Below are 72,089 nucleotides of genomic sequence, written 5' to 3'. Positions count from 1 at the left end.
AAAACACTTTCACTAAGTGTGTCTAGGTGGGTGGGGACTTAAGGTAGGGGGAGTCCCCCCCGGTCACAGTATTTAAAAACTTTAACTTTAAAAATATTAAAAAGAGAGCTAAGGAAAATAACGTGCACTCAGCTCTCGCGCTCTCTTGAGTTTTCAAAAGATTGTTTCCTCTATGTATGCTGTACGCAGTTTAGACGGAAGCAATAAAAATTCAACAATTTGAATTTTCGCGCGTCAGGAAGAAATTATTTCAAAAAGTGTTTCTCACAAATATTTTAGCCGAGGAACCAATAAATAGCATAACGGAAACTGTTTTTCAATATCATGCATCCATAACATTTCAATTACATTTCCAAAACATTTATCATAGTGTCTTCGCGACCCTATCATACATGAAGGTCAATAGTTCATAACGCAAACAAAATTTCGAAAAACTGTGTACGTACCCTATCCCTATAATCGCAAGGGGCACATTCGCCACACAAATACTTGAAATTTATCGATGGCGTGAGTGATTCCTTACTATGTTTCACATATACTTGTATGTAGTATGAAAGTAAATGGGGTAAAAATAGAAAAATACGCAAACCACACCATTTAGATATGTATAAAATTTGTTACTTATTTATTATTGTGATACAGAAAGGACACCCTGCAATCCGTGGTGAGCAAGTCTAACTCGCCACTGGAAGTGGATTATTGGAAACAAGTGAATTGGGATAATGAACTGGATATGCTTAAAACCCCTGGATTAAATGTTTCCATCCCATGGCGACAAAATGCGCCTGGAAAAACATCCGGCCTTTCATTCATTATCCGTCGCAACAAGACACAGAAAAGTTGTGTCCACAGTGACGCAAATGGTTTCATGGTATGGACATAATTTTTATCGTCATCATTATCAACCCGTTCTATGAATCTTCGGAAACTAGCCATTAATAATCAGAGTTGGAATAATTCAGATTATAATTTTTTGGATTGGGATTAATTTTCTCAAATCCCAAATCCAACGATTTTTTCTACCTAAATTAATCTATAACCCAAGCGAATAAATTAATGTCGAATTAATCCCTAATTCTCAATCGGTAATTCTGGAATGTGGATTAATTGATTGGATTAATTTTGATGTCAAGTGCTCGATCAAGAATCGCCTTATGTTTCTTATTCCAGTACAAAAACTGTTTTGTTAAAGTTATTATTTGTCGCGCTCTTTTCGCGTCAGTGCATTGTGGTAAGAATTAAGATTAAGAATTTTTAAATCAACAATCTTCGCTTTAAGCAATCTGAGTTTTTAGCCTGAGTTAATTTCTTGTGTATTTAAGCTCTATAACAAATTGTTTACTCAAACGATTCAATTAAAATTTTAAAGTAACTTCATTAGAATAATTAATTTTTCAGCTAAAAAAAATTTATTTAAAGAATTAATCCGTTTCGCTTAAGAGTGGCATCAGCTATTGTAATAATACCAGAACTCTTGACATGGTTGACTATATAAGCCACATATTTACTGTTCGGGAAAAATCGGCATATTTTATTGAAAAATTAGTCCAGAAAAATACTTAAAAATCCGTAATCCATCAAGTAATCCGTATTAATAATCCATAGTCCTTAATCCAACTCTAATTTTAAAATTAATCCTCAATCCAAACAAAAAATCCAGTAACCCCCCAACTCTGAATACGGGGGAGAATCAAAAAGTAGTGGCAACACATGATAATCTGAATCCAGTTAAATTTTTCGAGGGTGTCTGATTATTTCTCATAAACCTCACCCGGTTTGTGATTTTTTCAGAAAAAATTATCGCGATACGCTTGCGGGTAATTTTTTGGGGCTGATTTTAATGTTGACTCCTTTCATAATTATCCCGAAAAATGTCGTCCCATCACGTTTTACGGGCTCTTATATATGATAATTTTTTTGCGCTGAACCCCAAGTAATTTTAGGTCAATTCGGATGAGCTCCGCCTATGAGTCCATAGACTTCAATAGAGGTTCAAACCCTTATAGACCCATCCATTTTTTGCAGCCCAAATAAGAGCTCTGAGAGGGGGCAGTGGAATCAAGTGAAAGATAATAAAGTGAAATTGAGAAAATTTGCCCTCTCGCTAAAACTGATAAGATTTCCGATCAAATTTGGGCTGCAAAAATTAATGGGTCTACGAGGGTTTGAACCTCCATTGAAGTCTATGGACTCATAGGCGGAGCTCATCCGAATTGAGCTAAAATTACTTGGGGTTCAGCGCAAAAAAATTATCATGTATAAGAGCCCGTAAAACGTGATGGGACGACATTTTTCGGGACAATTATGAAGGAAGCAACATTAGTAAATTCATTTTGCCTCTATTTGCTTACACGAGTTTTTCAATATTATCGTTAGCTCTGTGTTGTGTTAACGTGAACCGTAATGTATGATTGCTTTTTTTAATAACAGGGACAATGAGATAACAAAAATTCAAAGACTCCCATTTCTATTGTGAGGGGAAAAATTTAGAGCCGCATTACATTATATGTCAGATTTTGGCACGCTTAAGCAACCCTACTTGTCAGTATTTTGGCCAATATTTTTATTGTTACCGAACCTACACAAATCAAAATTTTTTGAAATCTGACTATTATATGGTAGTTTAATTTGGCATTATAAAAATTTGAAATTTGTACCACATGGATGTCTCATAAATTTATAATGCCGCTGAACTGACTTCTTTGTGGTTTTTTTCTACGGTACTACGTCAGAAATTTAGAGAAATAATTTGGAACGTCTTATGTGGTTTACCGTACTACCCAATAGTTGAGTGTATGTTGTACAATGACCAATTTTTGCTCATTCCAACTTATAAAGATTTACATACTATCCAAGAAATTGGCATTTGAGTGGCCGCGCACTGGCCACTTTCGAGGACTTTTTATAAATGAACGCATGTAACATCCGCTCAAGTTAAATCCGAAATTTTTTTTGCACAAAATCACAATCAATATGAAGTTCAACCGGCATAATAACTTTATGCCAAATTTGCCAGCAGGACTGAGAAAAATTACTATTGTCATTACTTTTTGATTCGTCCTTGTATAATAACATAGGTAGCCGTCAACCGTCCCTTGGATGAGCCCCAAATCAGAAGATTCGGTAAACTAGTTTCGTTTGGTAAGGAGGTAACAGTCTCTATATTACCAAAAGTGAGACTGGCAGAAGCTGAAATAAGAGATGTATCAGTCGTAAGAAATGAACACTTTAACAACATTTTTTCCTAATTTCAAAAATTGTAAATTAACCTGCACCAATCCGCCTTTTACTTTAGGAGGAACGCAAATGTCCCTTCAGTGATGAAGTTTCCCTGGCCGGAATGGATTTCTACGTCAAATATTCGAGAAAACACTGTTATTCGGAATGTATTTCAAAGCAGATTTACAAGACATGCAACTGCAGCATTTTGGACGCTCCAGGTACTAGGCCACAAATATATAATTTTATAAAATTAATGTTTTGTTTAAATCAGGATTTCCGGGGCGAGAGCTATGCGCCCACAAAAAGACACAATGTGCAATAAAAACAGACAGTAGGTCTAACTGTCTAAGGAGGAGAGGGGGGGATATGGTGACTCTCAGATCCTGATCAAACTTTACCACTTCAAGAGCTAGATAAGTTAGGAAGAAATGTAAAGCATTTCGACTCACTGGCCACCCGTTCTCAAGATTTTGACCTTTGACCTTTGACCTGGTCCATGAACGTAGAATTCGGACGAAAAAATTTTCTTTTGGGGAAAAAAAAGGTCTTAGAATCTTCTGAAACGTGTAAAAATGCCAAAAAAAAGTGGTCCAGGATGGTAGAATTCGGACGAAAAAATTTTCTTTACGAAAAAAAAAGTCTTAGAATCTTCTGAAACGTAAAAATGCCAAAAAAAGAGTGGTCCAGGATGGTAGAATTCGGACGAAAAAATTTTCTTTTGGGGAAAAAAAAGTCTTCGAATCTTCTGAAACGTAAAAATGCAAAAAAAGAGTGGTCCAGGATGGTAGAATTCGGACGAAAAATTTTTTTTAAAAAAAAAGTCTTAGAATCTTCTCAAACGTGTTAAAACGCAAAAAAAGAGTGGTCCACGATGGTAGAATTCGGACGAAAAAATTTTTTTAAAAAAAAAAAGTCTTAGAATCTTCTGAAACGTGTAAAAATGCCAAAAAAAGAGTGGTCCAGGATGGTAGAATTCGGACGAAAAAATTTTTTTTGGAAAAAAAGTCTTAGAATCTTCTGAAACGTGTAAAAATGCAAAAAAAAGTGGTCCATGAAGGTAGAATTCGGACGAAAAAATTTTTTTGGGAAAAAAAAGTCTTAGAATCTTCTGAAACGTGTAAAAATGCAAAAAAAGAGTGGTCCAGGATGGTAGAATTCGGACGAAAAAATTTTTTTTGGGAAAAAAAGTCTTAGAATCTTCTGAAACGTGTAAAAATGCCAAAAAAAGAGTGGTCCATGAAGGTAGAATTCGGACGAAAAAATTTTTTTTGGGAAAAAAAAGTCTTAGAATCTTCTGAAACGTGTAAAAATGCAAAAAAAGAGTGGTCCAGGATGGTAGAATTCGGACGAAAAAATTTTTTTTGGAAAAAAAAGTCTTAGAATCTTCTGAAACGTGTAAAAATGCAAAAAAAGAGTGGTCCGTGAAGGTAGAATTCGGACGAAAAAATTTTTTTTGGGAAAAAAAGTCTTAGAATCTTCTGAAACGTGTAAAAATGCAAAAAAAGAGTGGTCCAGGATGGTAGAATTCGGACGAAAAAATTTTTTTTGGGAAAAAAAAGTCTTAGAATCTTCTGAAACGTGTAAAAATGCAAAAAAAGAGTGGTCCATGAAGGTAGAATTCGGACGAAAAAATTTTTTTTGGGAAAAAAAGTCTTAGAATCTTCTGAAACGTGTAAAAATGCAAAAAAAGAGTGGTCCAGGATGGTAGAATTCGGACGAAAAAATTTTTTTTGGAAAAAAAAGTCTTAGAATCTTCTGAAACGTGTAAAAATGCCAAAAAAGAGTGGTCCAGGATGGTAGAATTCGGACGAAAAAATTTTTTTTGGGAAAAAAAAGTCTTAGAATCTTCTGAAACGTGTAAAAATGCAAAAAAAGTGGTCCAGGATGGTAGAATTCGGACGAAAAAATTTTTTTGGGAAAAAAAGTCTTAGAATCTTCTGAAACGTGTAAAAATGCAAAAAAAGAGTGGTCCAGGATGGTAGAATTCGGACGAAAAAATTTTTTTGGGAAAAAAAAGTCTTAGAATCTTCTGAAACGTGTAAAAATGCAAAAAAAGAGTGGTCCAGGAAGGTAGAATTCGGACGAAAAAATTTTTTTGGAGAAAAAAGTCTTAGAATCTTCTGAAACGTGTAAAAATGCAAAAAAGAGTGGTCCAGGATGGTAGAATTCGGACGAAAAAATTTTTTTGGGAAAAAAAAGTCTTAGAATCTTCTGAAACGTGTAAAATGCAAAAAAGAGTGGTCCCGGATGGTAGAATTCGGACGAAAAAATTTTTTTTGGGAAAAAAAAGTCTTAGAATCTTCTGAAACGTGTAAAAATGCAAAAAAGAGTGGTCCAGGAAGGTAGAATTCGGACGAAAAAATTTTTTTTGGGAAAAAAAGTCTTAGAATCTTCTGAAACGTGTAAAATGCAAAAAAAGAGTGGTCCAGGAAGGTAGAATTCGGACGAAAAATTTTTTTTGGAAAAAAAAGTCTTAGAATCTTCTGAAACGTGTAAAAATGCAAAAAAAGAGTGGTCCAGGAAGGTAGAATTCGGACGAAAAAATTTTTTTTGGGAAAAAAAGTCTTAGAATCTTCTGAAACGTGTAAAATGCAAAAAAAGAGTGGTCCAGGATGGTAGAATTCGGACGAAAAAATTTTTTTGGGAAAAAAAGTCTTAGAATCTTCTGAAACGTGTAAAAATGCAACATAAGAGTGGTCCAGGATGGTAGAATTCGGACGAAAAAATTTTTTTTGGGAAAAAAAAGTCTTAGAATCTTCTGAAACGTGTAAAAATGCAAAAAAGAGTGGTCCAGGATGGTAGAATTCGGACGAAAAAATTTTTTTGGGAAAAAAAAGTCTTAGAATCTTCTGAAACGTGTAAAAATGCAAAAAAGAGTGGTCCATGAAGGTAGAATTCGGACGAAAAAATTTTTTTTGGAAAAAAGTCTTAGAATCTTCTGAAACGTGTAAAATGCAAAAAAGAGTGGTCCGGAAGGTAGAATTCGGACGAAAAATTTTTTTTGGAAAAAAAAGTCTTAGAATCTTCTGAAACGTGTAAAAATGCAAAAAAGAGTGGTCCCGGATGGAAGAATTCGGACGAAAAAATTTTTTTTGGGAAAAAAAGTCTTAGAATCTTCTGAAACGTGTAAAAATGCAAAAAAAGAGTGGTCCAGGAAGGTAGAATTCGGACGAAAAAATTTTTTTGGGAAAAAAAAGTCTTAGAATCTTCTGAAACGTGTAAAATGCAAAAAAAGTGGTCCAGAGGTAGAATTCGGACGAAAAAATTTTTTTTGGGAAAAAAAGTCTTAGAATCTTCTGAAACGTGTAAAAATGCAAAAAAGAGTGGTCCAGGAAGGTAGAATTCGGACGAAAAAATTTTTTTTGGGAAAAAAAAGTCTTAGAATCTTCTGAAACGTGTAAAATGCAAAAAAGAGTGGTCCGGAAGGTAGAATTCGGACGAAAAAATTTTTTTTGGGAAAAAAAGTCTTAGAATCTTCTGAAACGTGTAAAAATGCAAAAAAGAGTGGTCCAGGAAGGTAGAATTCGGACGAAAAAATTTTTTTTGGGAAAAAAAAGTCTTAGAATCTTCTGAAACGTGTAAAATGCAAAAAAAAGTGGTCCGGAAGGTAGAATTCGGACGAAAAAATTTTTTTTGGGAAAAAAAGTCTTAGAATCTTCTGAAACGTGTAAAATGCAAAAAAAGAGTGGTCCAGGAAGGTAGAATTCGGACGAAAAAATTTTTTTTGGGAAAAAAAAGTCTTAGAATCTTCTGAAACGTGTAAAAATGCAAAAAAAGAGTGGTCCGTGAAGGTAGAATTCGGACGAAAAAATTTTTTTGGGAAAAAAAAGTCTTAGAATCTTCTGAAACGTGTAAAAATGCAAAAAAAGAGTGGTCCCGGATGGTAGAATTCGGACGAAAAAATTTTTTTTGGGAAAAAAAGTCTTAGAATCTTCTGAAACGTGTAAAAATGCAAAAAAAGAGTGGTCCCGGATGGTAGAATTCGGACGAAAAAATTTTTTTGGGAAAAAAAGTCTTAGAATCTTCTGAAACGTGTAAAAATGCAAAAAAGAGTGGTCCCGGAAGGTAGAATTCGGACGAAAAAATTTTTTTGGGAAAAAAAGTCTTAGAATCTTCTGAAACGGTAAAAATGCAAAAAAGAGTGGTCCAGGAGGAAGAATTCGGACGAAAAAATTTTTTTTGGGAAAAAAAGTCTTAGAATCTTCTGAAACGTGTAAAAATGCAAAAAAAGAGTGGTCCAGGAAGGTAGAATTCGGACGAAAAAATTTTTTTTGGGAAAAAAAGTCTTAGAATCTTCTGAAACGTGTAAAAATGCAAAAAAAGAGTGGTCCGGAAGGTAGAATTCGGACGAAAAAAATTTTTTTGGGGAAAAAAGTCTTAGAATCTTCTGAAACGTGTAAAAATGCAAAAAAAGAGTGGTCCGGAAGGTAGAATTCGGACGAAAAAATTTTTTTTGGGGAAAAAAAGTCTTAGAATCTTCTGAAACGTGTAAAAATGCAAAAAAGAGTGGTCCAGGAAGGTAGAATTCGGACGAAAAAATTTTTTTGGGAAAAAAAAGTCTTAGAATCTTCTGAAACGTGTAAAATGCAAAAAAAGAGTGGTCCAGGAAGGTAGAATTCGGACGAAAAAATTTTTTTTGGGAAAAAAAGTCTTAGAATCTTCTGAAACGTGTAAAATGCAAAAAAGAGTGGTCCGGATGGAAGAATTCGGACGAAAAAATTTTTTTTGGGAAAAAAAGTCTTAGAATCTTCTGAAACGTGTAAAAATGCAAAAAAAGAGTGGTCCAGGAAGGTAGAATTCGGACGAAAAAATTTTTTTGGAAAAAAAAGTCTTAGAATCTTCTGAAACGTGTAAAATGCAAAAAAAGAGTGGTCCAGGAAGGTAGAATTCGGACGAAAAAATTTTTTTTGGGAAAAAAAGTCTTAGAATCTTCTGAAACGTGTAAAAATGCAAAAAAAGAGTGGTCCCGGATGGTAGAATTCGGACGAAAAAATTTTTTTTGGGAAAAAAAGTCTTAGAATCTTCTGAAACGTGTAAAAATGCAAAAAAAGAGTGGTCCAGGATGGTAGAATTCGGACGAAAAAATTTTTTTCGAAAAAAAAGTTTTAAATCTCTGAAACGTGTAAAAATGCAAAAAAGAGTGGTCCGTGAAGGTAGAATTCGGACGAAAAAATTTTTTTTGGGAAAAAAAAGTCTTAGAATCTTCTGAAACGTGAAAAATGCAAAAAAAGTGGTCCAGGATGGTAGAATTCTACGAAAAAAATTTTTTTTGGGGAAAAAAAAGTCTTAGAATCTTCTGAAACGTGTAAAAATGCAACATAAGAGTGGTCCAGGATGGTAGAATTCGGACGGAAAAATTTTTTTCCGAAAAAAAAGTTTAGAATCTTCTGAAACGTGTAAAAATGCAAAAAAAGAGTGGTCCCTAAGATAGAATTCGGGCGGAAAAAATTTTTTTGGGGGAAAAAGTCTAAGAATCTTCTGAAACGTGTAAAAATGCAAAAAAAGTGGTTCGTGAAGGTAGAATTCGTACGGAAAAAATTTTTTTTGGGGAAAAAAAGTCTTAGAATCTTCTGAAACGTGTAAAGATGCAGCGGATAAAGCGGATAGGCTGGTTTGACGCAAAAGTCGTTTATCCTTATGCTTCTCGATGAGGCTTTTCAGATCAATCTTGACGTTAAAATATTCATCAAGTACTGGCTGTGTAAGTATCGAAGCAAGAAACTGTTCAAACGTAATGTGCCATTCATTTTCTCCAGAATCTGGTGATAGTGGACGTCTCAATGTTAATGATGTGGGATGTTCCCCAACGTCGCCAAGTGAAATCAAAACCTTCGCCCGGCAGATTCAAGTTTTGCAGCAAGGAATGGAATTTACGATATAATGAATGCAAATACACACTTTGCTGAAGCTTATAAATTTTCGGTGAAAACGTGTGACAACCCGACAGACCCAGAAATGGCTACAAGAATTATCCCCTTCATTAAGGAGGTGCGACGCTATAAAAATTATAATAATTTTAGTTCAAATATTAGATTATTAGTTAATACAGGGGATGGTTAATTGTTCGGAAATTCTTGATGGGTGTTTCTTGGATGGAGATGCAGTGGATTGTGGATCAATATTTCGTCAACATTTAACAGAATGGGGCACCTCATGTATTTTCAATGGGGTGCCCAGCCAAGTCACCAGAACGTGAGTCAAATGATTTTAATTAATTAGGCATATGTACATAAAATAGAATTTTTGTCGGTGCATAAAGTGGTGGAGGCTCTAAGAGGGAAAAGTTTGGGGACAGCTATTAGTGGTTTTCCAGGTGAAGCTCTTTTTGCATTTGGGTTTCAGATTGGCTTGAGTGAGGTCATGGATGACCTCATTATTTCCACCGCAAATCTCAAATCGTAAGCCAAAATGACCAGCTTGTGGAGCTGATCCAGAAGATAAAATCTTGGCTTAACTCTTGGCCAATCAGAGGATCACTCTGAAGTGAAACGGGTTTGAATTTTCCTTTTACCAAACAGTGAGAGAAACTAAATTTTGCGTTTAGTCCAAACTCATTTTAGCATGTAGCGGAAACAGCTCTGTAGAATAATATTTCTTCATCTTGGCTTCCCGAATTCTGAAGCCAACCTTAAACCAAAGTGCAAAGTATGAAGCTTCGCCCGGAAAATTAATTAATACTCTATGAATTTCACGACGTCACCGGTCGATAAATTTTTCTAAAAACGTTGTACAACTCAAGTCTGAGATGAGAATAGGCAAGGGAAATTGTTTTTATCGTTCTGTGACCTCTGAAAAGAAAAGGAATCTGAAAAGTCAAACTGTTTGTAACACTCACTCTGAATGGATGCTCACAGATTTTAAGCGTATGAGCGGTTAGGGGGAAGCTGAAACAATACTGAATGTTATTGCAAAATCTTATGCTTGAGTGTCGTTTTAACTACCCCCTAACCGTTCACAGGAAAAGAATCTGTTTTCGATAAGGATAATGTCCTTATGCAAAATGCCCGGTTGTGATATTTTACCCAAATTTTGATATGTTGTACCTGTTGATTAACGTGGACTAAGTTGGCTGGTTGTACAAGTTATGCGGTAAAACCGCGGAAAATAATCAATTTTTTCGATAAGGAGGAGGCACTTTCTCTATGCAAATGCCCGGCCGTGCGGTGATATGTGAGATAAAATCGTCGGAAACATTTATAAATATATTAATTTAAAGCTATCCCAAAATTCTCACATTGACCCCAAAATTGGGGCAATATGAAACTTGACCTTAAAAGGTCACGGATTGGCTTTAGGCCCCAAGTGTGTTATAGTTCCAGACTCGTGGAGCCCAAAAACTTACAATTTTTCCAAATTCGACGAAAAAATATTATGACCTTCGACCCCGCTTTGTGGTCGAACCAGGTCACTTAGAGCTTAGGGACAAATACATGATTTAATTAGCAGGTCAATGTGTACAACATTTCAAAATTTGGGTCAAATATCACTGCCAGGAATTTTGCATCACGACAGTTCCTCCAGGACGATGCCTTATTGGTCTACTGCTAGTAAACCATCATAGTTTTTTCGATATAGCATTTTCGAGAAAATTGTTCTTACGCAGACCTCCACATGACCCTAGGGAATACAGTTCCATCGAAATTTGGTCAAAAAATTATTTTCCCCATGCTGTACACGAGCGAGACTGAAGCAATGAAAAATTCAACATTTTTAATTTTCGCGCCTCGGGAAAGCATGATTTCAAAAAATGTTTCACATGAATGTTGTAGCCCAGGAACCAACACATATCATAAAGGAAACAGTTTTTCAATATCATGCACCCAGAACACTTCAAAAACATTTCGAAAACGTTTAGTGTCTTCGTGACCTCTTCATATGTAAAGGTCAATAGGTCAAAACGTAAACAAAATTTCGAAAAACCCTATCCCCACAATCGCATGGGGCATCTAATGCTTTTTACTGCACCTCCCTAGGTCATATAGATTCGCCACACCAACCCTTAAAATTTAACGTTGGCGTGAGTGATTCCATACTATATGTTTCACATAAACTTCCATGTAGCATGAAAGGAAATGGGGAAAAATAGAATTAAAAAAATACCATTTGTCGTTTGGCATAATAATAAATATTCGAATTTTGTCATTTGGCACTTAACCATAACTGGTGAGAGACGGTGGTGCCATCTCCTGGCAAAATTTAAACCCAATGCTGTAGGATAGGTCAATTTTACTTGTTATATTCAAAAGGGTGTGCAAAATTTATTTTTACATGGAATGGAAAACGGATGCGTAACTTTGTTAAGGATAGTATCTTCCACATAGTTATGCATTCGTTTTCTATTCCAACCAAAAATGAAGGCTACACACCCTTTTTTTTAAAAATTTCGAAATTTTATATAATATTATTTACTTCAAAATTTTATTATGGAGCCCCTCAAGTCATAGCGAATCCACAACATTTTGTAAGACTTTAATTCCGTAATAAAAATTTTAATTAAATATTATAAGTGATTTCGATGAAAATTTTAATATGGGCTACCACCCCTCCTTAATTCATTCAATTTTATTTTATTTGTAACTTTTTTGAAGTTTTAAACCTAGTTTTAAATTTTTGCCTAGTTTAATAAAAAAATAATAATGCAATTAAGTAGATAATTTTATAAATGCATAAATTTATTTAAATTTTTAAAAATTGTATGTAAATTTTAAAAAAATTCATAAAAACTAATATAAAATTGAATAAGTTCCGTGCCAAATGACAAAATTAAAATATTTAATATCCTCCCGTTGGTTACATTACCAGCATACCTTTCTATGTTTTAGCAAGTTACCTTCGAGTTATGATTTCAAAATTATTTTCTGGCGTAAGAAAACCGAATATAAGAAATATCCCGCATATAATATGTAGCCAGTATATTAGTTAATAAGGTAGTGATAAGTCTTTTAAATTAACATAAGCCATTCTCGATATAAGGAGGCGCTTTAATGTTAGGTCTTATGGCATTTTTTCTCCAACACAAAAAATTAAAATTCATTGATGCGGGGCCAAGTAATCCACCAACTCTGGCATCATGCGTCGCACGACAATTTTGGAGAGGAGTCGGCGCCAAGCATTGCCGACGGCGACGGGCCGGATTCCGCCAGTCTTCTTCAACAAGGCGGTGAGGGATCCGTCGTAGAAAATGGGACAAATAGAAGCGGGGACCTCCCCCTTGAGCATGATGTCCAATAAGGCTTTGGTAGCCTTGACGAGCTCTTTCCCATCCTCCCCAAGTGTCAGGCTAAATAAATCCTTAAGGATTTGCGGGCGCAGGCCGTCGAGTCCTCCAGCGGTGCCCGGCGGGAATGAGGCGATCCCCGCCAAAAGTTGGTCGTCTTCAATGGGGGGAAGGGGCTCTGCAGTGGGCGGGTCGGGGAAACTTGCTGGTTCTGGATGTGGGAGGTGTTTAGTGATGAGGGCCGCCCAGGTGTCTTCATTGTTGGGGGCAATGATGTCGTCAGACGTGATGAGGCGGATGGCACCACGGACGTCCCCATCAGACAACTTCGCCTCCACCTTTTTCGTGCGTTGTTGGCGCTGCTCTACGACTGATGGGGGAGGGCGCGGTACCCTTGGTGGGGGGTGGTGGAGTTCCGGTCCGTGTGCCACCTGACAACCAGGTCCTTGACCCATTTGGTTAAATTAACCACTTTGTCGGACTTTCGGGGCACTTGGAGGACATGATAATGGAAGCAGAGAAGTGACCGCCACGCCTCCTCCGAGTTAATCGTGGTGACCTCTTGAATGGTCCGAGTGAACGCGTTCGCCACCGTCATGCGCGTCCCCTTAGGCACCCGGCGTAGTGTTGGGACGGAAATGTGGAGATTGGCCAAGTCCTCCCCAAACCGATCCGCCAATTGTTGTTTATGTTGTCGTTGTTCTTGTTGTTGCCGTGCAGTCTCCACCCACGTGATCCCAATATACGCGTTCTGGAGGTTGGAACGTCTCGTTTTGACGGAGGGGAAACACTCCTTTACGCGTTTCCCCAACACCGCGTCGACTAAAGGGACTGTCCCGCTTTCCTCACAGAATTCGGTGTACCTGTCCCATATTCGGGACTTGTGTATGGCGGTGGAGGGGTCTTCGGAAACTATGAAAGTTTCCAGCAGCCAATTTGTCGCGGCTGAATTGGCGTCCGAAGAACTTGATGGGGACGCAGACTTCCTTCTCGGCCGTGGCGCAGTGACGGCAAGATGAGATGGGCCAAGTGTTGAGGGACCGGGCGATTCATCGCCCCGCAGCAAATTCTTTAAATCAATGGTAGGGGTTGTGGGGATTTTAGGGGGTCTCCCACGACGTTTAACAGTTGTAGCGGAGAGGAGAGACGAATTTGCATCTTCAGCTGGAGGGGGCGCCATGGCACTACCCCCTCCCAGCCATAGTCCCCCGACGCGACGTATTCTTCCCAGAAGAGATGTGTTGAGATCTTCTGGCGGTGAAGGCGAAGAGGCGGAGGGATCTTCACCGCCGTCCATAATTTTACTAAAGTCGGGGAGCCAAAATATGGGAGTCCAATATGGACCCACCCAACCATGTGAAGAACAGAAAGATTAGTGATTTTTAATCATACAAGTCGTGTGCTTGCTCCGCTGCGCAGAAGAATTTGATATTGCAGAAAACTATTTATTTTTTACAATATCAAAATAATTATGATGTCATTTTTGTTGGTATCATTCCAGGTACTAATTACTAATTCTAAATATTCCTGCACAATAAGAAGCATTTTGGGGAAAAACGCAGTTTAGTGGAACCACTCAGATTTTGCAAATTTTTTTGTAGACTAAGTCACTTAGTCTAAATGTGATCACGAATATGCAAACATTTTTTGCGGAAATGATAAACACAAAAGTTGTGATTTTTTCAAAAGAATTTTTTCACGTAAAAGTTCTCGTAGCAAATGGGAAAATCTCCCACCTAAAAAACCCTTTCTCTCATCTAGAAAAGCTTTTCTCCCACCTGGAAAGGTTTTCTCCCCACCTAGAAAAGTCTTTTTCCCACTAAGAAAAGCCTTTCGCCCACCTAGAAAGGTTTCCCCCCCACCTACAAAGGCTAACCTAACCTAATGTAACGCACCGTACCACAATATGACAAATACATATATCAGGGCACTACCAAATACCACCATCGAGATCCTAGACTGCGTCAACCAGTCAACCGTCTGTTTTAGTACAACGGGACAAAAAAATCATAACTTTTTTGGTTTATCATTTCCGCAGAATTTTTTTTTTAAATTAGCAAAATCTGAGTGGTTCCACTAACCTGTATTTATACCGCATTTTGTGTAAATGATTCTTTACAGTAGGGTTTAATAAGGCAGAGGAATGTGCTAAATATCCCAATTATTTTGTGCTAATGTCACTAAACGGCAGGGTCCTTAGTAAGTGTGCAATTTTAACAGTAAAGTTAAAATCTAACCTACCTTTGATGAATATTTCTAATATTCCGACCAAAACCAAAGCCCCACCGGTCTAATTCTTTTTTAGTCAAATCCATGTTCCAACTGGTTTGTCGCACTGTCCAGGTACATGCTTTTACCAAATTTCAGTGAAATTGGTCAGTGCGTTATTAAATGCCATACCAACAAACCTGATAAACAAAAAAAAACCAAGTGATGGTTGATAAACAAAGTCACTGAATCCGGTCGAATCGGACATAAACTGCCATAAAACCGGAACTACTCAAAATTTTAAATATCTGATAGTCTTAGGATCATCTATAATATATAGACTATTATTGTGCAAAATTTTATTTCAATCCGATCGACCGTCTCAGAGGAGTAGTGCACACAAGATTGAAAAATCCAAATATCATAGTAATTTTCGGTCGAGTCGGACAAAAACTGTTATAAAACCGGAACTACTCAAAATTTTTGATGTCTGCAAGTTTTAGGATCATCTACGATATATTGACTATGAATGTGCCAAGTTTCATTTAAATCGGTTCACTCGTCTTGGAGGAGGAGTGCACACAAGATTGGAAAACCCAAATATCATAGTTATTTTAATATATAGAGAGAAAATAAATATAATCCCCACTATTGGAGGTTCTCGCCTGATAGGGCACTTAAAGTGCGTGGGAGTGGCCAACCCTGGCAGAGTCAGTCACTCACACTCCGTGCTGACCCTGTGGGCGCAGGGACCACACCCCTACGCGACCGATGTCGCGGGATGTTCCGTCCTTCAAGGGTTGAAAAAAATGGGGGGGATCCATAAGAAACAAGGAAAATCGGGGCCTTAGCAACCGGCTCCGTTGCTAAGGAAGTCGGGGGCGAACTGCCACTTGTTGAATGGATGGGCCACCAAAATCCCAGAAAAAAACCCCCCTCGGGGCAGGTCCACCCCCACAAAAACACTTTCACTAAGTGTGTCTAGGTGGGTGGGGACTTAAGGTAGGGGGAGTCCCCCCCGGTCACAGTATTTAAAAACTTTAACTTTAAAAATATTAAAAAGAGAGCTAAGGAAAATAACGTGCACTCAGCTCTCGCGCTCTCTTGAGTTTTCAAAAGATTGTTTCCTCTATGTATGCTGTACGCAGTTTAGACGGAAGCAATAAAAATTCAACAATTTGAATTTTCGCGCGTCAGGAAGAAATTATTTCAAAAAGTGTTTCTCACAAATATTTTAGCCGAGGAACCAATAAATAGCATAACGGAAACTGTTTTTCAATATCATGCATCCATAACATTTCAATTACATTTCCAAAACATTTATCATAGTGTCTTCGCGACCCTATCATACATGAAGGTCAATAGTTCATAACGCAAACAAAATTTCGAAAAACTGTGTACGTACCCTATCCCTATAATCGCAAGGGGCACATTCGCCACACAAATACTTGAAATTTATCGATGGCGTGAGTGATTCCTTACTATGTTTCACATATACTTGTATGTAGTATGAAAGTAAATGGGGTAAAAATAGAAAAATACGCAAACCACACCATTTAGATATGTATAAAATTTGTTACTTATTTATTATTGTGATACAGAAAGGACACCCTGCAATCCGTGGTGAGCAAGTCTAACTCGCCACTGGAAGTGGATTATTGGAAACAAGTGAATTGGGATAATGAACTGGATATGCTTAAAACCCCTGGATTAAATGTTTCCATCCCATGGCGACAAAATGCGCCTGGAAAAACATCCGGCCTTTCATTCATTATCCGTCGCAACAAGACACAGAAAAGTTGTGTCCACAGTGACGCAAATGGTTTCATGGTATGGACATAATTTTTATCGTCATCATTATCAACCCGTTCTATGAATCTTCGGAAACTAGCCATTAATAATCAGAGTTGGAATAATTCAGATTATAATTTTTTGGATTGGGATTAATTTTCTCAAATCCCAAATCCAACGATTTTTTCTACCTAAATTAATCTATAACCCAAGCGAATAAATTAATGTCGAATTAATCCCTAATTCTCAATCGGTAATTCTGGAATGTGGATTAATTGATTGGATTAATTTTGATGTCAAGTGCTCGATCAAGAATCGCCTTATGTTTCTTATTCCAGTACAAAAACTGTTTTGTTAAAGTTATTATTTGTCGCGCTCTTTTCGCGTCAGTGCATTGTGGTAAGAATTAAGATTAAGAATTTTTAAATCAACAATCTTCGCTTTAAGCAATCTGAGTTTTTAGCCTGAGTTAATTTCTTGTGTATTTAAGCTCTATAACAAATTGTTTACTCAAACGATTCAATTAAAATTTTAAAGTAACTTCATTAGAATAATTAATTTTTCAGCTAAAAAAAATTTATTTAAAGAATTAATCCGTTTCGCTTAAGAGTGGCATCAGCTATTGTAATAATACCAGAACTCTTGACATGGTTGACTATATAAGCCACATATTTACTGTTCGGGAAAAATCGGCATATTTTATTGAAAAATTAGTCCAGAAAAATACTTAAAAATCCGTAATCCATCAAGTAATCCGTATTAATAATCCATAGTCCTTAATCCAACTCTAATTTTAAAATTAATCCTCAATCCAAACAAAAAATCCAGTAACCCCCCAACTCTGAATACGGGGGAGAATCAAAAAGTAGTGGCAACACATGATAATCTGAATCCAGTTAAATTTTTCGAGGGTGTCTGATTATTTCTCATAAACCTCACCCGGTTTGTGATTTTTTCAGAAAAAATTATCGCGATACGCTTGCGGGTAATTTTTTGGGGCTGATTTTAATGTTGACTCCTTTCATAATTATCCCGAAAAATGTCGTCCCATCACGTTTTACGGGCTCTTATATATGATAATTTTTTTGCGCTGAACCCCAAGTAATTTTAGGTCAATTCGGATGAGCTCCGCCTATGAGTCCATAGACTTCAATAGAGGTTCAAACCCTTATAGACCCATCCATTTTTTGCAGCCCAAATAAGAGCTCTGAGAGGGGGCAGTGGAATCAAGTGAAAGATAATAAAGTGAAATTGAGAAAATTTGCCCTCTCGCTAAAACTGATAAGATTTCCGATCAAATTTGGGCTGCAAAAATTAATGGGTCTACGAGGGTTTGAACCTCCATTGAAGTCTATGGACTCATAGGCGGAGCTCATCCGAATTGAGCTAAAATTACTTGGGGTTCAGCGCAAAAAAATTATCATGTATAAGAGCCCGTAAAACGTGATGGGACGACATTTTTCGGGACAATTATGAAGGAAGCAACATTAGTAAATTCATTTTGCCTCTATTTGCTTACACGAGTTTTTCAATATTATCGTTAGCTCTGTGTTGTGTTAACGTGAACCGTAATGTATGATTGCTTTTTTTAATAACAGGGACAATGAGATAACAAAAATTCAAAGACTCCCATTTCTATTGTGAGGGGAAAAATTTAGAGCCGCATTACATTATATGTCAGATTTTGGCACGCTTAAGCAACCCTACTTGTCAGTATTTTGGCCAATATTTTTATTGTTACCGAACCTACACAAATCAAAATTTTTTGAAATCTGACTATTATATGGTAGTTTAATTTGGCATTATAAAAATTTGAAATTTGTACCACATGGATGTCTCATAAATTTATAATGCCGCTGAACTGACTTCTTTGTGGTTTTTTTCTACGGTACTACGTCAGAAATTTAGAGAAATAATTTGGAACGTCTTATGTGGTTTACCGTACTACCCAATAGTTGAGTGTATGTTGTACAATGACCAATTTTTGCTCATTCCAACTTATAAAGATTTACATACTATCCAAGAAATTGGCATTTGAGTGGCCGCGCACTGGCCACTTTCGAGGACTTTTTATAAATGAACGCATGTAACATCCGCTCAAGTTAAATCCGAAATTTTTTTTGCACAAAATCACAATCAATATGAAGTTCAACCGGCATAATAACTTTATGCCAAATTTGCCAGCAGGACTGAGAAAAATTACTATTGTCATTACTTTTTGATTCGTCCTTGTATAATAACATAGGTAGCCGTCAACCGTCCCTTGGATGAGCCCCAAATCAGAAGATTCGGTAAACTAGTTTCGTTTGGTAAGGAGGTAACAGTCTCTATATTACCAAAAGTGAGACTGGCAGAAGCTGAAATAAGAGATGTATCAGTCGTAAGAAATGAACACTTTAACAACATTTTTTCCTAATTTCAAAAATTGTAAATTAACCTGCACCAATCCGCCTTTTACTTTAGGAGGAACGCAAATGTCCCTTCAGTGATGAAGTTTCCCTGGCCGGAATGGATTTCTACGTCAAATATTCGAGAAAACACTGTTATTCGGAATGTATTTCAAAGCAGATTTACAAGACATGCAACTGCAGCATTTTGGACGCTCCAGGTACTAGGCCACAAATATATAATTTTATAAAATTAATGTTTTGTTTAAATCAGGATTTCCGGGGCGAGAGCTATGCGCCCACAAAAAGACACAATGTGCAATAAAAACAGACAGTAGGTCTAACTGTCTAAGGAGGAGAGGGGGGGATATGGTGACTCTCAGATCCTGATCAAACTTTACCACTTCAAGAGCTAGATAAGTTAGGAAGAAATGTAAAGCATTTCGACTCACTGGCCACCCGTTCTCAAGATTTTGACCTTTGACCTCGAATTCCTTATGCGTACATGTTAAAAGATTTTTAAGTTTTAACGCCGAATAAAATATTTCATTTCATTTCAGTATAGTAAATGAAATCTGATATTTTCCAAAACTATTCTCAAATCAAATTAAATATGTTATTCGGCGTTAAAACTTCAAAATCTCTGAACATGTGTGCATATAGAATTCGAGGTCAAAGGTCAAAATCTTGAGAACGGGTGGCCAGTGAGTCGAAATACTTTACATTTCTTCCTAACTTATCTAGCTCTTGAAGTGGTAAAAGTTTCAACAGGATCTGCGAGTCACCATATCCTCCCCTCTCCTCCTAAGTCACAGGATTAATATATAAAACGACTAAATCACTTTAATTATTTTTAGATAAAATGTACAAGATCGGTTTAAAAAACGAGTGTAAACAATGCTTACCAAACTGTAAAGATACTACGTATACCACATCGTTTAACTGGAGTCCAATGGACGAAAGTCATATGCAACTCTACATGCAGAAGTATGGATGGGATGTAAAGTACGTAGACAATAAATTAAAAATAAAATTAATTAATTTTTGTTGTACAATTTTCTACTTAAAAATATATTATACATATTAAATGTTAATATGTAATATATATATAAATATATTATATATATTAAATATATTAATATATAAATATTATATAATATTAATAATATTTATAATATTTATTAATATTATATATATTTTCTTAACAGATAATTAATTTACAAAAATAGTAATTTTTGTAGTTAAATAACTAATTAAGGAAAATATCTAATTAAATCAATTCTTTTTACAGTACGTCAGAAATTTCTATTGTCCACGTATTTTACGATTCAGCCACTGCCGATGCCGATCGTAGAAGCAAACGATATAACATCTTTGACCAGATTGGTACAGATCTATTAAAAATTGGTACTCTTGATTCATAAATTTAATTATTTTCACATTTATTTCAGGTCTTTCTGGTGGGGCCGTCTCTATGGTTACCGGCCTCACGCTACTTGACGTGATCGACTTCGCCTTTACCACTATTGAGGTTGGCTGCACCGCTTTGATAGCGTTCGTCTCAAAGAAAATTGCTCACCGAGGCGGATGCAGGTGTTGGAGGAGAATTAGTGAGTCAATTTTTTTCCATTATAAACAAACTTTACATCGTTTAACTAACTAATTTTAACCGTTCCATACGTCAGAGGGGTATTTCTTTCCTCTCCAAGTGCGAGTTATTCGACACCCCCCAATATTTCCAAGAGATATCCCCCTGCTAAAAGTACGATCGCATTTTCGCCCAGTTCTTGAAGAGCGCATAGACATGGTTAACATTCTACAACAATGCGAAGATTTTCGGAGGAGAAATGAGTAAAGGAGCGAACTGTCTCTCTGTTATGGAGAAAGTTATTTAAAAGCACCTGCCATTGATAAAATATGTCTGTATCTCAATATGCACGTAGTTATTACTGTGTGATCACATAAGTATGAATGTAGAGGACTGCGACCACATACTCTCTCGCCACGAGAAATTCAACTCAGATTTCGTCCACCCGCACCGGATTCTACTCACGAGGAGTAAAGAATAAGAGAGAAATAAACTCAAACAAGCATTTACTTGCCCAAGCGGAATTCAAATACGTGCGGTGGGGACTCTTCTGGCCTACTGTTTCGGCTAAGAAAAAATATTGTGGTGCACGAACTATGTGACATTTGCTCTTTAACGTGTACTAAATGAAACTATAGGGCCAATTTTGTAGTCCCTTTCTCTCCCTCCTTTGTACTTTCTCTTTGAGTCGAAAAATCTGTGTCGATGCATTAATTTTTCTAAATATTACATAAGTTCTCGCGCGTACTCTTTGTAAAATCAGAAAAATCCCCATTACATAATGAGGCACGTGGAATTATTTATCTGCTACGTCCGGCTTAAATTTTGTGGACAAAGTACATAGACTTCGTTTGATAGTGTAGACAATAGGGACTCGATGTCATAAATAAAAAGCAGGACACAAGTAGAACGGAATAACATGATTAAATTACTTACTATGAAACCTTCCATTCTTTTACTCACTCACTGTACAGAAATAATTTAAGTTAGATATAATAAATATTATTTAATCTGGAAGAATAAAAGTAAATGAGATGCCCCCACACAGTAATAAATAAATAAATTGTAAATTACTAAATATTTCTGGGAGAAAGTAAATAGTTACGGTGGATTCCTCTGATGCCTGTTTGAATTTGCACACGAATGTTGACATGTCATTCAAACTTTTCCAGTAATCTGAAAGAGGTACTCGTCTTCAAATGCCAATTTTTATCAAACGTTTGAGATGAGACTCGAAATTTCAAAAGTTTCTGAGCCCTCACATTTCCAAATTCTCTTTCCAACTGCATACAGACGTGCGCATACTGCATTCGCGAGAAGTTGATGGAAACTGAAGCGGGCATAGAAGCAGTAAGTGTATAAAAGTTGGAACAAGAGATGCCGACTTATTGTTCAGGATAAGGGCTCTTATATAGAAAATATCGCGAAGCTCCACCACAAACCGTTCCGGAGTTTTTAAAGGTCAAATTCGTCACCGTGTAAAATATCACCCTTTGGTAGAACTATTTATTTATCATAAACATAGAACAAGACATGTTTATTAGGCAGTATATAAATCTACACATATATTATGTATTCAGAATAAACTAGAAGAATCTCTCTTATTAGGAGGAATTCACTTAACAATCCGTCGTCCTTCATTAATTCACACATAATGCCCGCAGTTTTTTAAACCTAAAAAATTGTCATAAACACCTACAATTATTATGCAATTATACATTATTTATTCTTAACTATGTATGTATATCTCAAAATTATACTAAAATAAGGGAAGTATTTTAAAGTTTACTCATCAGTCGTCCTGTTAAATATAAGTACACACCATGCATTCATTTACATATTTAACGCATGAACGTATGTATGTGTAATGTATTACATCTAGTTTACAAGCGATCCGTAATGTTCTTCTGCGATTAAGTGAAGTTGAACCAAACAAGCTGGTGTTTTGTGCACCATCCTGTTTAAGGAAAAGTTTTGTTTGCATACTTGAACAGTTGGACTCAAGGGTGTGGCTATATGTGTACATATACATATGTAGGTTTAATCCCCTTTTACGCTTTGGGTTTTGACCCCTGAGAATGGTCTGAACAAGTGTGGACGAATGTAAACTTGCAAGCAAATGTGTCTTGTAAACTATTGACTATATGCCTTCGTGCCAATTTTGTATGACATTGATATGACATTGTATGACATTTTGTATGCATTAGCGTGGAAATTAAAAGAGAAGTGTTCCTGGAAAAACCATCACAGATAATTTACATACCTAGTGTGAAATTCATATTTAGGGGCATTTTGCCTGTGACATAAAAATGCATGAAAATATTTGGTCGGTAACTTTGTAAAGATTTAAAGTACTCAGTCCAAGTTTTGGCAATTTTTGTAGAATTAAATTTGTTTAAAAATGTGTAATAGTAATCACTAATAAATATGTGTCCAGCATCTAAATGTCAACGACTGAAGACTGCATAGAATGCAGTTTAAATTTGCATATAATTTTTTGTCCTATTAACTTTACTGGTATTCTTTACGGTATCTTCAAATTACATAACAATAACTGAACAAGTTTAAAGTCGACACCACTTATCCTGTTAAATATTCGTACATAAAAAATATTCATTTACATAAGTACATATCGCAGCTTATTCACGAGTGACTCTTCTCCCTACATATCATGTTATTAAAGAAAGTTAAACCAAATAAGCTGGTTTTTTTATGCATTTAACGATAAGGTTTTTACTAGCGTTTACATATACATATTTGCACAGTCGAGGGGGTCGCTATACGTGTAAATGAGTACCACATACTGGTGAAGAGAATAATCATCTCACAAATATGTGGGAGGGGATGGCTAAATGAGTTTGTACCAGTTATCAGCAGTCAGTTCCTGCACGCCTCATGAGGGTTTTGCTGTGTTCGAGTGGTGTTAGTGAAACTTTTACTGTAAAAATAAACCTGAAAATAATATTTTAATTTTCGACTATTCCAGAAAAAGAGGCATCAATTAAATCCATGGTAAGGATACATAGTTGTACAAATCATTTTTCTTATAGTCAATCTTAGAGTATGCATTGTGCTACATAATAGCTAATTTTGATGACATTGTAAGATCTACAATACGCATATGTATCTACGAGGTCTTTGAATATATTAGTGTATATACGAATCCGAAATGGTGGCATCAAATCCCATTAATGCCATCCGTTCTATATCACGCGTCTGTAATGGCGTTCGCCATAAGTTAATACATTTACTGTTTGCATAAAGTAAATGCATCGTCTGGACTAATTTTAAGCATGGGTAAATGCAGTATATAGATATATTCTCATCCAGATTGTGAATACATGCATTTGAACTTACGTAGAAATGGCACATCTCCAAAAACACATGCAAATTTGTCGTCTAGATTACATTTTAGCAATAGCATAGGTAAGATTATGTATTTGATTACGTACATATAGTTATGTACATATGTATGTACATGTAACCATAATAATATGTACATATTGAGGACGTGCTCCAAGCTTTTACAAATAATGTAAACATATTTACATATCTATACTTACATATTTTAGTGTAGGTATTAATTGATTTATATGTACATATATGTATGTAGCTGAACAAAGAACTCGATGCGTCAAATTCTACATGTATGTAGCTTGGATTATGAAATGTTTTTTCGATAAATTGTTATGCAGGTTTACAAATTTATTTACATTCACACATATTTAGTGACTAATGCGATTACTTTAAAATTGGCTTATCATTAGATTATTGTTTGGTTAAAAGTTAAGAGACGTATAACTTACTCAAATTTTTTAATTAAAATTTTTTAAGTCTTTTTTCATTGCAGACCCTAAACTGATAGACAAGGGACATGTTCGATTTAGAGAAAATTTATTGGCACCAAATCCTCATTTAACTGCGTATGTACCACTTAGTCATTTATGGAGTTTTGTATTTAGAGATGCCAAGAATAATTTTATCAGAGGTTAGCTGTCCCTCCTCTCTTAAACAATAGTACAAATAATTAATAAACGTATCAAAATTTCAGACACACTTCCACTTTGACAAAAGTCACTCCATCGTCAACTCAACCACATAGTACCCAGTCATCGGGACCGCGAAATAACATGATCCCGACATCACGATGTCATACCATCCGCGGGTCGGGCAGTCTTTACTATTTGCCAACACAAGACGCCATTTTCAACACGTAGGCCCCACGATGGGACCGATTCCCCCGTTTAATGCAGTCATTATCACATCCCAACATGTACCACCTACATACATTTGTACACAGGAGATCTACAGTTTCGACAAAGATCCTCCCCCAACACGAATCATGCCGACTACATAAACGTCGATATTACAAAAGTACAAACGCGATCAGAGTGAATATGGCAACCGTATGAGGGTGCCAACTGGATCACAAGTAATTATGAGTGAGGAATAAGGTCGCGCATATATTAACCGACCATGAGATTATATGGGGGGGGGGAAAGAATTTAGTGAAGATAATCGTAAATCGATATGCTGGTCAACAAAGAAAAATCTTTCTTCCTCCTGTAGCAGGTTAAGCTATTAAGGGCATCGAAGCCATGGAGGACACAAGTGATGATGCGATCAAATTGGAAGACGACAGAAACCAGAAATTATTAATGACGCTAGCATTTGTTTGCTATGCATGAGAAAACATTGTTCTCCAGAGAACCATGATCACAATGAAAACATGCTCACGGTCGAGACAACCATACCGGGAAGGGTAATTGGGCGAAATTTCAGGTTGGAGGACACACAATGAGAGATATTCGTCAACGAAGAATTCTCTAACGTGACGTGGTTGTCGACATCATAACTCGGGCACTTCAGCAACACTGGAGAACATAAATATGCGGCTACTCCAAACATCATTTTCACGATTCATTTTAAGTTTCATTACATACCAACAGTGCTGGTACAGTGAAGGTGTTGGTACTTGGTGCAACATCTTCCTCAATTTTGGGACGCTGATTCATATTCCTACACAACCTACTTGTGTAGGATGGACAAAGAATTTGCACTACGATGTTTAAGATGAAAATTCACAATTTTTATACTGGGGTGAAGATTGTGATAATATTTATACGTTGTTACCACTGTGATCCTACATAATTTGATCTACCGTATCATCACTTCATTTTATAAATACATATATTATCCAAAAAATATCTCCTGACGTGAAATGAAAACCGATCTTTTACCTTTGAATGAAATCCTATGTAGTGAATTTTAAGAAAGTCTGAAATTTACAACTGCAGAAAATAATTATGCATTAATTCCGTAGATGTGTGCATACATTTTTAAGTAACAAAACGAAATAACATACCTACGTAGGTATGTATGTACATACATAAATATTAAAATGGTGGAAATATTACTGTGAAATTATAAATTTGCGAAAATTGTGAATGTGGGTGAAAGTTTCCTTATTAAGTGCACCTTACAACATATGAGCTTACAACGGATCAGTTAAACTTTCACTTTCTCCGTGGAATTTTTTATTCAGATTATTGCACGATTAATTAGCCTACATACATATGTACGTATGCTTGAATCACAAATATTTCAATTTTCCCAAATATAATTTTAGTAACTACTGCGAAATGAAATCAGTGAAACATATGCTCAGATTCACTATATTTTGAAGGTTTAGTTGCGTAGAAACTTTCCATCAGGGAAAGTTTCTTTTGCATGGAAATTTCATGCAAACCGTATTCCAACGAGTGAAAATAATTTGCGTCTCCTTTGACCGAATAATATCACGTTTGGTATCAAAATGATGGCAAAAATGTGAACAGAAATGCCCCATGGTTATCATCTTAGTTAAGAAGAAATTTTCCAAAATTTAATTAGGACCGGATGTACCAGATGTACCTACCTCAACCTGTGCAGAATAAGACAAAAAATCCTCACCAAATCACGAGCACACGGTGGAGAGAAAGACGACTCGACTCTCAATAACCAAGTTACAATGCTAAAATATGTATGTATGTATGTATGTATGTGCTAGGAACGAACGTGTACTTCACTAGTTGCGTTTCATTTCTGCTGGTCCTGGCAAGAGCAGAACCTTCTGCATAATAAAATTTAGTGAAAAAGTTTTATTATAATTTCTTATTTATTTATTTATTTCTAACTAATAAGAGGTGCTTTGTGTGCTGGATTTGAAGTTGGAAGGGCACATTGTTTAAGGAGAAGAAATCAAACCGGTAAGTATACCAAATTTCGCAAATTTAAACGCACAATGTACATAAATATGTAGATACCAAAGTTATAGTACAATACATACGCACGTAATTTGTGTACAAATGTAAAGGAAGCGTAGTCGTCATAATATTTATGGGCATATTGTAGTCATAGAAATGTTATATATATACTATACATATATACCGCAGAATTAGACTATACTATATATACTTCGTTACATGTTTTCAATAAAATTTGGCCTTAAGTGAACTTGCTTACACTACGGTATACATGCAGGGCAGTGAAAACTGAAAAATGACGATTAATTATTTTATCATCTTGCTACTCATGATTCAACTACATACATTACTGAAATCCGTACTTTCTTCCTTTACGTATATGCATGTATTTGTGATGCCAGGCACAGAAGGAGGAGGGAGACGTGGCGAGGCGACTACACCAGAATAAAAGTATATTCATACATATAGTAGAACATACTTCTTCTGCGTATCCCCCTCCATCCATCTCCACCCACAATTTTCCACGACGGGAGGGAAGAATAAAGAGATCATGAGGGGCAGAGTTGGTGCTTAGGATTTTATTCGACGGTGTAAAAAGGATTTTTATTTTGATCGTTATAATTAAAAGACTTCGAGCATTGCTATATGCATTGTCAAGAAAATGTCTTATTGACATGTTTCTTAAAAAGCTGCGGTGGTTGATCAAAAATTCAAGCAATCATAAATATGTTTGCACATATATGTAAGTGCATTCCACAATGCATTTATTATGAGGTTATCTACGTGTTTAGCAATAACTGAATGTAGAAATTCTTGGAGATGTGGTACTTTACTGATGAAAGTGATGAGAATACGGTGAAGTTCTAGCACACATATTTTTTTTGTAAACTGGTCGTGCATATGTAAATGCACCATTCAAATAGTTACGCACATCTGCCAAATCGCCTTGTGTAATTGTACTGATTAGGTAAATGTGCTTATAAAAATGAAGCAACGTTGTGTACATATATTCAAAATAATATTGGGTTACAGTTCCTAAGGAATTATAAAATGTCCTGCTCAATTTTTATGTTAAGAATTTAATTCGAACGTTCAAAATTACTGATAAAATCATGTTTTATCTGGATACTTTCACAGTAAAAGCAATATTTTAAGTTTATATACCAGTTGGTTGTTCCGAACATTGGCTACAGGGCTTGGATGTTATTTTAAATGTGTATTGTAGCATTTTATACATGTATAAATATTTTGTATATATGCATAAATAAAAACGCATCGTGGACAGACAAGATGGCATGTATTTACTAGACGTGAATTTGCTGACTATTGGATTGACTGACACGCCTTCCCCTATGCAAACAATCAGGAGTACTATTTCACAACCTGATCTGTAATACGTTACTTGATGCCTATTGTATAAGATATACATAAGTATTCTGTATCCTCGTTTCAAGTTTCAAAATATGAGGGAGCAAAAGTAAATAAGTGCTTAGCTTGAAATAAAGAACAATTCGGGTAACTTAAAGAAAATTACAAAGTTGTAGGCCAGACTTCTTTTTAATATTTCAAGGTCAAGCCAATGTAATAATTGCACCTATGTATAGGATTAGTCTGAGAGATAAAAGAATGAGAGAAGTGTAAGAAATCATTGTCCCCATCACATTGGTTTGGACTTTGTCGAAGTGTGTAGTACTGTAAAATCATCTTTCTTGATAAAGAACAAATGGGGAAGTTGATATAGGGACGTAAAAACTAGGGTTGAGGAAGGCAGACTTGGACCACCATTTACACACTTGAACTCGAATGAACTATGAATGTCACAGATAAGCCGCGCTTATCAAATAGGTCACTGAAGTAGTGGGTTACAATGTCATGGTGGTAGTGGAGCTGGATATTTATCCATTAGGCGATGACATTCAATAATATTTATGTGCATATCTATGTATATATGCAGTATTTTTCCAACGAGATAAAGCACCATACTCATCAATGCACTAATCCATCCGGAAATATTTCTGTTGATATTTTTCCAGGATTATTTCTCTAATGATGTGCATTATTTAAATACGTGTATTACACATGACAAGCTCTATTTCTCAAGCATTTAATGAAATCTAATGAAAGGTTTTCTTTCTGGAAAGTCATCTCAAAATTTTTCCGTTTTATGAAAATACGAAGTTTTGCTACACCCCTTGAGTTCCCCCTCACACTTTATAATATGTGGACGTTACTAAACGTTACTTTACTTGCGTAAAGCTCACTATCTGTTATAAAATCCATAATATGGATGACAATTTTTACCTTGTATTAAATTCTAAATAAAGTTGCAGGCAACTGGAGTAACTGCATGGTTGTCAGTTAGCAATTTACAGCTTAGAAGAAAAGATGGAATGGATGAGATGGGATGGATAGAATAAATGACTCATGGTCCATGGTCCATGCTCATGCTCATTCATGTTATGCTCACTGTCCATGCTCCATGCTCACTTATCAAATACACACTCTTCTACGTATACACATAGTCAAACTGGCTTAGATTTTATGTTGTCAAACCTTGCAATGTTAATTGACGCATATATACATATTTATGTATTCATTTCGCCAGTAGTAGTTGCTATTTTATAGGGAAAGGAGTTAAACCTGGCTAAAAATCAAACGCGAAGGTATCTGATTTATTGGTGAATGAGTACAATTAATAAGTGCCATAAAGTCAGATATTTGATCTAAAAACCTGCTTTAAAAGAAGAAATCAATCCAGTAAGAAAATCGGTTTTTGTTAATTGAAAAGCACAATGTCTAAGAACCAACATGGAATTGTGAAGCATAATTGTAGGTGCATTCATAATGCAAAACAGTGTTTATCGTTTTTATTGATACTTGGCCTATATGTAGTGAACTTGAATTATACCGTTGTAAATAGATACGAATAGTAAATAGATACCATTGTCGTAATACATGGTGCTTATCAAATTACATGCATTCGTCGGTTTTCATTGTTCTCGCAGAGTAAGGGAAAGTATGTGCTGGACATCCAAATTGTTTTTATTTTTAGAAAGTAGTCATAATATGAGAAAATTAGCTTTTCCAAAAATTTTCGTCTTGCCAATATTCATGAATATTGGCGTACCTAATCAGTGGGATAGCACGATATATATGCACATATTATGAGTTGTAAAAAACACGGGATTAAAGTATACAACAACAACGTCACACACTTTTGCAGATATACGTCACTTATATATATATACATTTACGTGCATTCTCATGCCCTACAGATTCTCATCTCGTCATCCAAATTCACATCTCACTAACACAACCATAATGCAAGTGATATTTTAATTAAACCGATGCATTTCAGAAGCCAAGTTTGGAAGTCATTGTAATTAATGTATACAATCACACATTTGTAAATTACATTACGCATTATGGATATACACATTTATTGGCTGGACCAAACTATGTTGAGAGATTTACTGTAATATGGAAGATAGTAAAATATCTATTATAAATTCTCTCTTCACCCAGCATATTGAACTCGCACATAATAAAGATGCGAATCGTGTTCACCGTTAAGTATGAAGTATTACTATTTAGCCTACTAAACTGTCCAGAAATGAAGCACCGAATTTGAAGAACTTAATTGCTGTTTGTTGTTGTTGATCAGTCAAGGCAACCAGTTAATTTTATGAAGGAATAGTTATCTATAAAGACATACATGGTGGAACTTCACTTTCCAAAATAATTTGAAGAACATTAAGTAACTAACTCTTTTCGTTGTGGACATATCTATTTACTTATCTGTTCGGGATTGCGAAACAATTTGTTAAGGACGTCTGGTGAGAACATTACTTTTTTCACAATTCTGAATTTTATACTGGGTAACACAGCATTTATTATTTAGGGAACTCGAGAAATTATTCGAATGCAAATGATTGTATTTTTGCTAATGTTAAGCATACGAATGTATCACTGTGTAACATCTACATACATACATACATCTTACAAGTGCAGACAGAAGTGACTGCTTGCGAATGGGGGATTTTTTTGCGGTACTTTAATATAGTCCGCACTATATAAAAAGCCTTTCCGAGGTAAATACATCTACATATTCAGTAAATATGAGGTCAGATTAATTATTTTGTTCCTGAAAATACTTGAACTTTTAACCATGCATATTTTCCCTTTCCACTGACTCATGCAGAAGACACTAGTAATAGACACTATACGTACATAATGTAGGTTGAGTTGATTTGAATTTTGACGTCACAATCACCAATATTACGTACGCTAAGAGGACACAGTCTCTGAATGGGAGATCTGTAAATACTTAAACCAGTAAATATTATTTAGAGGATACTTTGTTGGGGAGAAGGCTGGGCAAAATTTTTTTAGAGGTAGTGAAATGTATCCAAAGTGTAGTTCGTTCGATCAAACTCCTATCCACATTGGGCTTGCATATGCATGTACTTGCCTAGACACAAAATCAGTGGCGGTGGAAGTAAGAGGGCATTATCATTTGAAGGTTGTATAATGAAGGGCTTATTAACAAGGACACGATGGACTTTTTTGAATTTCTCGATTTAGCATGTCCCTCGTTTCTGCCTAAAATTAATTACACTCCCGATCTTAAAACCTTGAAAACTTTCGGATGCGAAATGTGTGTGCGGAACTTTGCAAAATATTTGTATTTCAGTGTATAACCTGCACGATTCAAACGGGTTGGTGGGTTAGCATCTCATGATGTTAGTGTATCAGGGCAATAGTGGGCTGGAAGTAATGTATGCACATGACGACATTAGATAATGATTATGTGCATACATATATGTATCTGCAACGGGGGAGATAAATAAAGTTCATTGCTCATCATCACACCAATCTATCCTGAAATATTACTTATTGAGGATGAATCTATATGAATACACATGTTTAGCCAATAGTATGTAAGTCGTTCTAAGGGTATTCGGAATACCGTATTCCTTCCATCCTCACTTCCACTCATTGACAACCCGCAGAGAAATCATACTCACAACTTTCTCCGTTCTTAAAAATAACGAAACGTTGCCAACTAAAGTAACCACTTCATATTATTGCCTAGTATCCTAGTATTCCTAGTATCCTCACTCGCACAATTTCCATATTCCTAAATGTGCATTAAACATACACCTAATACTTTAAAAAATCCCATGGTTCAAGTCCAATATTAAATTACGTCACAGGTAATATCGTCATCATTTGTTTAATATCTGACATTTTCTCTCCATACAAACTGTCAGCATTAAAATAACGATATGTGTATGCATAGGTATGGAATACAAATTTACAGATATCTGTAAACGTTGATACATGGAAAGATGTACAAGGGTATGTTTTATATATGTACATAGAAAAGACGACGAGTGAGGATTGGGGTACGACGCGTAGCTGTACAATAATAATCCAGCGCCGTATGAAAATTTAGAGCGTATAAGCTTTACTTTATATGCTCAAAGTAATCCCATCATCATTATTGTTTTTGATCATTTGACTTTTGGTTTCAGAGAGAGTGGAAGTTCACATACATACACCGGTTTTGTCACTCAGTGCTGTAGTGGGCATAATCAAGGGAGGTGGTGCTGTGGATTCTTCAGGTAATAATTATGATACTGTAATTTATTTTATACATTTCAATCGAGGGATGGATTACATAACAATAGCGACGTATTTCTGCCATTATTACTAAACTAAAATTAAAGTAAAATTGCATGCATTAATTTCGACAGTGACTGAACGCGTGACCTTAACACTGTGTTAGGATCATGACATTGATTTCTTAAAAACTTAATGGCTCGATAAGAGATGCTATTTGCAAAATTAAGTTTATGCGTAAAATTTAATGGTACGCACGGACATACATATTTATACTCGTGGTTGTCCTGTCTACATATCTACATGTTTGCGAACCCATATCTTTAACACCCAGTTGGCAAAAACTTGTCTCGTATTTATTTTTTCACCACCATCCACTATCCTACTCGTGTTAAGAGTGATACATAGTATGTATGTACGCATGAACGATGTGTTTGGGAAATGTACATGATTGTGTCATACGACTCGTATGGCGTGATTATACTTTCACTGCATGCAATTCTGCTTGAAACGTTTTGGATTTTATGTGTAAACTAAATTATAACGATGATGTATGAGTAACTGCATAACTAATTTTGCCAATGATGTCGGTCTTTTTCAGTACAGGAAGGAGAAGAAGCAGTAAGCAGAGTTTGCACAAATGGGTCTATATGTATACGTATATTTACAAGTAGTTAAATTATCTGCTGATGAATGAACGCTTCTGTGTGTTCATATTTCCAATTTAGTAGTAGGGCAAGGAAATAATAATGTTGTAGATGCGACAAGCAAAACCATTTATTTTAACACAATCATAATTTGAATTTATGGACGCTACAGACAAGTTTTCAAACAGCTCTTATCTAACTTAACTACTTGGTTATGATACTAAATAATGGTAAATTTCTGAACAATTTAGTACGTTTCTGAGATTTATTTATTTCCGAAAATATTGCATGGAAAATTGCATGCACATTTATTATATACATACATACGTATGCACGTGGTGTGCCTCAATTGACTACTTGAGTAGTTCTCACGACCGACGTGGACACACTCTGACAAAACACTACTTTTTTGCTCTGAACACCAATTCTTTTTATATATACTTTTTTAAAGTAACAAACGTTTTCCTTTAACCTAAATTACGCACAATTACGACATTTCAGATGCACAGATTTTTTTGCAAACTACTCTCTTTCTCCTGATCGCAACCATGCATTCAGTATCTACATATGTATATACTTTCTGAGTCACTCTTTTTTCTATACATATGTATACTGTTTTCAGTACCTACTTGTACATACATCTTTATCTTTCTACACATTGGTCGGTCGAGTCTTTCCTCCCGCATATTTGCATGCAAACCAATTAAAGGTCTGCTGTCAAATGAATTACATGAATCTGAACACTCATACATATGTACATATTTACGGTAGGTGTTTGGCAGATCAGTGCAATTTTTATAACAATTTTATTTTTGTAAATTGTTGGTGGATAAGTATACATATCCACTTGAGACTGATGCGTGCATTTTTATTGCGATCGTTAGTGGATATATATTTAATTAGGTACTTAAATAAACGGTCTTAGCCAGTACTGGCTAAGACCGTTTGTGAATGGATCCGTAGATGAAACATGAGAAATGTACAACTGAGGTCATTTTTATAATCAGGACATACTTATTTAAAGATTTTGAGCAGTTTCAATTCCTTCAAGTATATTAACATAAAATTATTCGTAAAAATTAAATAAAATTAGAAAAGGTTATTTGGAACTTAGGTTAGATTTTAAAAATTAAGTCATTATAAGGATCAACAGCCCCAGTATATGTATAAGTGAGGGATATGTTTGAAAAGAATTTCGTCGAATTTTATTATGTAATTCGACTTATCCATGGATTATTTATTTATGGACCAGAATGAATACAATACTTACCATTAGAAAAATGTTAACACGTATATTCATACATATGTACATAAATATCTAAATACTTCACAGATTTGCCATGATGACGATATGTACATTTTGTGATTTGTAGAATAAAAGTTCCTGTACTAGCGGACCAACATAAAGTAAGGAAAAGTCAACATGAAGCTATGTAAGTTTTGTATATTCAATTCTAAACAACGTTCATATACAGACACATACTTATGTATCCATGATAAATTATCAATGCTTAACTTCCTACCCAGACATTCCTCGCCCACTCCTTGTGATCACAGCAGTCCAACTTTTTGCAACGAGTGAAGCAGAAAGTTCACCAACGTTCTACTTCTCCCAGAAAAATGGGTTACAATCCATCCCTCTAAGGTTCGGGATTCCGCTGGAAATTACGGCAACAAGTCCATGGACGGGGGTCCAGAAATTTTTGGAGTTGTCACCGAATGGGGCAAACCTTTTACATACTCGGCACCAACCATTGTAAAGGTTAGAATATGCAAGGAAAACAAGTTCTTGCAAATTTTTGAAATTACATATTTTTCTTATTCTAATACATGGTGCAGAATATGGAGAGTAGGAAATAATTTGAAACTCTTTAAACAATTTATAAAATCGATATGAATTCATCTCCTCTAAAAGGCTTTAACACATATGTACATACTTATCTAATACTTTTCAAATAGGGCCACCTAAAACCCCTTAGGATTTTGAAGGACAGTAGAATAACTGGTCAACTTGGAAATAATGGATCTTCATCCAAATTCAGGACAGAAACAAAATTTACTCCCAGCCTGGACTTCACGCAAATTTTGCAGTTCTGCCCTCGTGTTCCAGGGAAAGTTCTTCCCTACGACATGTTTACGAGCACCTGTTACCAAATTACGCTCAGTGGGACTAGATCGTTAGACGAGTCTAATTTGAACGACGACGGAATGGTTACCGTCGCCTTGTCCAAGGGAAAAGGAAGAGACAAATTTTTCAAAGATTATGGAATCGACTTATCCCCAAAGGAAGGGGAAGGGGAAAAGAATGAAATATGTTGGACCATGAGGACTGGAGAAGATGCTGCCATTTTTGCAAACTATACTGATTTATTATTTGAGAAAAACGCTTTGATGTTGGAGAGCTTACAAAATCTCCTCCCAATAAATGTAAGATTTCATAAGTAAAATTTCATAATTGATTAACAATCTGAAATGTACGATGATACTGAGGTTGTATTTTCAGAGGAAATTATATCCATACACCGGTCAACCCTTAATGAAGGGGTACGAAATAGCTTACCACTCACACGATGGGTGTTTTGGGCTCTGGAATGACGATACCGTTGTACCTGTCAAGATACTGAAAAACTCGGATGGCCCGTTCATGGGTGAATGGTCAATGCATAAGTTGTTTTACAAACTCGACAGAGAGTCTAAAACTTATGTGAAATTTATTTGCGTATCTTTCTATCTATGTAGTAACACCTCATACAGGAGAGGACGCGGAAAAATTCTTATATATCATTCCTTCTTCGCAAAATGGGAAACATGTGAGCTTCACGGTTTCGTGGTACCCGTGCGACTTTGTAGCAGATCTGGAATTTAGCATGGATACGATTTCCTGTAATCGTAGTTTGGCAGGTCAGTGTTTTAATTATTTAAAAACAATTATCATCAAATTACATACAAGCGTATAGCTTTTTAAAAACGCTAAAACTGTTATTTTATTTATATGTATTTATGTACACACATATTAACTCCATACATTTAGCAGCTTCATACAATCTTTGACAAATAATATGGCAAAATTGAAGTAAATTTGTATTATGTAAACAGAGGTTTCTCACATCACGGATAACGGTGATCATACCGTCACCGTTCTCGTTGGTCAAGATATTGCACACAGTGGCGAAATGGTTGGCTGCAAAATAAAACTTTTGTCGCTCAATGGTCCCGTCACGAAGGAATTTAGTTTCTTCAGTAAGCATCCACGTAAAACATTCCTTAACATAAGTGGTAATGTATATACTTTTAAATTAATTATTAGTTAAAGGCCCACCGCTCCTCGTAGTTGAAGGAGCAAAGACTCGCCGTGGGAATAACAACACTTTGGAAAGTGTGATATATTTGAAATCCGGAGATAACACAATCACCGGCACTATTTTGAGGGATATGGAAGCCAAACTCACTCTAACCAAATTAGAGGTAAATTTCTTATTTTGTATGACACTCCAAAAGTAAGTTTATTTTATGTACATTTGTACAAATTTAGGACGGTCATGCCACCAATACTCTACACATTCCGTACACACACCAGGGAAAGTTCGTCATTGAAGATTTGCATGTGGAACCAAATGTAACTACTAGTTACGTTCTTTCTACTACCGGAATTGGAGGAAGGTCCTAGGTGTGGCTTCTACATGAAGGGGAGAAAGGTTCAAATGTTGGGATAAAAACCGGTTGTAACCTGTTCAATTAACTTTATTTAGAAAATTGTTTACTTATTTGATTAATTATTAGTAGGACCGAATTGGTGGGCACTTGGCTTCTTGGTGATCTTTGTCCTCGTTGTTGGAACATATTCTTACTTCAGGAAACGATCACAACCGAAAGAGATTGCTCTGATAGTATAAAATTACAGACTGAAAGACATGTTGTGGTACTGTGATTCACCTAACGCCACACGTATCTCTATAATTATTCACAAATGTCCTCGATAAGCTACATTTTGTAATTTCTTAAAATTTCCTTTTAACTGAAGTACTAAATATGTTGAGTTTTTTTAAACATCTGACTACATACTTGAACCTTGTGTTACATTTACATATATTGAGAAAAGAGAACGACCTTACCATTGTGTGATTCATACTACATGTCAGCCGTAACAATGAAATGTCACAAATTGTTGTTGATTTAATTTGGTGGCAGACGTGTATGATAAATTATATACAATTGTAGGGAATTTAAACACAAATATTTATGAACAATAATTAGGCTACGCAAACGCTCAAAATTGGCTACTTAAATAACACTGCCCCAAAGGGATATTTTTTAGCGTGGACAATTTTAACGAAAACTAATGGACTGATGAACAAACTTCACACATTCATTTACATATTCATTAAAAATATAAGTACATAAAATAATATTATACATAATACGTATGTATGTGTTGTCCAATTTTTGTATGAGATTACTTGTGTAAATTATTGTGTCAAAATTGTAAACTGCAAATCTTTTTCATAAAGCTGAAAATGTATTAGAAAAACTGATTTTCAACCGGTGCAGAAAAAATTGTGTCGAAACCAGACTTAAAAATTTGTCTTTGTACCCCAACCCCTAGTCCAAGGGGAACGGTATTTAGATATGTATGCTTATCAAGTGTAACATCCTTCCTATGATATCCGCAAGACAAACTGATAAAAGTAAAAGTAGATTCGTTACATTTTATAAAATCTTAGTTAAAATAGCCGTATAAATTGTGTTTTTGATTAAGAGAGAATTTTAGTGACAATGAACATTGTCGTACTATGTAATTCAGAAACCAGGTATCTACTTACGGGACCGTGGAAATTTTTAACACGGAAAGGACATCCTTTCCGACATGTACATCAATCTGATTAACGCATGCAATTATTAATATGATTCCTTCTGGAAATGTTGTAATAGCTTGCTCTCTTTTTCCTTCCGATTCTGTATTGCAGAAATAAAGGTTTTGTACTTATTCAAATAATTGCAACTATGGTGTGTGTGCTAAATGTTTATAGATTTACAAAATGCATAATTACTTAATTTCAGTATATTATAAGTTATCAAATAAAATTAATATATTTTTTTCTATCCTGATTTTCTTAACAAATATTCTGTATTTCAGTTTCTGCCAACCCTCTGTAAAATTCTGTCTAAGTTCAACTAATAAAATTTAATTAAAAATAAGATTTAAACATGTAACAGTTTTTTACGTATGCAATTTAGTACAATTAACTAATCTTATTTAACACGTATGACGTATGTATGCACATAGTGTCTCGAACGCAATATTTTACGAATGTATATTATACGTTTGTATAAGTTACATAATTTCCAGTAATTTAAAGCTCCGATCAATCCATCTGCTTATCTTGAGGACATTCCGTCTCCGTCACCTCAACATAACTTTCGGTCGCATAAGACGCAAAGGCCGGACCTGTTATGGGGACAATGAACCCTCCCACGGTCGCATTCCACGTTTCTTGGGGAACATTATAGCCCAACATTTCAAAAATTTGTACAACTTCTTCAACCCCAAAACAACCCTCATTTCCAGACACCATTGACTCCCGAGGCTTCAATTTAACTACAAGATCCGCCTTCCACTCCATCTCCAAATCTTTAACCACTCCCAGATAATCCTTCACTTTGGCCACCTTCCACGGCGCCACGGTCACAGTGCTGACATATTTGTAATCGATTGTCCTTGTCACGGAGGAAAATTCTGAGCTCTTGTCTCGAATCACGTTGAAACTTCGATTGCTCCAAACTTTCCCGGTGTGGACCCCAATGCTTGGACTTATGTACGGGAGCGGAACGGAAACTGAGCCTCCTGCCGAGATGGAAAACGAAGAAAGTTTATTCACCTGGGCGGCATGTTCTTGAGAAAAGAGGGCCTGGGTGGTTTCGTTGTTTTGAAAGGAAATCGTAACTTTGCGCTGTTGCGGGAAATTTGAACAGTTTTCTATAGTGTCGAGAAAGCCGATTTTCCAGGCGTCATCGATCAGCGTTTTGTTCGTGATTGCTTCAGAGATTTTTTGCAACTTGAAATTCTCTAGGTGACCGAGAACCTCGTACTTGGTGTGGAGGAGGGCGGTGTATTCGTGGAAGTGGAAATGGTACGGGGTTTGTGGGAGAGTAGTTGCGGTTGTGTATTCGGTGAGGATTTTTTTTAGGTCCGCGTTGTAGTGTGAATTTCGGGCCGTGAAACAGGTAAAGTTGAGAGTTCCGTAGAATGCAATGATGCCATTTTCTAAGGAGGAAAACAATATAATTAAAAAAATAAAGTTTGCGATTTCACGGATTTCTTAAAACCTGATGTACATTATTATGTAAGGCAATAATTAATGGTTGAATTAAAAAACTACAAATTCACAAAACTTATCTATAATTACATAAATATTTTTAATGATTTCAAAAAATGCTTAATATTTGTCCTCACCATGATTGAGTTCCCCATGGTACATTGTCTCATTTCCGCTACATTTGCTCACCCCATTAGCTTCGGCTGAGCTAATTAGAAATATGTCTTCTTCCACTTCCTCCTGAACCCTGATAAGGATAAGATCCTTCCCAATCTCACAATTAGGGTCTTGGCCATAGTTGGTAATATTGTACTTTCCTGAATTCCAGTAGGGATGAGATGGCTGGATGGTCCACCAGTGGTTGGCATTTTGAAAGTGGATTTCGTTATCGGGAGAGCAAACAATTTGTCCCGTGCCTTTGTTCGTGATGGCATAAATGGCACCAGTGTAGAGATATGAGGTCAATTCGGGCCCAATTCGTACAGTCTCCTGGATTGGGGTAAAATGTGCGAGAAGGTGGATTGGTTTAGAAAACAATGTTATTAATGAAATTGTTAGAAACTTGTTCAAAATTGGCTTCATGGTGGGGAAGAGATTTTTGTAACAGTATTAATTGTTAAGTCAAGGTTTGGAGTTTTCATGGAAGATTTATAACATACGACTTGTATGTATGTATGGGAATTAATTTATGTGGGTAGTAACTTGAGCTGTTTTTGTGGAGAAATCTAACCTAGAACTAATTACAAGACGACGATTTTGTTCAATTTTGTCTCTGTATGTAATTAGGTATGAATATGGGGTTTCGTGGGTCTGCATGGCTTCACTTCGGGCATCTCTCCATGACCTTTGTTTGTATAAACGTGCGTCTGAATTTGTAAAGTAGTAACCTTGGGCTCCAAAAACTGTCAAAATATGTAACTTGATTTATCGATATTAATTCATAATTTAAGTCATTATTCTACTTGTAAGATCAGATATTGACATCATGGAATGTTATGAATAGTGAAATGTCATCCTCTAAAATAATATTGTGATTGCAAAAACGGGTCATGGGAAATTGCATGAATTCATGAAAGTGTTACATATTCAGGAATAATGTTGACAAATAAACCTTGAATAATATTTATTAGACAATCAAGGTTATCGCCGATCCTTTTGACTGACCTGTCTCATGGGGTAGCAAAAATTGGGAGGATCTGTAACAATTTCAGATTCCCGATATTTACATATTTGAAAAGATTTATTATGCAGAATGACGTATGCGATTATACACATAATTAAAAATCTTCTACTACTCTACTCTTCTTCTCTTCTAATCACATGAATTGTTCGCGAAAAAAAAATAAAAAACACACATTGACGATGCAAAACAGTGTTAAAGAGCTAACAAAAGTTTCCCTATCTATTTTTTATCCGTATTTATTTTTAAAAAACGAGTGATCGAGCCGATGGGATCTAGGAATGTCCAGGCTAGTACAAAACACTGATGCAAATTATTCACCCATAAGTAGAACCATTATTTTTCTACTGCATCTTTCCGAACTTTCTGATTTTTCATGCCTTGTGAGTTTTGTGCTTTAATACCAAATTCCACAATTTGATCTGCTACATATGTACATATATATTTTTATTATTTTTGTGCATAATAATCATAAATATTTCACCCTTTCCAACAATCACACTTAACTTGCTGAATATACGTATTAGTTGAGACCAAACTGGTCACCTGCAACGTGGCCGGTTTAAGATAACTGATTAATCCATTCGTGGCATTATAGGAGTAATCTAATCCCGAAAATTTCATCAATTCCAAAAAAATCTTCGCCTTTTCTTCACTTCCCAGGACCGACTTATCATTCTCAATCACGGCAATCTTATCCGTTCCGTGACCAATTGTGGCGTCGACATCCTGCCGAATTACTTCCGGCCCGAGGGCAAAGGTCACTGTGAGGTTGACTTTCCACGGCCTGTCTTCATAAATGGAGGACACCGCAGAGACTTGGAGGCAGGAGTGGTTTCCCACAAAGATTTTAGTCTCATGCTGAACTGATATGGTTTCCTCTTTGACGAAGTTTCTCTCAGAGTATGTTTCCGACCCGGAGGCTACATCTTGTTGCCAAGATTTTGACGTGTGCATTTCTATTTTTGCAAGAACGTTTTAGCAAATCAAAAATTGTTCAGAAATTCTAAAATATGCAATCAATACATATCCTAAAATTGCCCCACCTGTTTTAAAAATTCCCACAACTCCCGCCCCCACGGAGACTCCGACATGCATCCTTTCCCCACTCTCCTCCCCCGTGGCGAAAGTGTTTTCCACACCCAGCCTCGATCCTATTGTCGTCTTCGTCGTAATCTCTACGTCCTGCTTGACCACCCCACTCGCACAATTCTTAATGATTGCCTTCCTCGGGGACACGGTGACAGAGCGGCTCAAAGTGTCACCGAAATGGTTCTTGATATCATTTGGGAGATCAACAATTCCCGTCACGGATTCGCCCAGATGTAACTTCCTGACTATCAAGTGATCCCGAACCGAGACGAACCTGTACTTGTGCTTCTCCTCGAAAATGCTTGACTCCGTGTAAGGATTGCAGTTCGTGTAGTGACGATCATTGGTGGAGTTGATAATGTCGGAGTAGATGAAGGAGGTCGAGATCAATCTTTTACGCCGGTTGGTAACACTTCCCTCACAGCTTATCGGGTGGAGGACAAAAGTGTTCGGAGTGCCGGGGAGGGTACGGATTTGCACGAACCAAGTGATCCGTGGGTACATGGGTTGCATTCCAGGGTCAAAATTTTTGAGCTGGTAGACATTTCGAAGGCTGAAGTTTTTTGCGGGGACCAACTCCCACCAATGGGAGAGGGTGAAGAGGTCAAAGGTTGAGGTGGCGTGGAGGAAGATGAGATTGGTGGAGAGACTTCGGATCTCGTAAGGAGTTCTGGTCCGGAGTGAGGTGAATTGGCCGAACGTGTTTCGGACGGAGGTGGAGGGATTGGTGGGTGATGAAAGGGCGCAGGTCGTGGTTGAAATGGTGGCGGTGTTGTAGGGTAGATTTGTCGTAAACATTATGACCAGCCCGGTCAATAAGGGGGAGACAATTTGTGACATTTTTTTTTACCTTGGAGAAGAATTATTTAGTTGATGAAATGATGGATATGTCCTTGTCAAGTGTGGACTTTCTACTATGGACTGAAAGAGTTACTGGATGTTTATTTATATTTGTTTTATGTATCTAAATCTTTGTGGGATTTGATGGATCTGTACAACTAGTTTTCATGGGGTCAAGATGGAATGACTTCATTTCTAAATTTATGTTTTTAATTTGAGAGCATTTGTAAGTGTTGTAAAGTATGAATAAGAAATATTTAAGGATATATACATACGTAGTGAGCACCTTTTCTGGCATGTATTGATCCCAGAAAAGTAATACAAATTATTTTAAGGCCTAATTTCTGAGAGAAAATATGTTTAGATTAATATTTATGTAAAGTAATAAATATCTTTTTTTGGATAGTTTGGCAGTAGAAAATCACATAAATCAATCCGACATGTCATTCCTGTCAAATAGGTCAAGTTATATTGAATACATAGATATTTACATAAATACATAATATCCCGAGATTCTACAAAGAAGTTGATTATATCATGCAAATTTTATCAAAACAGAGCAAAGCCTTTTAGATGAGATTTTTAGGTAAATTTGCAGTTATAATTTTTGGTTAAATAAGCATGTACTGATAAAGATGTATGTATTTATAAATTGCATATTATCTGGATTTTTAGTTCCACCTGTGAAATTCCTTACCTAATTGTTTTCATGACTTATTAATGCTTTCAGACGAACTATGGCTTTATTGTGAAAGTAATGAGGAAAGGTTTAAAATATTTTCAAGTGAACTATATTTTATTTGAACTTGCAGGATTTACTACAATGTTTTATATTTACATAAATATGTACGTATGTAAGTATTTACAAGAATTTTTGAAGAGAACGAAATTGTAATCTTAGTATATTTACTAGATAAATATCTGGTTAATTGTTTAAATTTACCAAAGAACACCACATATTATAGAGATTCAGATTTTGCAGCTTTAATTTAAGCGATACAAGTACATACATATATAGAGAAACCTTTAAAGCTAAATTCTACTAAATTTCTGCCGAATATCAGCATCAATGTTAATAAACGACTACGTTAACAATTAGAGGTACATAACAAAAAGCTCACAGTTCACAGCACAAATTTATAAATGAGTCACCTTTACAAGACAAGGCTAATTACTTATCTGCTTAAACTTTGCTTGCAATTTTTTTGAGATCTCGAATGATAATTGTTACTTGAACGATTACTTGCAAGTATTAGTTTTACATACGACGGTAAAAGTTCACAGCAATCATATCATTTTTGCACCAAAGTTATTAACGAGTCGATTAAAAGTTTCATACGAAATTGGACTAGTAGCATTAAAAACTTTTAAACATATTTTTTAACATTTAATAGGAATGACATTTAATAATTTTGAGATTTTCTAAAGAGGTTATAGCAGTAAGGAACTTCTTAAAGTTCTACGTAAATATCACGAGTATAAATATAAATACATATATACATCCACATACATACATATGTATGTACACATGGATATAGATATTTTTTGTATCACAGGTTAAGTCATAAATTAAAAAATCAGGTTGATGACCAGTGAATATGTAACTACACAGCAACTAAAATTTCATGATTCTTAATCTAACAAATGTATCTATACATAATATGTAATCATGTCCGGTATGCACTCAGACTTCAGGTGTACAAATTCCATGTTTCAATGGATCAAATATTCAGAATAGATTAACATTTCAAAACGTACATATACATAAATATTTGGCACAGTAGAACTGTATCCTTACAATGTGACTATCTAAATATTTCTACGTACAAGATTGTTGAACTAATGAGACATTTTATAGTGGATAAATTTTCAGATTCTTCACATACTTTAAGAAACCCTGTTATGCTTTAGGTAATAAATAAGATAAAGTTGGACAACAGATTACTTCTTAAATCTCTGTACTACGAGTAGTCCAGTACTCATACCACTGACTTTTTCGTAAAAACTCTCACCAGGTAATCACCATCGTCGGGATATTCATCCGTAGTGGGCGTACTCACGACAATGTTCAAATATCTCACAGATTGAGCAGGTGAAGTTTTGTTCGATAGTCAGAATTTTGCAAATATGTATTTTTCTGTAATATCATATTTCTTTCGAATCTACATAAATATATCCACGATATATTAGTAGGACCAATAATAATATTGGCACGTACATACCTCATAATAAAATTTTGTCGTAAGTACGCCCAATGTCAAAAGTCTAACATCTAATTAAATATATCCAGCTTATTTTTTTAGAAACATCTAATATCCTGTACACAGATATTATCTAAAATTGGTTGTAAGACATGATTTGTTTCCCAGCCACGAATTTGAAATTTTTCTCAGATTTCCCATCGGGTTTGGATAACGATGCAATTATTATTCCATCATGGTTTCCAAAATATCCCCAATTCCTTTGTCGCCTTCTCCGAATGAGATAAGTTATCAGGGCGCACCAGATTAAAATTAGCATTACCATCATCATCATGCATTGTTTTTCGATTCTGTGCCCCAAAAATACCACTTCATTTCGGAAACAACCTTCATAAACTCTTTCACATGTAATGAAGTCTCCAGGTGGGCTGGCTCCGTTCCCAAGCCTTATCTCAATCCGAGCAGCATTATCCGTGTAGTGGAATTTTACCCGATTCGTATCATTGGCATAGTAGAAATAATTCCTTGATGAGTTATGACCCTGTGTGTTTCCCAAGGTGGGTAATTCGTCAATGTAAAATGTATCGATTGGAGCATCGTAGCTGTAATAGTCATCTGACGAAATGTCAGACTCCAACGTCCATTCGGAACGGGACAAGTGGACAAGTTTTCCTATCCTGTCGCCCATAAGGGATCCCTCGATCGATAACCTACCACCAGTGGCCTCACTATCATTTCTTTCTCTCAATACCCAATCCAATCTGAATTTTGTGTCTTTCAGGACCACAAATGACCACAGGGTCCTGTCCAATACAATATTTTGTTTCGCAGAGCACACGAATTTTAGAGTGGAGACTTCATCATTCTCCGCCTTGTCATCATCTTTATCCCAACTTTCCCTAATTTCCACCTCTGGTAAGATCAAACTTTCACCGGCAGACTTTTCCTTTTCTATGCTCGCTGAGAACTCTACCCTCCCACCGTTAGAAAACTGCTCAGATTTCACCCTTTCTATGATCCTGTCCCCAATCGGGGTAATCCTATAGAGGAAATTTGCCTTGTTCAAGATCTCCCGTGGTTTCGTGTGGACGCCTTCGTTCGTCAAATTTGTGACAAAACCGTCCCCCTCGACCCTCGTTCGGTTCACGCATTCGCTCTGGTCACGCCCATTGTTGTCGAAATAGTCGACATAAATATGCTCGTTGGGGTCGTGTGGGGGCATCTTGCGGAAAATGTAGCACAAAACGGGGAGCATGTGGTATGTGTCGGGACCGACTTTTATCAGACGGATGTCCTTTCCCCATCGTGGTGCGATTTTTGACAGCGTCACGTCCTGGATTGTGAGGTGGTAAACGTTGTCAGAAATGTGGACGAATTTCCACCAGTGGTTTAGGTGGGTGATGTTTGTCCCTCTGTTGTCCACGTGGAGGAGTGGGTACCTCGTGGCGGTGTTGACGATGGAGTAAACTTGATCGAGACGAAGGGGCAACGGGTTGAAATCTGTGTCTGAATTAAGAGAAAAAAACGTTTATTATAAAATGTTTTTAGAAATAGTTTTTTTATAAACAAAACTTACCAAGGACATATTCGTTTTGTTCAAATCCTGCAAGTACAGACACTGTTATGCTCTGAATTAGATAAAGTGTCAAAAAGTTGAAAAGTAGCGACATGTTGGGTGAATTTTGGTATGGTTGCTTATACTAGACTGGTTCCAATTTAAAAAGCTGTTGATATCTGAAATTTAAAAGAGGAAATAATTAAGTATGTAGATAGTTGGGAAATAAATTCAGACGCCAATATTATTTTCGGTGCCTATTTATGTATGAATGTGGCTGGCTGGTGGAGAAAGTCTGACTAATTTATTTTTACGTTAATGAAGTTTACAGTGAAATTTGAAGAAAGTAGAAATACATAAATTTTTGTGTTTTATAAGAAAATTTTTAATTTTGTTCAATATGTAAATATGTGTTAAAAACTTTGTCTCTGCAGTTTCTACAAGTTTTGGCTTCGTGTCGGTGGAAAGTTTGTGTACATAATACTGTGACTAGAAAATTTATCATGAGTTATTTGGTATGATTCATGTATGCAAATGTTGAAAAGTAAAATTTTTAATAACTCAAAAAGTGCTGTCTTTTAATCAGTTTTTAAGACCTTTATGGTTGTACATTACATGTATGTACGTATATCTCTACTAATGTATTGTAGGTACATTTAGATACATACATATGCATCCGAAATGTTAAAGTGCAGAAACTTTTTTCAACATTTATTTTACCACATTGAGTAGAAAGTGATTAAAACGCTGAGTCTGGATGCGTCAGTGAATAAATATGTATGTACTCATGATTGAATACATACATCAAATATAATACATTACATATAAATATGACCCACGCTCAATACACCTAGTCACATCAAAGTCCGTAAAAGTTGAGTGAGGCTTATGTAATAAACAAAATGATGAGGCAGAATCACAAGACCACTTTTAAGGAGTACTACTACTACTTGTAATTCTGCAAACTGGTTAAGTATGTATAGCTAGATGTATGTATATCCCTCTCTTGTACGAGTACTCGTACAAACAAGTGCCAGATTCTTTTTGCATTAGTTGTACGGACGAGAGGAGAGTGTCCGTTATAAAATGTTAGAGTAATGCAAAACTATATAAAAAGCAACGTTGAAAAACTTTTCATTTTATGGCAAAAACTGATAATTGCTAGTTCGAAAGTATTTAATAGCAAGGAAATTCAAGAAAGAAGTTTTGTAAATACCTTAATTTGGATTTTTCTATTGCCAATTGAAAACAGCCGAGTTGATATACACACTACTCATGAGTTGAGTAAAACTTTCATGACTAATCGCAAACTGTAGAGTGGCTTATTCGCATCGGCTTGTTTCGTGAAGATAATAAACAGAGTCGTAGCAATGCTTCCGAAATGCGGTTTACAATACATGAAGGTGTCATATGTACATCCTGGCATGTTCAAAAAATTGAAATCCCCTCTCTTATGTATTAAACTGACCTTGGTGGGACGCCCCACTTTAAAGAGTATCTTATACAATTACAAAACAGATCGAACTTCTCTAAAATAGATTCATTGCTATTTACAAGTTTGCAGTAAAGCTACTGAAAAGCACTATTTTTCCTTATTTTAGTGGATTAGCACTCAATTGTTTCTCGTTGCTACATGTAAAAGTGCTTTACATAGTCCCTTCAAATATACCGTCGTAACTCTTCTGGGAGACAAATTTTAGAAAAATAGTTCATTAGAGGGCACCCCCCACAACCCTCAGCAATACGATTTTAGTGACATCTATTCCATAAATGTACTCCTGAAGCCTGTACCCTTGTTCAAGTAAAACCATAAAAAATTCGACATTTTGAATTTTCCCGCTTAATTTTAAAAACATTATCAAACATTTATTTTTGTTAAATTACCGTCCGATGTGACCCCGCTGACGGTTTTCTTCTATCATGTAACCCTTGTCATTCTCAATTACATTTGTTTTATATAGCATGTATAAGGTAATCACCTTATACATAATACACAAATTTTGACAATTATACGAAATTAAAAAAAATGTATGCGTGCCCTATGGCCACTTTTTTAAGGTGGTTACTATGTTTTTTACCGAAACTTTCTAACTTCAAAGACCTTCCGACAAGCCCTCTTCAAATTTAACATTGAGGGTTAGCAACAACATACTATGCGTCGTACTAATTCATAAAAGACCTATGTGCAGTCTATCTAGTTAAATATATTTTATAATTACACTTTGTGCGTTGTAACAAATTCTTGTCCTCAGTTTAATATCAATACTAAATATGTATACATACTTATGTAATTATTTGTAGTACATACATTGAGAAATTCTATAGTGACTCATACTTTGTCATGTAAGACACATTTGAATATACCCATCGACGACGTATGCAATGCAATTTATTTACTCGATTATTTTTAAAATTCACTTATAAAATTTACAAAGGTTAAATACAAGGAACACATACATATGAGTTACGCTACGGCCCTGTATTATGTGTATTTTTGCACATCCATGCATACACTGGCAGACTACTCTTCATGAAGTGAGGTTATGTCCGCATATACGATGTCTTTCCAAACATAGATATTTTGGGGTAGGGGAGATAGAGAGTTACGAAAAGCTTGGCTGCATTTTATTGTACAAACGTAACCTCTCCTATTCATTATGGTTGTGCAAAAATGACGCACTTTGAACATACCTAAACGGGTTTTAGGATCGGAAGTGGTTAGAATGCTCTTCTGCGAAATTTATTTGCACTCAGCAAACAATGCTGGTGATATCGTTCTCTATTTTGTCACTTTTGCAGTGAGACGGCTCTTTTCAATAAATTATGATAGGATCTGTCCGCCATGTATAGCAAGCAAAGATTTATGCACATGTACTTAATTGGAAGATTTGTCTCATTTTTGGATGTTAGGAAATAAGTTGGATCGAAGACAACGCAATGGTTGGATGCAGTTGAAACTTGCTTAAAAATTTGGTCTAAATACGACCAATCCATTGCCAGAGAGACGACAGACGACACGTGAAAGTGTTATAAATCTTATGGAGGGATGGAAGGGCATTTTTGAGTTTGTTTTTACTCTCTGATATTTAGTAAGTTTCTTAAAGTTCAAGTTTAAAATTGTTTCCAAATTTTTACAGTCGTGTACATGTATAACTTCGATGCAAATTTGGCGAGAAGAAAGTGTTTGACAAGAATTCTGTTATTAAATTCAGTCCGTCAATACTGTTTATCTGAGTTTTTTTAACTGATCATCAAATGTTTAATTGAATAGCTATGGGCAAAAGTAAAACAATGTAAATATTTCTGAACACCAGTTGATTTATATGAACAGTAAAAAATGCAGATAAATATAGAACTTGGTTAACATTTTATAATGTATCAATCCAACACTTAATGAAATCGTCTCATCTGTTGGCTTTTAATATAGCAATAACTGATAAATGATTATGTATCTAATTTGACGGCGTCTTGCAATCAGGTATCCCTAAAAGTTGATAAGAATTAAAACATCAAGCTTCTGATATTCTTATTAAGTATATTTATTTATGCATTTAGGAGTTTCACCTGGAGACACAACTTAAGGGGTTATTGCCTGATTTGGAAAACTTTAATATGTCTGTATCAACTGCATCGGTCGGGATAAAATAACAGGTAGTAAGTATGTAAATACAACCATGTATTATTTGATAATATTTAAAAATATCACTAAATATTTGAATATGACATTTGTCAGGATTATTACTGCATGAGTACAAAATGACAGTAATCTAAGTGAGTTTAATTTACAAAGATGAAGAACACGCATGGATTTCAACAAACCTATGTAGATCTTGATATGAAAGGGAATTGAGGTGGTAAACAAATAAATAAGTTAAATACAATTATATACTTGTGAAGTAGTCATGTTAGAATATTCATTTTCTTATATTCTAGAAATATACTTTTTGCCCTGTACATATTTTGTAGAGTATTAGGAAAACCGAGGAAACTAAATTATTGAGTTTTACTCCATACTGCCCATTAATCTCGACCGACCAAGGAAAAAGATAAGCACCTGGAATTTGGTAAAGACTAGTAAAGAGACACCTAAAGACTTATTGTTGTTAAGCTAATTTTGAAGAAATTTCACCTAAGTCAAAGAATAAATTCTTTTGACCTCGGACATAAACACTCAAAGGAAATTGTGGCTTTTGTGTTTTTATTTTTAAGTAGGTGAAGCAACTCATTCGAAGCATTTTGATATGTGGATCATCTCCGTGCAATTTGTTGGATGAGAATTTCGCAAACAACGTAAAACTAAAGCTAAAATCCGATTGGATAATAATGAAACTATTTATTTGCTGTGATCTTATGAACGGGTTTTTCTACCATGAAATTTAATTAAATTTGTGCGAAATATATTAATCCGAAAGTTAATAAAATAGCGTAAGCCGTATTAAAATCGTCCAAATCTGCCTGTATAGGCTCCACTATCTATCTAAAACATTGTCAAAATAAAATACATACATATTTTTTTATACATATATGTTCATTTCATATGCAAACGTTTAGCAATATTTTTGCATGTTACGATGATTTGCACGAGACTTTCCCTCCAAAAGGATTAATCATTTGCAAATATGAACAAAGAAGACAGCCATGTATTTTGCATCCATTGTGGGCTTCACGTACATGTACTCAATTTGCTGAGAGAGCATCCTTTTTAAATTAAAACTTAATAAAAATTTATATGTAAATTATTGCTGAACAAACACATCTACATGTATGCACAAAAATACGGTAAATTAAGGAAAAATAAATTAATCCTATAATTTATACCAAGCACAATCTCTTGGATGCCCTTCTGGCAAGAAAAATCATGGAAAGTTCATGTCTCCTCCAATAAAATTGTAGCTTTTTGCCGGCACTGATCCTAAGTGGTTACGCAAAAAATATCTGTTGCGTTTATGAAACCTAAACATTTTCTATCTATGGTAGGCATGCATTTTGCATATGTTTATTTATCTGGGACCAAGATTCTAGAGGGTCTTTCTTCCTGTAAGGAGGAGATACCAAACTCAAACATCAGTCGTGATGACTAATAATGTATTCATTACGTTGTGCATGAAAATCTGATTTTTAGTTTACACGTGATTCTACCTTCCATCCCTTTTTGACAGTTTTTAATTTAATGGTCCTCTGTGTCAATAATTTGTTGCTGGCATAATTCTGTTATGCAGTAATATTTTAAATCTATTGTTAAAATCAAGCAAATAAAAGAGGAGAAAGTTGAACTTTCACTAACGACTTTCTTCATATTATTCATAGAGAACCTGTTGCGTCATTCAGTTCGGACTTTTTATCGCACTTTTTAAAAGTAATCAGGATGCAACGACAGAAAAAGTTTTGAAAATATTATTTCTTTTATGGAATTGTTTTTTAAGGATTCAAATGTGTTTTATGAAACGATACAACAATTTAGTACATGGTGAATAAATTGGAGAGGCTGTAAAGAGTCCTGTTCACTTCTGAATATTAGTTAATATTCCCAGCAACTTTAACAAAATAAAAATAAATTCAGTTTATGCAGGTTTATGCAGCCAAGAACTTAATTTTACTCTGCTAATTAAAGTAAAAATTGTAAAAGTGTGTGTCTGTGATAGATGATCCTCTATCTGATGGTTATCTGAATAGAGCTTAAATAGAGATAACTTATTCTCGTGAAAGCATATTTTGATACATAAGCTGCATCGATATTTTTACAAGTCTTGGAAACAATCTTAGTGAAATTAATTGATAACCCAATTTTGTAAAACAATGTAAGTGTATCACGTTCATTCACAAAATTTAAGTAATGGCTAACAAGCCATTACTTAAATTCAAGCCAAGCTTTTAAAGCACGTAGTGAATTAAATAGTATGCATGTCGTGCAGCAATTTTTGGTGGAGAAGGTGAAGATTTATTTGGTTCACATATTTTTATATGTTGTTTACATAATTTTCGTCGTCAATTTTTGAAACAAGTATTTTGTGGTTTAAAATTAGTGGTTATATGTATACATACATATACTGAATGCTATAAACTTATCTATCTCAGACCTTAATCAAAATTTTGACAAACAAGTTAATGAGATGTATGTATATATATATACTTGTCCAACTATTCAATGTATGTATGTACTGAGGGTCACTACATAATTTGCACAATTAAGTATCTCAATTTTCGCGAATTTTTGTATTATTGAATTATAAAATCCGTTCATCTACATAAAATTTTCTTCTTCTTCAGATAACTGGTCAACATGAACTTGTATCAAAGGGGATATGCCTTTTTCTCCCTTATGATCATTATGTCTGTCCTCCAATATGTACACTGCCATCCCAAAAAGACAACTTCCGAAAAGACTGACCAACGAAACCTGCCCGTCTTGTATCTGTCACAAAGCGATGGGGACAAATGCGTGGAATTAATTCCTGGAAAACCAACACAACCTTTTTCCGTTCGATATTCCATTTTCAAGGATTTCGAATTAACCCTCATAAGCGATAATCCTGTGGTAGTGAAAGCAATTAGCATCAACCCTGAGCAGGTTTGTAAAATCTGTATTTTTATGGTTATTATATGCACTTTCTCTCTCAAGTTTATTTAATTAATGTCACACTTTTATAAATTATTTGTATATAATAACTCTGAAAGCAAAAATGAAATATTTATTATACGTATTTCTATGTATATAAGTAAAATCAGAAATACTGTTGCAGAATAAGTTTCTAAGAAAAATATTGTCCATTTTTTCAGTGCCTGCAAGCCCCACTGGACATTCAAGATTCGTCCTACTTTACAACAAAAAAGACTGCAAACGATACGCATTACTTCTATCAAGAGATACACGTGACATTAGACCTTAACTCTGATCACCTCTTCCTAGTGTGTCCAAGAGGAAATGTTCGGACCACAAGGATGGGCTACTTTGAATATTGTATCCATATTTACTCTAAATCATGCCTGCATAAGGACATTAATCGTTCTTCAATGGTTTATGAATATGAAAGCACATCAGAAGAAGACGAGGTTGATGAGAGATGCAGCGGACAAAGAGATCTAAATGCCGTCGGAGAGGTAGTCGCAGAATTCCTGGATGACAATGTAATTAAAAACTTAACCCAGAAACTGGACGACTGTGTCGGATTAAGAGACGCAATTAATGGTACTGGTATGTATGTAGCTATGCATTGTTGACAAGACGTGTTGTAGAAGCTGCCTATCTAAGGATATTAATTTTGATTTAAATTTTCTCCAGGAAAGGAAAGAAATGCAACGTTGCCAATTCTATACTACAATTATAGACAAGGCATAGAGGATTTTATGTTTTACGCAAATCAAGGATATACCAGAGTCAATAGACTCCAGTATGAAAATACTGTTTCAATCATTTTGGTAATTAAATTAATGAACGAAGGAAATGAAGTATGTAATTGTAAAAATTGGTGCCTCAAACGAATGTAAATATTTAGGATGAATCTGCATTCATCCTTATGAAAAAGTGTGATAACACTTCCACCACCCTTAACCAACCATATTGTTACAAAAATTTTTCGCAACACTGGGGAAAGGAAACTTTCCCCTTGTCCAACAGTGGTGGAGGCTCGTTCGCTTTCACCAATGGAGAATACGGATTTGTGGTGAGGCCGTATTATTTCAGGAATGGATCCTGGAAACCAGGTTAGGCTCATAAATACATATATGCAAATGATGATGCCACTAATTAAGAATGTGAATAATACTTGTACAGAATTTGGTGATGCAAAAAAATCCGACAATTCTGTTAGAGTCATTGAAAACTCAATACGACAGGAGGGAAACACTATGACATTTTGGTTAAAGCATGACCCATGGGTGTATGGATTGTATTTCAACCCCATAGCCAAATGTATAGGGGAACTTAAAGTCCAAGGTTGGTCTGATATGAATCTTACCAAAGAATATAGTTTGAATAATTTCGTAGACTAATTAAGCTTGTAATTTATGTAGATGTTATATCCAGCAAAGTCACCGATCCCATCAGCCACGATGTCACTACAGAGACAATCATCCGATTTGCCGGAGATCGTGGCACTGGTGGGGTTCGCATGGAGTGTGAACTTATCGTCTACTCATATTTTGAGGATGTGGTCACCAAAAGGGTGATTTTTAAGAGTAAGATTACATATGTATATTTTCTCAGCTAGCTTTTGCAAAGATACATATGTACATACATATATGTACACATGATACATATGTAGATAGTCGCCAATTGGGATTTTGAAATGTTGGTGATGGTAATAAGTGATACTTTTTTAATATTTGTTTATCTAAAAATGCAGTATTTATTGAACAAATATACAGAATAAATTATTTATTCTGTGTATTTAATAATTCGATTTTATTCTAATAGAATATATAAATAATTCTATCTATCCTATTCTAATTTAATAATGGTTAATACTTAAGTTTGTGTTTATTTACTTCTTAGTGAAGCCAGTGCCCCAAGTAAAACTTGAGGGTTACGACGCCGATTCTGACGGTGTCGTCTACATTGATTATGTCAAGGGCCAAGAATTCTCTCCCGTTACGGGGTCTGTTATAGGCGATTTGGATGCCGAAGTATTTTTGAGGAGGGAAGACGGGGTAAGAGTGCGACATATTTACCAAATTGGCTCACATACGTAAAAATAATCTTATAAAATTATTTCCAAACTATTTATGCAGAACGACACGACGGTGGAAACGGTGGATGGCAAATTCCAACTGAACCTGACCGCACCCATCACATCATTCAATCTATCCGCAGGTGGGGATGGAGGACTTTCTAATCTTGTCATGGTTCGGTCTAGAGAAAGCACGGTTGAACTTGGTACACAAAATAAAATAAAATGCATTGGAAGCACGGTCTAAATTTGTGCTGAATAACATAAAATTTTAACATTATAAAATGGAATATATTTAATGCATTTGTTGATTTTAATTTCAGAGTCTCAGATAGCTTGGCTAGGCTGGGGTTTAATTGTGATTGTGATCGTAATCATGTTAAGTGGCCTCGTTTTAATTTGGTATTGTTGGAGTGAAGGAATCACTCCGTGCAAATTATACCGAAAAGTGAGATTTTACCTTTCCTAAATCTCCTCAAGCAATAATTAAATGTGAACACTTAAGTGTTCATATTGGGAACAACTATGTCAGAGATGTTAGATCGACAAATCACCAAATACCTCAACTTACGTAATGTTACTTTAAAGTTTTCCAAAAATAAGGTCTCATATTCGTATTTATTTTTATTTAAGGCATTTAAAATCGTGAGTTAATCTATCTTAGAAGTAAATAGGTTGTAAATAAATATATTTGTGAAGCAATTAGCGATTTGAAAAAAAAATTGCGATTGTTAACAGGGAAAAAGATGGGGTCGAAAACAAATCCTAGTTCAGTTTGTGATCAATCATTATTGAATATTCAGTGAGTCATTATTTAGAAGAGTATAAGGATTTAGACAATGTGGTGTAAAGTATTGTTCTTCCCAAGAACTATCATTTCCTGGAGAGGAAAACAATCGAAAATAGAAATAGGACTGACACATTGTTAAAAAGATGTATGGAAGGAAGTATGTATGTAACTCTTGTCGAAGAATTGCTGTTTATTTTTCAGCGGATGTACACTTTTCCAAATGAGGATCTGTAGTCCTTCCAAAGACTAAAAGATAATTATTAAATGTACATAGGACGAATTTGTTATTTATGAAATCTCTCTCGAATCTTATTATATTTACTTATCTAGATATGCAAATCTGTATTTTAGTAGACATCTAGCAAATTCCGAAATCTCGCTTTTTCTTAAATACTCGTTACTTCAATGCAATTGCCAGTATTTCTAAGTATCAGAATTTGTTCTTGAATGTGTCTCCCTTAGCAGTTTAATTTAATTATATTAATTTTATTATGTATATAAGTGAGGAATAGAGTTATATAATAATTTATTATTTGTGTGGAAGTGGTTGTACACTTTTTAAAATTATTAACTACAGTTTCTCACTAAATATAATTTATTAGGAATTTGATCTAACTATGCTACATTATTATTACCTCATAAAACATAAAATATTAATGTTATAGAAGTTCCGGTAAGAGTTAGATAATTGGTGGAGTTGTTAAGACTTGTATCAAAATGTCAAATGATACCACAATATATATGTTCTGACGTCGTTTCGATTCCAGAAAATGTGTACAATGCACTTCGTGTATCTGATATCTAGGACTATCAATAAGGTGTATTTTCTTAAGAATTATATAAACTTATATAAATTTTCCCATCTCTAATTGTATATCTACTATTATTGCTGTAAAATGAGCTTCCTCTTCATAGGCTTTAAATAGTCCGAACATGTCGTAGCTAAACTTAGCGTTGTGAAAAATAGTTTTAAAACTCTTGACACCAAATATTTATGTTTTTTATATAATTATATACAATCAATAAAATGTGATTTTCAACATGCTCCGTCTAAACAATGTTTTATGAATTGCTTTAAATTGTGTCGTACATTTAGCACGATTTAAAGTAAGGAAGTAAAGTAAGTTTTAAAAATTGTGAAAATTCACAAGGTTCAACTTATATGATAATTTGGACAAAATTATTAGTTTACAATCGAAAATATATATGTATATGCACTTTTAGATCTATAGCTTTCCTGCATTTTAAGCAAATATCAAGTATACATATATTTAAATTATATTTACTGAAGAGTGATTATCATCACAAATTCATTTTTTACATCATTTCCTATCACCTTCCCAAGAATAATGAGATGTTTAGTTTTCGCAAAAAATAAGTATTTCATAGAGTAAATGAAAATTTGCAATTTTTTTCATATATGTAGTACGCTTTTATGTGCATGTACATATGTATGACTCATGTGATTCCTTTCCAGCAGAGAGGTGCATGCATGAAGAATGATTTCATGTCGGGGCGTATATGTATTTCTTTATAACAATTTCCCTTAAACCATCTAGGTAAGTAATTGAAAATTGTATTTTTAATAGAATGTGACAAACCATGGGATTTTTTTTGCGAAATTGAAATTATATTTGCAATGTCACGCAAAATCTGGATTCTTCGTTCATAAGAGTGCGATTTCATGCAAGTTGTTCAAACTTTCTGCATCACATTTTGCAGATGTGTACGTCAGTGTTATAGGACGGGAGTCATGTCAAAATTACTTATTTCGGATAATAATCTGAAAATCGTATTAATTTCACTGGTTGTGATGTTCTCAAATTGCACACTAAAAACTGGAATCATTGAATAATTTTTTATCCATTATTGTATCATGGTGGTTTTCTCAAAAGCAAACACGCCGGCAAGAAAATTCTGGAAATCATATTTCAACATTTAATTAAGGTTATGATTCTATTAAAAATCATAGTTTCTTGCAACTTCATCATTTTGAAATTAAATGATGAATTAAGTAACTAAATATTCTGTGTTAATAAATTAATAGATAAGGCTGTAAAGTTGGTGTTATTTAGTGTCTGGAGGGGATATCAAGGGCAAAATAAGGTACAAGATCAATAACTCCAACTCTTACGCAATTGCAAATTAGAATTGGCTCTAAGAGTCATTATAATTAAGATTATGCATAATTTCCGTAACTTTTTTCCAATCAATTTTACTAGCTGTCACTTTATTCCAGTACCTTCGTCTTTAGTTTGTGCTTAATCAGAGTTCAATTTTAATAGGCAAATTATTGTTGTACGTACACAAATTTGCCTGATAGATATTGATCATATATTTTTGTGATTTGCAAGTTCATCTATTATCGATTAGTTGTCTCTTCACCGATCAAGTAAGGAAATATAATTGGGAAGATTACGACAAGGATAAAAGAACCAAAGTAAGTTGGTGAGCATAGAAGCGTTTTTTATTTCTGCAAACTTAACCGTATTCTCTAATTTTATAAATTTGAATATGTATGCAAGGTGCATAAATTTGTTAGAATGAGATACTCCTAATTTTTTCTTCGTCTGTAAACAAATAATGTTCACATTCAGCATATTTCCATTTATTTAACAAATATTTAGTCAAATTTGTCACGAAGTACGTTCACAGAATTGTTACTTTTTGTAGATCCCCTTTAAGAAAATGGGAAATCTTGGACCGACAATTATCCTCATGCTGTGTGGAATTTTCATTACTGTCGCCGCACAAAAATATTTTGCTGACAGTCAGGTCAAGACTTCCATTGGTTTAGTGGGTGACCTCGACTATGACCCGCTAGGACCGGGGCTCTCACATCGATTTCATATTCGGGACCGGAAATTGAAACTACATAATGAGGACGAAATACTGAATTTTATCTTAAAATCGCCAGATCCAAAATTTCCCGTTATCATGGAAATGACGAATGATATGAAACAAGTAACTATTACATTTATTATGTATAATTAGGGACGTGCAATATATGTATTGTATTGTGCAATTGATTTATAATTTTATACACTTATAGTGTGCTCCTATGAGGGACGGATTTACGTGGAGTTCATCGTATGATAAGACCACCGGAATCTATAAACAAGAACTTTGGGTTCCGGCTAATCTGCAGAAACGCCAGGCTATCTTTATCTGCTCACAACGGGATATATTTCATGGACATGGAGATAATGCATTTGAAACTATTGTCGAGCGGTGTGAAGTAGATTTGGTCACTCCGTGTCACTTTGGGACTCAGAATTGCGACCTGGGTGACACAAAAGCGGAAGGTTATGTCGACGTGGTAGAACTAGATAAGAAAAATATTCCGAGCCTCTTGCCTAAAATAGAAGCGACCTGTTTCTGGGTCTGACAAGTATGGTGTGTAGGAAATTATTGTGATTAAGAGGAAAATATTGGAATCATTGAGACAGAAAAGTAGTCTATGTATACATATATGTAGGTATATACATAATTATTAGATACGTAAGGCAGAATAGGATGGATGATATTCCGATTTTTTTAATTGCAATGAAAAATAATTCCGAATTTCAATTGATGATAGATGTTGTTAAGAGGTTCTATCTTTTTTTATGATTCCTTAATAACTTTTACTCTTAGCATATAAAATGATATATATTTGTATGTATACTTATCCGGTGACCAGATAACAAACAGTGGGTAAATGATAGAAAGAAACAAAATTATACTATTTTGAAATTACTAACTGATTTGAAGACGGTGCCTTCTCTAAGTTGGCGAACAATTTCTAGTGATATATCTAATTCAAAAGTCTGGAAACCCTTCACGAGAAAAAATAATAGCATAATATTCGAATAGTGATATACATAATATGTATGTATTTTTTAAAGCAGCTTCTACTCCTATATACAAACATATGTAAGAATTATAGGAAATGTTACCAGGTCGCTTTTATATCTTCATATTTAAATATATATTTAATTAACATACATATTTGGAAAACGGGGGAAACCTATGCAATGCAGTTTTTCACTTGCGGTAAGAAAAGTTTACTTTAACACCTATTTACTGTACTTGTGCTAATGTAAGTATTACCAACGAATTTCATAATTGATTACAGATTGATTATATGTAATCGGTAAACAATCAATTAAATGAATATCATCCACTATAGGTTGGTAATTTTATTTATAATTTTGAAATGACATAATTATGCCTTGTTAAAGAAAGAAACTCATCTTCTCAAACGTTATCTATTTAGTGAAACAGTGTAGCTTGCATTATGAATTATGTATGTATGTGCACATGTATCAATAACTTATTTGAATAAGAGTCTGTTTAGGTATTATCCACTTATTAGTTATATGTTGAGATCTGAAGTGTTTACGAAAGAAATATTGTATGCAAATGTGATTATGTAGCACATAAATAGTATGTCGTCGTTCTAATTCTAAATAGCCCTAAGTGCAGTCGATGCTTAATTTTAAAAATTCCTATCTACTTATGGGATAGTGGAAATTTTTAACATACACAAGATCCATCCTTCCATTTAGAATTACAACGACGATGTACAGTATTACATACATACATTATGTATTAAATGGTTATGATGATATACATACATATCGTCGTACTAATTCATAAAAGACCTATGTGCAGTCGATGTTGAATTAAGAAAAGACCTAAGTGCAGTCGACACTTAATTAAGAAAAGACCTATCTACTTATGGGACAGTGGAAATTTTTAACACGCACAAGATGCATCCTTCCCATGTTAAAAATTTCCACTGTCCCATAAGTAGATAGGTCTTTTCTTAATTAAGTGTCGACTGCACTTAGGTCTTTTCTTAATTCAACATCGACTGCACATAGGTCTTTTATGAATTAGTACGACGATATGTAACTATTTTATTATGTGAAAACATATTGAATACATTCTCTCAGTGTATTAGAAATCTCAGTTCGTATGAGGTTGCTATTTGAACAAAACGTCCTAAAATCTTCAGAATTATTTAATTCCAACCGAAATCATTGTCATTTACACGTGTATGAATTGTTATCCCTTACCGATATAACAGATTAATTCGAAAGTCTAAAATCTAAACTAAATATCATATATTTATTTCGCTTTTTGTATCTCAAGTGCTCACAAATATTGAATATATTCATGCTTTACTTTATTAAGCAGAGTATCTATCAGTTTTTGCAATAATTGTTAACCTCTGTTTATACGTAAGAAGAAACAATAGCATTTCCGTTAATATTACCTGTTGTCTGTCATTAAGGTTTCAATTACAAATGTATGTCTCAACTTATGCTACTTAGTTTTTATGTAAAACGCTTTAGAACTATTGTTTAAATATCAATTGTTGTGATTACGATTGTAAAATAAATAAATGTTAGTTATTGAGGTATATATGTGCATATTCCAGGTGTGTATTATTGGTACACATTATTCCAAATTCCTAACTAGTATTCATAGATAATCTCATTTCCTAATTGCGGGGTGTATTCGTTTATCAAAAACGATGAAAATGTGTCACTTACCAAATTATGATCTATCCAGTTTTACATATAAAATTATGTCTCACACACTTGCACAACTTTCCCAGTGACAATATCTAACAAACAACCATTAGTTTGTCTTTGTCTAGAACTTTCTCTTATCAAACTTTCTGAAAAATACCTTAATTCTATATTAGCTTGTGTATGACACTAGTATTACGCAGTCTTTAACACAATGGTTTCACAACGTAGGACTCCATTTTATCTATATTTTTTGCTGTGATGTGATGAAGTATGTATGTACGTCGTGTTTCAAAAGTGAACATGACAGGGATAGGAAATGGACATAGGTATGATATGATTTATTGCCTCCAGTGTAGAATAGCTGTACTTAGGGTTGGTAATCCGTATCCGATGATATCCGACCAAATCCGATCCGCCGGATATCCGAAATCCGCCCATAACTATTAACGTTGGGCCATCGGATAATCCGATCGGATGATAAGGTCGGATGATCCGTCGGATCAATGTTAATAGTTATATGGCGGATAATTTCGGATAATCCGCCGGATATCCGATCCGGTCGGATTACCAACCCTCTTCTGCTATTGTGCAGTACAGCCTGTACTGCACAATAGCAGAAGACAGACGGGAAGATACGTCTAAAAATTGGGTTACGTTTTAAGAGAAGATCTATGTAGCCATGTAAGGTAAATACATGTTATTAATGCGCATGGTTTGGTGTCGCCATGGACTTGTTCCAGTACAAAAAGAATATTGGGGAGAGAGATTGACAAAGAAAGTGTTACCTGGATTGCCATGATTTGTAAGATACATGCGTAGCTCAAATGTGACAGACGTAACTGAAAAATGACCACTGGAATTTTTATAGGCGTGTGTACAGAACATCAAGCTTGACCTTTTTTAAATCTCGTAAATTATTTATTTTAGATTGTTTGTTCATAACAAATAGTGATAAAACCTCATACCCTTATGTACACACAAAAAGTAAATTATACTTTACCAGTGCCCAATTAACGCTTATGATATTTTTTATTGAGGATTAAGTCATCAAATTTTATTGAGATTGGACGACTTCTCCAATATATTTAGCTTTTTGCAATTAAATTTCTTGTCGTTTATCTATTGTTTTTTTTACTATGCACAGAGTAACATAGGTTCATACCCAATTATGTTTATAAATGGAAAAAGAAATTGCTTATGATATCTTTTTGATAACTTTTTAGCCCGACCCAGGGCTTATGTACCCGTGATGTCTGTCTGTCCGTCCGTCCGTCCGTCTGTCCGTCCGTCCGTCTGTCCGTCTAACGATAACTCTTTTTAAACTTATCCGATCGACTTGAAATTTTGCACACATGTATACCATGTCAAAACACAGTTCGAGTTCGAAGATGAGCCAAATCGGTTCAGTGGTTGACCGGTGGGGGTGATTTTAGTGGTGTGGGTCAAGGGTGCCGGAAATTCGAAGTAGTCGTAGAAAGCTGAAATTTGGTACAGCAGTAGCTAACGGCTTGTGATGAAAGAATATGAAGTGAAATTCGATAAATTTTTATCAGGAGGGACCCTGGTGGGTGACCCATACCGATATTTCATAGTCATCGGATGTGGATGAAATTGGGTGTATACCATACTAAAGGTTTCTAATAAATAAATTTGAACTGAAATTTGAAAAATTTTTGAATTGGGTGCCGCATGGGTTGACCTATACATTTTCTAATTATGATGCAATTTGCTAAGGGGTTGCTAAGAGAGATTGCTACTTTATTGATTTCCAGTTCCAAATTAAATATGATTCGTAAAAACTGTAATTCGTAAGAATAACTGAGGATTTCATGTCATCATCATCATCATGCCAAAGTTAAAGAAGCAGTCGCAAGCGCAACTAGCAGAAATTAAGCGGAGGAAGCGCGATGACGAAATTTTTCGAACTGCGGAGCAAGCTATTAACACGTGAGTAGTATCCGATAGTTAGGGTTTATATGTTGTTTATTTGTCAAAGTTGTATTTATGAATCTAGGGAGTCTCGAAAGAAAGCTCGAAGAGACGATACGACGAGGGAAGCGGAACGTCAAGCTGATTCAGCTGCGAAAAGGACAACTAGAGCGAATGCGCGAAAGATGGAGGCGGAACGACTTGCCAATTCTGAGGCGCGACGTCTGGTCAGACTGGATGAAGAGAGGAGGAAGGCGGAACAACTTGCCGATTCTGAGGCGCGACGTCTGTTCAGACTGGATGAAGAGAGGAGGAAGGCGGAACAACATAATGACTCGCGCGCCAGGAGGATAGTCAGAGGTCAGGTGGAAAGACGGGAGGCCGAGCAGCTTAGAGATACTCAAGCACGTAAGATAAAGCGTCAAAACCCACAGCTTTTGGATTTCCTTACTGCTATTAAGAAAGGTCCGACAATACCATGCGAAAGTTGTGATGGGCTGTTTTTCGAATCGTCAGTTCGAAAACTTCACCGCAAACTTTTGATGGAACAATTTAACTTGACATTCTGTGCTCAGGTAGCTTTTTTTTATTTAACCTATCTATTAGCATACTTATATTTTAAGTTTAAATTAACAATAAGGCACTTCGACCACAATCTCTGGAAACCGAATTTCTTTGTACAACCTGTCATAGCTATATACGCAAAGGAAAGATCCCAAAATTGTGCTTCTCTAACGGGTTTGCCTTCCCCATAATTCCCGACGTTCTGAAAGGTTTAACGCAATTGGAGGAACGCCTTGTAGCTGGCAGAATCCCATTTATGGCGATTCAGAAGTTGGGAGTCGACCGTCAGTGTGGTCTGAAGGGTAACGTCATCAATATTGTCAATCCAGTCAGTGAAACAGCTGCAATCCTCCCAAGACGATTTAACGAAGCTTCGGTGATACAATTAATGCTGATGCGTAAGATGGAATATACCAAACCCTACCTGTACGAAACTATCCGCCCAAAGAAAGTCTATGAGGCCGCGAAGTATTTAGCACAAACCAAGTTATACAAGGATGAGGGTATCATTCTTTCTGATGACTGATTAAAGTTTATGGATAAAGACGTAGCGAACTTTGTCGTTGATCCAATTCCAAATCAAATTTTGCCACAACTGGAGCAACAAGATGCAGAGAATGATGCGCAGCTTAATCCCGGTGGCCAGCAAACTCTATTGATTGATTTTGACGACATGCAAAATAATGAAGTCATCCGATTCGCTCCTGGTGAAGGCCAGAAACCCAAGTCACTAATATTAGACGCCAACGCTGAAGCTTTATCATATCCTTCAATCTATGGAGGTGTTCCCCGTAAGATGAAGTTGGATAACATCTCTAAGACGGATATAGCAAAGTCAGATGCACGAAATCGGGACAGACGGTGTGCCGCTCCCAATAAGCTTCTTTATTCGTTCAAATTGAGTCAAGCCTTCCAGATTTCAAGCCAGATTTCCCTTTGTCTGAGAAAGAAAAAAGGTCCCGGGAAAGCAACGGCTGGTAATTTGTTGAACGAAGAATTTGTCGAGAATTTGTGTAATCACGATGACGGTTATAAACTTTTGAAAAATATTCGATCGTCACCAGCCTATTGGCAAGATAAACAGAAGACGCTTATGGCAATGATTCGACAATTAGGAATCCCAACCTTGTTTATTACACTATCAGCAGCGGAAATGAAATGGCCAGAACTGATCGTTATACTGAAGCAGGTGCTGGATGGGGTCCTGATTTCAGAGGCTGATGCCGAAGATATGACATGGGAATCAAAAGCAGATTTGATAAGAAAAGACCCCATAACTTGCAGCCGATACTTTGATTACCGTTTAAGACAGTGCACGAAATATATCTTACTTAACAAGGAAGGAATTTTCAAAGATCATCCAATCATGGACAGTTTCAGCCGAATCGAATTCCAGCATCGTGGAAGTCCTCATATGCATGGACTTTTCTGGTTGAAGGATTCTCCTAAATTCGATGAACATGATCCTGATTCTTTCGGCAGATGTGCGGGGTTCATCGATAAATATATTTCTTGCGAAGCTGAAGTCGATGGAGTTATCCATCAAGGACATAAGCACACAAATTGTTGTGAAAGAAAATTTAAAGGGAGTACAAAGTGTCGTTTCGGTATGCCATACCCACCAATGCCAAGTACAAGAATTCTCTTACCATTCCATTCCGACTTCTGTCCAAGCTTGAAAATTAAGGCTGCAAGTGATCTAACTAGCATTAAGGAAAATGTGGAACATCTCTGGACTGAAAAAGTCCTGATGTCAGCTTTGACGATTTTCTGAATCTTGTGGGATTGGATGAGAATCAGTATATTATGGCAGTTAGAAGCAGTGTGTATCGACCTACAGTATTTCTGAAAAGAAGAGTCAAAGATGCATTCTGCAACGCCTACAATACCGTACTTGCACAGGCATGGCGTGCAATTTGAGCAAAAAAATTTCATGCAAAAAAAGAGTGGTCCAGGATGCTAGAATTCGGACGAAAAAAATTTTTTGGGGAAAAAAAAGTCTTAGAATCTTCTGAAACGTGTAAAGATGCAAAAAAAGAGTGGTCCCGGATGGTAGAATTCGGACGATAAAATTTTTTTTGGGGAAAAAAAAGTTTTAGAATTTTCTGAAACGTGTAAAAACGCCTAAAAAGAGTGGACAAGGAAGGTAGAATTCGGACGGAAAAAATTTTTTTTCGAAACAAAAAGTTTTAGAATCTTCTGAAACGTGTAAAAATGCAAAAAAAGTGGTCCATGAACGTAGAATTCGGACGAAAAAATTTTCTTTTGGGGAAAAAAAAGCCTTCGAATCTTCTGAAACGTGTAAAAACGCCAAAAAAAGAGTGGTCCCGGATTGCAGAATTCGGACGAAAAAATTTTTTTTCGAAAAAAAAGTTTTAGAATCTTCTGAAACGTGTAAAAATGCAAAAAAAGAGTGGTCCAGGATGGCAGAATTCGGACGAAAAAATTTTTTTTCGAAAAAAAGTTTTAGAATCTTCTGAAACGTGTAAAAATGCAAAAAAAGAGTGGTCCAGGATGCTAGAATTCGGACGAAAAAAATTTTTTGGGGAAAAAAAAGTCTTAGAATCTTCTGAAACGTGTAAAAATGCAAAAAAAGAGTGGTCCAGGAAGGTAGAATTCGGACGGAAAAAAAAGTCTTAGAATCTTCTGAAACGTGTAAAAATGGGAAAAAAGTGGTCCATGAACGTAGAATTCGGACGAAAAAATTTTCTTTCGAAAAAAAAAGTTTTAGAATCTTCTGAAACGTGTAAAAATGCAAAAAGAGTGGTCCGTGAAGGTAGAATTCGGACGAAAAAAATTTTTTTCGGAAAAAAAGTTTTAGAATCTTCTGAAACGTGTAAAAATGCAAAAAAAGAGAGTGGTCCCGGATGGAAGAATTCGGACGAAAAAAATTTTTATTATCTTTTTAAATCTTATGTGTCTTGAAGCTGTAAAAATATATGGAAATAAACCAATAAAATTATTTATTAGAATAAATATTAATAAAGAGATAAATGGGATAGTTCTTCCTACTGATGGTCCTAGCAGTATCTTAAATTCATCATGAAGTTTTTTGCAAATTCTTAAGGTCAATAAAAAAAATTTATTAGGGGTGGCTCAAAATATAGGCGTTAAAATCATTAAAACAATTAATGATCTAATTCAGTTTAAAGATATAAAAATTATAGATGAGGGGTCAAACACTGAAAATAAATTAGTTATTATCATTTTCAATTTATGTGGTCGGTTTCGTTACTAAGTGGGATATTAGTTTGACCTACGTTGGCATTCATATTAGTATTTTTAATATTAGAAATTTTAATTACAGATAGAAGGAATAGCCAAGAGAACAATAAAAAAAGAGATAGCCATATAATGGGTGCTATTTGAGGAATAAAAAAATGTTCTTTAAACTACTTAGTCTTGACAAAACTATATTATAAATAATGTTAACTAATTTTTTCATTAAAAACATTTGTTAAATTGTTATAAAACGGTTTAAGAGACCGACGCTTACTTTCAGCCACTTAATGAATAGTTTACTTAGATATATTTTTTACTCACTTAATGAAGTTTTTTCCTGGGGTTGTTTCAATTACGATGGGCATAAATCTATGATTTGCTCCGCAAATTTCTGAGCATTGCCCGAAAAATAATCCAGGGCGGTTTGTATAAAAATTAACTTCGTTTAGACGTCCTGGCACAGCGTCAGCTTTAATTCCCATTCTTGGGACTGTTCATGAGTGTAAAACATCAGCAGCTGTAATTAAAGTGCGGACTTGGGAGTTCAGAGGGACTATTATTCGGTTATCAACGTCAATTAAACGAAATATATTTATTCTTATTTCATTTGACGGAATTATGTATGAGTCAAATTCTAAGTTAATAAAATCTGAATATTCATAAGATCAATATCATTGATGTCCGATAGTTTTAATGGTGATTGCTGGGCTATATACCTCATCTAACAAATATAATAAGCGAATAGAAGGAAGGCCGATAAAAATTAAAATAAAACTTGGGATAATAGTTCAAAATAGTTCTAAACCTTGGGATTCTATTATATGTTGGTCAATATTTGTGTTGTATATAGTTGAGAATAAATTAAATCCTACAATAGAAATAATTAAAATCAAAATTGTTAGGGTGTGGTCATGGAAAAAGATTAATTGTTCTATTAAAGGTGAAGAAGCGTTTTGGAACCCTAAAGCCGCTCAAGTTGCAATTTTTAAAAGAATAAATTATTCATTTTTGAATTTTAAGTTCACTGCACTAATCTGCCACATTAAAAATGTGTGACTAAGGATAGCTCCGAGTATGAGTGTTCGGATGGGGGTATATTTTGAAATCACTCAATTGATGAAGAGTAAGTAAAGTTATGGACTCTAGGGCGGGCAGTCGAAATAGATTCTCAAATAATAAAGCTGAATAGAAGAACGGCAGCTACTGAGGTGTAACTTCCTAACGAAGATAATACGTTTCAAGTAGTAAATGCATCGGGGTAGTCTGAATAACGTCGAGGCATGCCGTTTAGTCCTAGAAAGTGTTGGGGGAAAAATGTTATATTAACTCCAATGAACATAGTATAAAATTGAATTTTTAGTCACTTAGGATTTAAATTTACTCCTGTAAATAAAGGAAATCAATGAATTAAGCCTCCTATAATTGCAAACACAGCCCCCATAGATAAAACATAGTGAAAGTGGGCGACTACATAGTAAGTGTCGTGAAGTACGATGTCAAGTGAAGAGTTAGCTAAAATAATTCCTGTGAGACCCCCCACAGTGAATAAAAATACAAAACCTATGGCTCATATTAAAGTTGGGGTGATAATTAAGGCACTTCCTTGAAGTGTCGCCACTCAGCTAAAAATTTTCACTCCTGTGGGGATGGCAATAATTATAGTGGCGGCTGTAAAGTAAGCACGAGTGTCTACATCTATTCCCACAGTAAATATATGATGTGCTCAAACGATAAATCCTAGAAGACCGATTGCTACTATCGCGAAAATTATACCTAATTGACCGAAAGTTTGTTTTTTACCTCTTTCAAATGTAATAATATGTGAAATTATGCCAAATCCAGGAAGAATTAAAATATAAACTTCTGGGTGACCAAAAAATTAAAACAAGTGTTGGTACAAGATAGGGTCGCCGCGCCCGGCAGGGTATAAAAATGAAGTATTTAGATTACGATCTGTTAAAAGTATTGTAATGGCTCCAGCAAGAACTAGAAGGGAAAGCAGGAGAAGGATAGCGGTTAAAAAAACTGATCAAACAAATAAAGGAGTTCGGTCCCAAGTCATACCTTCAACTCGTATATTGATGATAGTTGTAATAAAATTTACTGCCCCCAAGATTGAACTTGCTCCAGCAAGGTGAAGTCTGAAAATTGATAAATCTACAGAAGCCCCAGCATGGGCGATGCCTCTTGATAAAGGGGGATATACAGTTCAACCTGTGCCTGCTCCTCTTTCCACCAGTCCTCCTGATAAAAGTAAGATTAATGAAGGTGGAAGAAGTCAAAAACTTATATTTATTCGAGGGAACGCCATATCTGGGGCGCCGATTATTAGTGGCACTAGTCAATTTCCAAACCCCCAATTATAATAGGCATAACTATGAAGAAAATTATAGTAAAAGCATGGGCTGTTACTATTACATTATAAATTTGGTCGTCTCCAATAAAAGAACCTGGTTGACCTAATTCCAAGCGGATTAAAACTCTAAATGCGGTGCCGACCATAGCAGATCAAACTCCAAAAATTAAATACATAGTTCCAATATCTTTGTGGTTGGTTGAAAAAAATCAACGTTTCATAAATAAAATGGCTGAGTTTAGGTGTTAAACTGTAAATTTAATTACGAGTGGTGTGCTCTTTTATTATAATGTTATGTATTCAATTATGAGTTAGGATTGCAAATCTTAAAGTGGCGCTAAGCTCTTAACTTAAAGTTTAAGGCTCCCATCTTAATTAAAGCTTTGAAGGCTTTTAGTTTTATTAACTTAAAACTTTAAATTAATAAAACTAAATTTGATAAAATTAAATTCCCGGTTAGGGAGAAAATGATGAATTTATTAATTTTTTTGTTACTCGATGAGATTTTTTTTTCAGGGAGGCTAGCTGTTAAAGAATTAAAAAATATTTTAGTGTAAAAATAAAGTGAAAAATAAAGTGTGTCTAAGAGTTTGGGTTAGAATTTTAATAATTTTTTCTAGATATAAAATTTTTCGTTTCAAGGAGCATACTTTTTATTTTTATAGTTTTGTTTTTTATTACTTTTTATTTTACTATTGACTTTTTTTCGGGTAATTTATTATTTTATTATTTTTTTGTTGAGGTTTCTCTAATCCCGACACTTTTAATTATTATGGGTTGGGGCTACCAACCTGAGCGTGTTCAAGCAGGGATGTTTTTTTTTATTTTATACGCTCACAGCGTCGTTACCTTTACTTTTATTAATTATGTACTTATATATAATTGGAGGTGGTGTTTCTTTATTTTCTAAGGAGTTATTTTTTTATCCATTTTCAGGTTTTAATTTTTTTGTTATTACTGCTTTTATGGGTTCGATAGCCTTTTTAGTTAAACTCCCTATGTATTTTACACATTTGTGACTCCCTAAAGCTCATGTTGAGGCCCCCGTGGCAGGTTCGATAATTTTAGCTGGGGTTTTATTAAAGTTAGGGGGTTACGGGCTTATACGAGTTCTTAGTATTACAGGGGTTTCGGTCGTAAAGTTTAGCTCTTACTTTATAGGGCTAAGATTAGCTAGAATAATGTTTACAGGGATCTTGTGCTGTCGTTTAAATGATTTTAAAGCTTTAGTAGCGTACTCTTCAGTAGCCCATATAGCTATGGTGATTGGGGGGCTAATAACTCTCTATTCATGGGGATTTATGGGGGCCTTAGTGATGATAGTAGCTCAGGGAGTTTCCTCTTCAGGTTTATTTTGTATGGTTAACTTATACTACGAACGAACTGGGAGCCGAAGTTTTTTTATTAATAAGGGGCTTATTTTAAGTTTTCCTATTTTTTCTTTACTTATATTTTTTCTCTGCGCGTCGAACATTGCTGCCCCTCCGACTATTAATTTATTGTCAGAGATTTTTTTGATAGCTAGAATTATGAGTTATGATTATATCATACTTTTATTTTTTCCTTTAGGCTCCTTTTTAGGGGCTGTTTTTACATTATTTATATTTTCGTTTTCACAACACGGGTCTTCTTATAATTCACTATACGGGTTTGTTCATTCTAATGTTCGTGAGATCCACACTATTAGACTTCACATTGTCCCAGTAAATTTTTTAGTTTTAGGGTCTAATTTTATTTTTACATTTTACTAAATAATTTCATTTAAATAGTTTAAGAAAAATTTTAGTTTGTGATTCTATAGATGGGGGAGCCCTTTAAGTAATATTTTATTTGGTTTTACCTTTTTATTTAGGAGTTTTATTACTAGTGGCTAGCTTAATCAGTATGCGGTTTGGTCTTTTATATTTTCTTTCTGCTGAAACTATATTTGTTGAATGAGAAATATTTTCTTTTAGATCAACTTCTATTATTACAACTCTTATTTTTGATTGAATAAGTTTGAGATTTATAGGGCTCGTAATATTTATTTCTTCTATGGTACTTTTTTATAGAATCATATATATAGAGGGGGACAAGTTTTTAACTCGGTTTATTTTTTAGTATATTTCTTTGTCTTGAGTATAGTCTTTATAATTTTAAGCCCTAATATAATCAGAATCTTATTGGGGTGGGACGGACTCGGTCTTGTGTCGTATTGTTTAGTAATTTACTACCAAAATGTAAAAAGAGCAAATGCGGGCATAATTACAGTTCTCTCTAACCGTGTGGGTGACGTAGCTATTCTTTTATGCATTTCATGGCTACTGAATTTTGGTAGATGGAATTTTTTTTATTCGCAGTTTGTGTATTCGTACGAAGTAGTTTCTTTTATAGTTATTCTAGTAATTTTAGCAGCTATGACAAAAAGAGCTCAAATACCATTTTCTGCCTGGTTACCTGCGGCTATAGCGGCTCCCACCCCAGTTTCGGCTCTTGTGCATTCATCTACTTTAGTCACAGCCGGGGTGTATCTATTAATTCGGTTTAACTACACTCTAGGTGTCAATAATTTTTTATTATTTATTGGTATGCTGACTATATTTATATCTGGTTTAGGGGCTAATTTTGAGATAGATTTAAGAAAAATTACAGTGTCGGACAGATGTCTACGTCCACATAGTCGCGTCAATTTCATTTTCAAATTGTCACTGAACTACTGAACCAATTTTCATCATTGATATATCAAATTCTCACAAATTTAACGTAATTTCATAGCACATTATTAGTTTTCCGCTAAAAAATTTATTTTAGGCCAGAGATGTATTTTAATTCAAAATGAAAACAATTGGATGGACAAAAGTCAACGTCCAGTCAGAGAAAACATTAAAAAAAAACTGTAATTTATAAGGAATGTTATAACAATTAATTTTTAATATTTGGTTGGGC

General features: G+C 35.1%; 4 protein-coding genes, 1 long non-coding RNA gene and 1 pseudogene across 23 annotated transcripts; 3 read left to right on the top strand and 3 right to left on the bottom strand.

Annotated features, from left to right (window-relative positions):
- Positions 1–23,279: 23,279 nt before the first annotated feature.
- LOC110859256 lies at positions 23,280–37,929 on the top strand. 11 transcript variants are annotated; one of them, XR_004837029.1, is made up of 13 exons: positions 23,280–23,425; positions 24,264–24,336; positions 24,465–29,415; positions 32,196–32,285; positions 34,304–34,363; positions 34,458–34,692; positions 34,890–35,357; positions 35,434–35,578; positions 35,670–35,831; positions 36,027–36,170; positions 36,238–36,395; positions 36,463–36,649; positions 36,714–37,929. XR_004837029.1 is itself a non-coding variant. In XM_035859433.1 (12 exons), exons 6-12 carry the CDS (start codon positions 34,612–34,614, stop codon positions 36,595–36,597), a joined length of 1,293 nt encoding a protein of 430 aa, XP_035715326.1. In that variant the 5' UTR covers positions 23,280–23,425; positions 24,264–24,401; positions 24,465–29,415; positions 32,196–32,285; positions 34,304–34,363; positions 34,458–34,611; the 3' UTR covers positions 36,598–37,929. The 11 variants fall into 11 exon arrangements, 1 of the variants encoding a protein (XP_035715326.1); XR_004837030.1 differs by having other exon boundaries at positions 24,264–24,401; positions 24,465–26,661; XR_004837028.1 differs by having other exon boundaries at positions 24,264–24,401.
- A 2,918-nt stretch (positions 37,930–40,847) lies between these two features.
- On the bottom strand, positions 40,848–42,960 carry LOC118438734. The gene is made up of 2 exons (XM_035859432.1): positions 41,471–42,960; positions 40,848–41,383 (listed from the first exon to the last, which is right to left on the bottom strand). Exons 1-2 carry the CDS (start codon positions 42,354–42,356, stop codon positions 40,905–40,907), a joined length of 1,365 nt encoding a protein of 454 aa, XP_035715325.1. The 5' UTR covers positions 42,357–42,960; the 3' UTR covers positions 40,848–40,904.
- A 173-nt stretch (positions 42,961–43,133) lies between these two features.
- Positions 43,134–61,602, bottom strand: LOC110859441. 2 transcript variants are annotated; one of them, XM_022108405.2, is made up of 3 exons: positions 61,112–61,602; positions 46,134–46,291; positions 43,134–46,063 (listed from the first exon to the last, which is right to left on the bottom strand). In XM_022108405.2, the coding sequence occupies exons 2-3, from the start codon at positions 46,225–46,227 to the stop codon at positions 44,691–44,693; spliced, it is 1,467 nt and encodes a 488-aa protein (XP_021964097.1). In that variant the 5' UTR covers positions 46,228–46,291; positions 61,112–61,602; the 3' UTR covers positions 43,134–44,690. The 2 variants fall into 2 exon arrangements, with proteins under 2 accessions (XP_021964097.1, XP_021964096.1); XM_022108404.2 differs by lacking the exon at positions 61,112–61,602 and adding an exon at positions 47,329–48,270.
- Positions 48,457–50,562, top strand: LOC110859444. 3 transcript variants are annotated; one of them, XR_004837037.1, is made up of 4 exons: positions 48,457–48,956; positions 49,023–49,590; positions 49,668–49,763; positions 49,846–50,562. It is a non-coding gene; the product is annotated as an uncharacterized LOC110859444 (long non-coding RNA). The 3 variants fall into 3 exon arrangements; XR_002548859.2 differs by having other exon boundaries at positions 48,576–49,201; positions 49,540–49,590; XR_002548858.2 differs by having other exon boundaries at positions 48,695–49,590.
- On the top strand, positions 51,222–60,988 carry LOC110859443. 6 transcript variants are annotated; one of them, XM_035859430.1, is made up of 15 exons: positions 51,222–51,910; positions 52,380–52,680; positions 52,890–53,304; positions 53,392–53,528; positions 53,606–53,813; positions 53,884–54,045; positions 54,123–54,287; positions 54,604–54,758; positions 54,840–54,984; positions 55,102–57,515; positions 57,616–57,674; positions 57,923–58,008; positions 58,242–58,532; positions 58,621–59,603; positions 59,686–60,988. In XM_035859430.1, the coding sequence occupies exons 2-10, from the start codon at positions 52,393–52,395 to the stop codon at positions 55,245–55,247; spliced, it is 1,821 nt and encodes a 606-aa protein (XP_035715323.1). In that variant the 5' UTR covers positions 51,222–51,910; positions 52,380–52,392; the 3' UTR covers positions 55,248–57,515; positions 57,616–57,674; positions 57,923–58,008; positions 58,242–58,532; positions 58,621–59,603; positions 59,686–60,988. The 6 variants fall into 6 exon arrangements, with proteins under 6 accessions (XP_035715323.1, XP_035715324.1, XP_035715322.1 ...); XM_035859431.1 differs by having other exon boundaries at positions 52,890–53,298; positions 58,621–60,988; XM_035859429.1 differs by having other exon boundaries at positions 57,942–58,008; positions 58,621–60,988.
- Positions 61,603–67,154: 5,552 nt separating the features above from the next.
- LOC118438741 lies at positions 67,155–69,385 on the bottom strand (annotated as a pseudogene).
- Positions 69,386–72,089: the final 2,704 nt, after the last annotated feature.

Source organism: Folsomia candida, unplaced genomic scaffold (genome assembly GCF_002217175.1).
Source record: "Folsomia candida strain VU population unplaced genomic scaffold, ASM221717v1 Fcan01_Sc025, whole genome shotgun sequence".
NCBI classification, from domain to species: Eukaryota; Metazoa; Arthropoda; class Collembola; order Entomobryomorpha; family Isotomidae; genus Folsomia; species Folsomia candida.
Note: the sequence above shows the minus strand (reverse complement) of the source record. Positions and strands in the feature narration are given on the sequence as shown.

Excerpts from the sequence above, each read along its gene's own strand:
- LOC110859441 (XM_022108405.2), bottom strand. The coding sequence starts at position 46,227 with ATGTCGCTACTTTTCAACTTTTTGACACTTTATCTAATTCAGAGCATA. Across the intron at positions 46,064-46,133 it reads ACAAAACGAATATGTCCTTG|ACACAGATTTCAACCCGTTG; the intron begins GTAAGTTTTGTT and ends CTCTTAATTCAG.
- LOC118438734 (XM_035859432.1), bottom strand. The coding sequence starts at position 42,356 with ATGTCACAAATTGTCTCCCCCTTATTGACCGGGCTGGTCATAATGTTT. Across the intron at positions 41,384-41,470 it reads TGTGGGAATTTTTAAAACAG|AAATGCACACGTCAAAATCT; the intron begins GTGGGGCAATTT and ends TTGCAAAAATAG.
- LOC110859443 (XM_022108407.2), top strand. The coding sequence starts at position 52,393 with ATGAACTTGTATCAAAGGGGATATGCCTTTTTCTCCCTTATGATCATT. Across the intron at positions 52,681-52,889 it reads TTAGCATCAACCCTGAGCAG|TGCCTGCAAGCCCCACTGGA; the intron begins GTTTGTAAAATC and ends CCATTTTTTCAG. Across the intron at positions 54,985-55,101 it reads AGAAAGCACGGTTGAACTTG|AGTCTCAGATAGCTTGGCTA; the intron begins GTACACAAAATA and ends TTTTAATTTCAG.
- LOC110859256 (XM_035859433.1), top strand. The coding sequence starts at position 34,612 with ATGGACGGGGGTCCAGAAATTTTTGGAGTTGTCACCGAATGGGGCAAA. Across the intron at positions 35,579-35,669 it reads CTCGGATGGCCCGTTCATGG|TAACACCTCATACAGGAGAG; the intron begins GTGAATGGTCAA and ends CTATCTATGTAG. Across the intron at positions 36,396-36,462 it reads TCACTCTAACCAAATTAGAG|GACGGTCATGCCACCAATAC; the intron begins GTAAATTTCTTA and ends GTACAAATTTAG.